Source organism: Camellia sinensis, chromosome 13 (assembly GCF_055761805.1).
Source record: "Camellia sinensis isolate YWXY chromosome 13, ASM5576180v1, whole genome shotgun sequence".
In the NCBI taxonomy this organism is placed as follows: Eukaryota; Viridiplantae; Streptophyta; class Magnoliopsida; order Ericales; family Theaceae; genus Camellia; species Camellia sinensis.
In genome coordinates this window covers 71506076-71573266 of record NC_138973.1, presented here as the reverse complement: position 1 = coordinate 71573266, position 67191 = coordinate 71506076, and the positions used below count along the sequence as shown (strand labels likewise).

General features: G+C 38.8%; 3 protein-coding genes across 4 annotated transcripts; 2 read left to right on the top strand and 1 right to left on the bottom strand.

Moving 5' to 3' along the window:
• The first annotated feature begins 7352 nt into the window (after positions 1–7352).
• Positions 7353–26945, top strand: LOC114315860 (Nucleic acid-binding, OB-fold-like protein). 2 transcript variants are annotated; one of them, XM_082902497.1, is made up of 15 exons: positions 7364–7821; positions 8210–9017; positions 9093–9228; positions 9316–9436; positions 9522–9620; positions 9749–10045; positions 10121–10228; positions 14039–14110; positions 14394–14480; positions 16253–16324; positions 16426–16515; positions 24456–24563; positions 25424–25492; positions 26384–26463; positions 26582–26945. In XM_082902497.1, the coding sequence occupies exons 1-14, from the start codon at positions 7570–7572 to the stop codon at positions 26420–26422; spliced, it is 2358 nt and encodes a 785-aa protein (XP_082758623.1). In that variant the 5' UTR covers positions 7364–7569; the 3' UTR covers positions 26423–26463; positions 26582–26945. The 2 variants fall into 2 exon arrangements, with proteins under 2 accessions (XP_028118279.2, XP_082758623.1); XM_028262478.2 differs by lacking the exon at positions 26384–26463 and having other exon boundaries at positions 7353–7821.
• A 3859-nt stretch (positions 26946–30804) lies between these two features.
• LOC114315889 (tetraspanin-10) lies at positions 30805–34917 on the top strand. The gene is made up of 6 exons (XM_028262542.2): positions 30805–31016; positions 31213–31268; positions 33845–33912; positions 34053–34178; positions 34273–34348; positions 34595–34917. The coding sequence occupies exons 1-6, from the start codon at positions 30995–30997 to the stop codon at positions 34658–34660; spliced, it is 414 nt and encodes a 137-aa protein (XP_028118343.2). The 5' UTR covers positions 30805–30994; the 3' UTR covers positions 34661–34917.
• Positions 34918–34922: 5 nt separating this feature from the next.
• Positions 34923–37526, bottom strand: LOC114315885 ((+)-neomenthol dehydrogenase). Its single transcript, XM_028262511.2, has 5 exons — positions 36447–37526; positions 36056–36299; positions 35881–35955; positions 35606–35788; positions 34923–35524 (listed from the first exon to the last, which is right to left on the bottom strand). Exons 1-5 carry the CDS (start codon positions 36479–36481, stop codon positions 35150–35152), a joined length of 912 nt encoding a protein of 303 aa, XP_028118312.2. The 5' UTR covers positions 36482–37526; the 3' UTR covers positions 34923–35149.
• Between the last annotated feature and the right edge of the window lie 29665 nt (positions 37527–67191).

The window sequence follows — 67191 nt, the reverse complement described above, 5'->3', positions numbered from 1 at the left end:
CACCACGGCTCAACATACAGGAGATCTACATGGTCGGCCATACAAGTCCTCAAATGGTGCGATACCGATACTCGACTGGAATCTATTGTTATAAGCAAACTCCACTAAGGGCAAGTGCTTCTCCCACGAACCCTTGAAGTCAAGGACACAACCCCGAAGCATATCCTCAAGGATCTGAATGGTACACTCAGACTGTCCATCAGTCTGAGGATGATACGCGGTGCTAAAAGTCAATTTAGTACCCAAGGCACTCTGTAGGCTCTGCCACAACTGAGCCATAAAACACAGATCTCTATCTGATACAATCGTCACTGGGACCCCATGCAAACTCACTATGTCCCTAATGTATAGGTCGGCAAGAAAATCTACGGAGTTACTTACACGCATAGGTATAAAGTGCGCCAACTAAGTTAACAGGTCAATTACCACCCAAATGGCATCATTACTCCATTGAGTCCGCGGAAGGCCCATAACAAAATTCATTGTGATATGCTCCCACTTCCACTCAGCCAAGGCTTGCAACAAACCCGCTGGTCTGTGATGCTCGGCCTTCACTTGTTGATAAATGAGGCATTTCGACACAAACACGGCTATATCCTTCTTCATACCTCTCCACCAAAATTGGCGACTAAGATTGTGATACATCTTTGTGCCTCCCGAATGCACCGCCAGGCGTGAGTGGTGAAACTCTCGGAGTACTTCCTCTTGACAAGACTATGGTATGAACAAACGGTCACAATATTTCACACTCAGGTCAGGATACACATTCAAGTCTCTTTCTACTTTTCCACTGGAGATCTTCTCCCAAAGGGATTCTGTCTCAAGGTCACCTTTCTGTGCTTCTAACACTTGATTTACAAGTGTAGGTTATGCAACTACCGAAAACAAAGCAGCAGACTCAATAGACTTGCCAAGATGAGAGTCAAACTCCCCAATAGCACCCAATATCTCCCATTCTCGAATGGCAATACAAGCTACACTACTAATAGATTTTCTACTCAAGGCATCGGCCACAACATTTGTCTTTCTCGGATGATAATGTAATTCAAAGTCATAATCTTCTATGAACTCTATCTACCTCATCTGCCTCAAATTCAAGTCTTTCTGTGTAAATAGATGCTTCAGACTCTTATGATTAGAAAATACTTCAAACTTCTCACCATACAGGTAATGCCGCCAAATCTTTAAGGCAAAGATCATCGCCGCTTACTCTAGGTCATGATTAGGGTAGTTTCTCTCATGTGTTTTCAACTGATGCGAGCCATAGGCTACTACCTTCCCCTCTTGTATCAAAACATAACCCAAACCTTCCCGTGAGGCATCACAGTATACTGAATAGCTCAAATCCCTCTCCGGAATAATCAATACTAAAGCAGTGGTAAGTTTAACCTTAAGCTCCTGGAAAAACTTCTCACAAGTCTCATTCCATACAAACCTAACTCCCTTCCTCGTCAGTCTAGTTAACGGTGAGGCTAATATGGAGAAATCCTACACAAACCGACAGTAATACCCCGCTAACCCCAAGAAACTACGGATCTCAAAAGCATTCTTAAGTTATTCCCAATCTTGCACTGCATCTATCTTAGATGAATCTATAGTCACCCCTTCCCTGGATACCACATGCCCTAAGAACTTAACTTCTCTCAGCCAGAATTCACACTTCCCAAACTTGGCATATAGTTTGTAGGCTCTAAGTATCTCAAGTACTATCCGCAAGTGTTCCTCGTGCTCCTCTTTAGAGGGTGAGTAAATCAGAATGTCGTCCACAAAAACGACCACAAAACGATCTAAGAACTCCTTGAAGATCCGGTTCATCAAGTCCATAAATACAGCTGGTGCATTGGTTAGCCCAAAGGGCATCACTAGAAACTCATCATGGCCATACCGCGTACGAAATGACGTCTTCAGGATGTCCTCCTCCCTTACTCTCAACTAGTGATAACCAGACCTCATGTCTATCTTAGAAAAGCAACAAGACCCCTTTAATTGATCAAGAAAATTATTTATACGAGACATTGGGTACTTGTTCTTAATAGTTACCCGGTTCAACTTTTGGTAATTTATATAAAATCGCAACGCACCATCTTTCTTTTTAACAAAAAGAGTCGGTGCTTCCCAAGGTGAAGTACTAGGGCGAATAAAATCCTTATTTAACAATTCCTGGAGTTAAATCTTTAACTCACTCAACTCGACAGGTACAAATCTATATGGTGCCATAGAAATCAGTGTCGTGCCAAGCATTAAATAAATAGAGAATTCGATCTCACGGTGAGGTGGTAAACTAGTAAGATCCTCCATAAAAACGTCCGGGTATTCACAAACTACCCTTGGCAACACAACTCGGGCTTCATCACACTCAGTACTCAAGAAGTTAGCAAGAAGGCAACTAAGTTCACTCCACCCACACGGATCATACACCGGTGATAAGACACCTGGTCCCCCAAGAAATAAAAGTAATCACCGCTCAAGGTACATACAGTAACCCTCTGACAGCAGCAGTCTATAACAACCCGATAAGACGACAATCATTCCATACCCAATATAACGTCAAAGCTAGACATATCAATTAACACAAATGCAAAAGAAAGTTGCCGACCAACAACCTCTATGTCACAACCCTGACACCCTTACTTCAAAACAACTTTACCACCAATAGGTTACTCTTCACAGATAGAAGATGCTAACTGAGCCAACTCTAAACCCAGAACCGATGCAAATGCAGACGAAATAAATGAATGGATTGCACTTGTATCAATCAACACATTAGCAACTGAATTGTAAAACAAGAAAGCACCTCTCACTACTGAAGGTGCTGGTACTAGATCTGGCACGGTAACAGCATACACATGCTCTGTTGGCCTTTGATCTACCTACTCTCCTTTCGGAGCATAGGCCTAATGCACTGATTGGGCCGAAGAGGCTCCCTAATTAGCCCTCGAGGCCTGCACTGACTGTGGTGGCTGGTGACTTTCTGACTGGTGACTTTGTGTCTGTCTCGAACTAGAAGCACCAGGTGTGCCATCCAAGTGAGGGCAAAATCTATTCGTATGCTCGACCTGTCCACATTGATAACAAGTGAGCGTCTGCCTTCTCCCCTAACCCTGGCTCTGAGAACGAGCCAAAGACGATGCAAACTGTTGCCCTCCTCCTTTTTGCGGGAAAGCTGAGGACTTGTGGCCCAACTGGCCACACTTGTAACAAGTGAAATCTCCTAGACCACCTCTCTCAGAACCCGAACTCGGTACTGAAAAAATGGACCTCGATTGAGCTCCTTGGAACGGCTGTGGGTTAGAACCCCTCTGCCTCTTACTGTCCCCCTACATATCCTGACTCCTCCTAGAGACCCTCATCATCTCCTCTTTCATCTACATCACGGTCTCAAGATGAGCTGCTGTCTCCACAAGGCGTCCATAATGTCTAATCATCAACCTAGCCACCTTGAACATTAGCCCGATCATCAATCTCTTTTCAAACTTTAAACAACGACGCTCCTCAGTTGCCATGAGTTCGGGTGCAAACCTCGATAAGCTCGTAAATATGGCCTCAAACTCCACCACCGGAGTGTTCAACTGTACCAGCTTGGAAAACTGGTCTCTCAACTTCTTCTTAACCGTGGGAGGTAGAAACTTGTCCTGGACGGCACGGACAAAAGCCTCCTAAGTCACCCCAATACGCCCACACGTATACTTCCACCATTGACCTATATCTCCCTTTAGTTGGAAGGATGCCAAGGTCACTCGCAACTGGTCATCCTTGATACCAAGCATCTCGAACGTTTTCACTATCTATTCTAGCCATTCATCTGCTTTCAGTGGCTCCATGGGATTACCCACAAACTCATCCGGATTCGATCGAAAAAACTCCGTTTCAAGAAAGACGACCCTATCTTAGCTACTTGGCCTGGACTTGATTCTCGGCTCTGAGAATGTCCATAGACTCTCGCAATGCTCTAGTCATTTTGTAGGCCAATGAGCTCATGGCCTGCTGACCAACCGATTCGGCCACATTGGCCTGACCAACCCCCTCTTCTACGACGGAATTTCATCCGGTAAAGGCACCTCATGCCTCCTAGGCCTACCATGCCTACCACCACCATGTCCATGTCTGACATCCTAATAAAGGTAACAAAAAGATTAGCACATTTACAAATGTGCCAAAGCTAACTCACTTGCGTCCTAATGCGGTGAACAATAGTAATTCACTCCATATAAGAACATAGTCACGTAGACACATACGAATTTCATCTCTAGATAATGACCATCCTGCGGCGTTGCCAGAGTTCCGATTAGAAGCAGCAGTGATCAAGTGTTGTTCTAATAAGACTTCTAGAAACCCGTAAACTCAATCAACATCCTAGAAATTTAATCCCATATCTATACAATCATATAAACATGTTAGCACATAGCATTGCAAGCACATAAACATCTTTGTCAAACGAGATAAACCCATTGTGTTATTAACCACTTCTTACGTACCCAAAGTATTCAAACCCAATACGCTCTTATACCAAGTAGAACTCCACAGTTAAGTGTGCTTAGGCTGGAGTAGTTCTGGGATGTGTGACCCACTGGGAAGAACAAATCCATGCGGGCGTGGCCCAAAGCGGACAATATCGATGACGTGTGAAGGGTTAGGGCATTACATTTAAACTGTTTTTTGTTTTTGTTGCAATATTTGTTTGTCGTATTTCATTACACCATGTTAACCCATTAAAGGTATCCTAATTATTTAATAGGGTAATTGGCTTCCATTGGGAATGAAATTGTTCAAACTTTTTTTTTTTAGTTCATAATTTTTTTTTAAAGATTTAATATTGTCATTTCTAAGTTATTGAAAATGATATGATGAAAACAAATCCATTTATTTTCTGTTGCATAACATTTGTTTAGGATGCACTGCAATATGTCATATGATTGCTTGGTCTATTTATTACTTCCATTTTTGAATTATTATTATTATTATTAATTTTTTTTTTTAAAGTTTAACATGGGAGCTCTATTTTTGATTAGTTCACTTTTTTGTTTTGTTTTTTTTTTTGGTGGGGGGAGGGGCGGGGGAGACAAATTTGTTTGGGTTTACTCACAATGTTTATAAAAGAGATCATGCTTTAATTATACCTGAAAGTCATGTGTTCAACCTTTTACTTGATTGGTACATTCAGTTACAACTCTATCTTTTGACATGTGTCTTGGATATTGTTGACTTGGTCAAATGGATTTGATATAACATGATGACTTGGTTAAATGGATTCATATAAATGGATTAAATGGAATGATTATTTTATTAGGATGTCTTTCTTTTATTTTGTCAAGAAAAAGAAAATACAACATAATCATAGTATATCGCCTTTGTTGTTTTATTGTTCTTTTTACTTGGGAGTTAATTATTTTAAAATTATGGTTCAGCTAGCAAGGGAAAACATGTGTGCTCATTTTTTGTCAAGTGCTTCGAAGAAGGTAGTAAAACTAGAGGAGAAAAATATGTTAAGATCAAAGGAGCTGGACTATGTTAAGATTAGATAAGGAAAACATGTTAAGATTGGGGGAGCTGGACTATGTTAAAACTAGAAGAAGAAAACATGTTAAGATCATTTTTATTTCAGGTATTGATACTAGCAACAGTTGATGGCTATTGGAGGACTTTAAAATCTTTTTAATTTGGCTATTTTTAAAGCAACAATTTCTATTCTAAAGTTGTCTATAGTTGATGTAATTGATGATTTTTATATTAATTTGACAAACTAGATGAGTTGCAATAATTGTTTTTTGGGCAAATTACAATAACAGTTCCTATAGTTAGAAACTAATTTAACAAAAATAAAAACAACCATTCGTTACATGATCATCAACCAACACATAATAAAAATTAATTTGATAAAAAAAATGTCTAAAAAATTTATCAATTTTACATAATTTTATCTTTAGTGGGTAGAAATAATTTTTAAAAATTCAAAATATTTTTTTGACATTTATTTTTTTCAAATTAATTTATATTTTATCAAATTGACGACTTTGTTCTTGATTTGAATAATAGTATCTTTAATTGTCTTTATTTGAAACAAGATTCAAAATTTATGGTCAAATGTGTCACAATTGAAAAATCAAGGACCGAAGTGACACAATGGCCAAATTATAAGGACCGCTAGTGTAATTCATCCTTATTTTTTTTAGAAAATTAAATTTCATCGTTTAAACAGTTTTTCATAAGCGGTTTTATGAAAAATGTATTACTACATTGTTGGGATACTATGGTACAGAGTTGATTTCTTCTTGTTGATATGATGCATTTAGTTTTTCAATTTACAGTTGACTGCAAAATTCATTATTTTAGAATGACGATTCGTGTGCTTTATTATATAGATTGTCTATTTTTTGTTATAGAAAATTCAATATTGGGGCTCCCTCTGCGATGTACAGAGGTGTCAATGCTTTCTTCAGATTGATTGAAAAATTATTCTTCGAGATTTGATTTTTGTATCTTAGGCCTCGTTTGGGAAGCGACCCGTTTAGCCAAAAAGTCAAAAAGTCACTAAAAAAATAAAAAAGCCAACAATCCATACCAAAAAGTCAAAGATTCTCTTTTCTCTCTACTTTTTGTACATCTTTTTGTAAAAAGTCAAAAAGTCATACCAAACATAATTTTTTTTAGCTCACATTTTAGTCAAATAGCCAAATAGCCAAAAAGTTACTAAATTAGTTTGTTCCCAAACGATGCCTTAATATGTAAACTATTTTTAAAGACTACTATTTATTAGATTATACTTTGCATATGGCTGGCCTAATCCATGTTGTATGTATTATGTTATTTCAATAAGATATTTGTGGTTCGGGGTACTATGACACTCACCAATGTATCAGATGTTAGCCACAAACTAATAGTAAAAGTGTTGACTTAATCTTTTATTAAGTATTAGCAAAATTGTTGAAAGTTCTTTAAAAAGAATCAAAAAATGTTACAGACTTTACAAATTTTAACATGATACGTATAAATTATAATTACATTTTGATTCTAATATTATTTACACCATGTCTTTAGGTATGAGCATACACTAGTTTTTAATATTTGATGAATTTTTTCATAAGTTTTTTAATATTTGATGAATTTTTTCATAAATTTTAAACTTTTGTAAGTGTATTTAAATTAAGTGAATTTAAAAAGTAAAAGAAAATTTTAAAAATTCATTAAAAAATATGAATTAAAAATTTTTAAATTGTTTTTTTAAAAAAACTCAAAATCACACAATTTTATCTAACCCAAACCCAATTGGGTTGGGTGGGGAACCCGACCCGCGAAAGCTCCTAGCACTCGCGGGGCTAACGCAAAATCCAGAAATGCCACGTTGCGGTCTCCAAGGATAAAATCCACCACCACACTGCTCTGCTCAAAGAGCTGAGCCATTCATGACCTTTTCTTTAGCACACGAAACACACAGTGACATACTATACTATACTATACTATAACATACATACACCAGTCTAACAACAGAGACAATATCAAACCCCAATTTGTTCCCAATGTTCTTTATTGTCTTCTTCATCTGATGAGTTGTTTAACACTGATATCTCATAAATGGACTGTCTCGCTCTTGCCACTGCTACCACCACCACCATCAACACCACAAACCCATTCCACATTCCGTTCTATACACCTTCTTATTCACCCATATCAATAACAACTCCAAATGTATCTTTTCGTAGAAAGCCTCGTAAAAAATTCCTAGTTTTTGCATCTAAAGACGACCCTAAACTTGATCCCTCGGACCAGATGGAACTCAAGTTCGGCCGGTTAATTGGCGAAGACCCCAAACTCACTCTTGCCAAGGTTCCTCTCTCTCTCTCTCTCTCTCTCTCTCTCTCTCTCTCTCTATATATATATATATATATATATATGTATGTATGTGTGTGTGTTTTTCATTTTTTTACCAAAAAAAAAACCCACTTTTGATTTACTTACTGTTTGAGAAGAGGAGGGGGGGGGGGGGGGGATGTAATTCAACTATGTCGTTGAGTAAAGCTTACAGTTTTTTGAATTGTCAAATTTTCAGCAAAATAGAAACCCGTAACTATTGTAATCTGAAAGAAAAGACAAAAAAAAAAAAAAGGAGATGATTTGCAAAATTTGAGGTTGTCTTAAGTAATCAGAAGATGGGTTTTTGGTTTAGTGCTTTTTGGTTTTATATAATATAATTGCCATTCTTTGTTTGGTTTAGATAATGAGTAGAAAATCAAACCCTGATGTGTCTTATCTGGAAGTTGAGAAATCATTTTACAAGAAGAAGGGTAAATCAGTAACTGATGAGATAGTAGAGGTTCCATTTGATGGGTCTGAGAAAGGGCAATTGTCAGATTCATTGAATGGATTGAATTTGGTTCGCCCGGTGCCCAAGAAAGGAGTCAAGTTTGAAGTTGACAATAAGCCAATTGAATCAGAGGTAAAGAAACCAAGCCAACCTGTAAGGAAGCCAGTAGATATTAATAGAGGTAGCCTTCCAAATGTTATTTTGCGGAAGCCAACGACATTCAATGAGGATGATATTGGACCTCAGAAACCGTCAAAGTTGAGAATTAAACCAAATTTGTCATTGAAAATGGGGAAAGAACAGACAAAGGAGACATTTAGTGATATTACATTGTTAAAGAAGCCTGAACCAGTGAGTAGGGACTTGAATCTTGACAAAAAACAAGAACCCTCTGGTGATGGCAATGCCATAGTCACTGATGGTATTGAAGATAATATCCTGAGAACAGCATCCGTATTCACTGAAGCAAGTAATGACCTCACACTCTTAAACCCGCCTAAACAAATGGATTTTGGTTCGAATATCAATGAGAAACAAAAATCATCTGAAGATTATGAAGGGTCAAGCTCTGGCGATGATCTCAGAATAAATAGTTTGGAAAGTGTGAACTTATCTCCTGAAAAGGTTAATTCGGCAGAAAGCAAGTATGCTGAATTTATGGATACTGTAAACGCTTCACTCTCAACAGAATCTGGGCTCCAGGATTACTCTGCTACAGGTAATACACTAAATTTCAGGTAGATTTTCTTTGGTTGGAACTTTCGAATTTCATGTTGTGCTTGTTTTCTTCAAGAATTACAGCCACTTGAGCAAAGCAATATATGTTCTGCCGAGAATAGAAGTGCCACTGAAGCTCCTTCAGAGAAAAAATTGGTGGATTCTAATATCAAGTTCTCTATGGAAGCTGCTCTGCAAGGAAAACCAAGAAGGTTCGGGAACTAACAATCACTGTATTTTGTACATATTGTGATCTTCTGCTGCTAGTTTTAGTTGTTTAATAAATTGCTATGTTATAGATTAGACCAATCTGTAAAAGGAACAACAAATTTTAGTAGAGAGGAGATGGTTTTCGTGAACCCTGAAAGTTATGGCGATGCTGTTGAGCTTGAGAATTTTCTTGCAACATCACCTATAAAGGTCTAATTGTAATACAGTTCATTCCCATATTTGTTTTAGTTGAGTAATATCATATGATGGATCCTGAGTTCCGTATTAAATGTAGCAACATGAAGATAATGACTGGAAAAGGGTTGAAGATCTGGTTAAGACAGGAGGAAGAGAAGAAGTGGAACTGATAAGTTCTAGCACCAGAGGCTTCGTTGTGAGTGCACTCAATGCTACAGTCCTCAAAATTTTGATATGTATCTGTTTTTTTTTTTGTCCTTATTGTTTGTTGCATTTTTAAGTGTAATAATTTTCTTTTCTGAATTTCATTCAATCATTTTACAGGTATCTTTTGGCTCTTTGATAGGAATTTTACCATACCGTAATCTTACTGCCAGGTGGAAGTTCTTAGCTTTTGAGTCATGGCTGAGGAGGAATGGCTTAGATCCATCTCAGTACAAGCACAATTTGGGCATTGTAGGAAACTATGGGATTGCAAACAATACTTCTCTTGATTCAAGCCTAGACGCCGAAGTTGATCAAAAAGTTGATGTTGAGATTTCATCTGATATGCAACTGGAAGATCTTCTTAGAATTTATGACCAAGAGAAACTCAAATTCTTATCATCCTTTGTGGGCCAGGTTTGGATAACTTCATTTTATGTCAGAATCTTTCTTCTTTTATTTAATATTTATTGATACCACTTGTGTGTGCAGAAAATCAAAGTGAATGTGGTATTGACTGACAGAAAATCTAGAAAGTTAATATTTTCCGTGAAACCAAAAGAGAAGGAAGAAATGGTTGAGAGAAAGAGAAGCCTAATGGTAAGGAACTGTGCATGGTTTAAAACTTTTCTCTAGATGCTTTTTGGTTGTCCTTGTTTTGCTTTTAATACTGTCATGGCAAGCTTTCTGCTTTATCAGAACTTCCTGTTCTTTTTTTTCTTTTTTTGGGATAAGTAGCAGCCGCTCCCAGTTTTAGGACTTAAATTAAAGGCATTGTCACGTGGAGAAGTAATGTTTGTATATGAACGACAGAGGAAACTAGGAAGCACGGACACTTCTATGGAAGAAGCGTGTCATGTTGGGACACCCTCATCGGACATGACACTCTGCGGATACTTCTAAAAGCGAGTCCGACACTTTTTCAACATGTCTTAATTAAAATTTGAAATTCATAACATCACACTTCGATGACACTTCTTGAACCCTCCAAACGTGACCTATGTGATGAATCTCTTCAAAGTAACAATGTTTTAAATTCCTCGAAATGCAACTTGTGTACTCTAAATATGTTTTGAAGCATTTATAAGATGAATACAACATGTGTTTTTCAATGTTCTACAAGCATTCTTTAGAATGCAATCTTTACGTGAATGATCTACAATGTTCTGCAATTATTCTCCTCTCAGGTAGCATATTTCTTTTCCCCTTTTTGCTAATATGTTGTGTTAAAATTCACCTACTGCACACCTACCACTACCACCTACTACACACTCACCTACTTCACCTACTCTCTACCTACTACACTCACCTACTCCATACCTACTACACACTCACCTATTCTCTTCCCACATCCTCTCTTCTATATATAGGAATCATTGTAATATATCAATACATCAATCAATAATACATCAATTTTAACATGGTATCAGAGCAGGTTTAGAACCTAGTATTTTCGCTTCCCCAGCGGGCGGCAACCTCACCTTAGCCGCCCGCCGGACCTCAACCTAATCCGCTAGAATTTTCTACACATACCTTGAAATTTCTTCGAGTTCACCACCTTCACGCCCAACTCCTTCGAGTCGCTATCCTTGACTCACCCGTCAACCCATCACCACCATTTTCCTACCAGCAAACTTGCAGAAGAGAAAGCAAAGGAACTGGTGTGTTCATCCCACAGTCGTCGCATCCGAGAAGAAAGAACAGGCAAGGGCAAAACAGCTCATCCCACAACACGAAGTTCCAAAGGCACTCTGATAACTCCAGCGGTTCTCTCCGCCGGTTTACCCGTCCACCCCGGCTTGTCCGACGCCGAGTTTGCCCGAGCCGAAGCTGAGTTTGGCTTCGCATTCCCTCCTGACCTCAAAGCCGTACTCTCCGCAGGAGTTGAGTTTCCAGGGGATAAACCTGGCCATATTGATGAGCTAGGTATGCAACCTGGTGAAATAAAGAGGGAACAAAATCAGCCACCTAGGCCTACAATGGGAGAGAACCAGCAACATCACAGGGTGTCTTCTGTTCCAGTGCCAGACACGAATATTGATGACAGTGGCATGATGGACAATAAAATAATTGATCTTAATGCCAAGCCCCAGCGTATACACGGGCAGGCTTCAAACAACTAGGAACAAGGAATGGATGTTCTAAGTGGGGCTAATCATGAATCTGCTGGTACAGCTTCAAGAGCCTTGCACATGCATTGTCTCTCTCTCTCTTCCTTTTAATTAAGTGTTTTATATTCCACCGCCTGCACATCCTCTCCCCAAAAAAAAAAATATTCTCTGTTTTCTTTCTGTATTTTATTTTATTCTTATTATTATTTTTTAACAAAAAAAAAAAAAAAAAAACTCCAACCTATACTTTTCTTTTTTTATTCTTTCCCCACAATCTTTTTTTTAATCAACCCACTATCTCTCTCTCTGGTCCCGTTGTCCACTTTAATCAACCCCACTATCTTTTATTATTATAATATATTTCCCACACTATTATCCTTCACTCACCCTATATCCACTGATTCATCAATATATATATATACTGATTTTTCACAAAACTTTATTTTAGTTTCTTTTTATTTTTTCTATCTTTCTTTTTCATCAATACTTCAATATTCTACAACACAGTTGGTGAGTATCATCCTTTTTCCATTCTCTTATTATTTTATTTTATTTTTATTCCAATACCAAAAAAAAAAAAAAAAATCCATTCACCACCAACTCGTTTTCATTTCACAAACTTGTTATTTCTTCATGTCGGGGCTCACCCCGATCACCATTTTACATTCCAAAAAAAAAAAAAAAAAAAAAAAACACAAACAAACCAAAACAACAAAACCACATCCACAGACGGGATTTTTCTTCTCTACTCTGCCGCCGGTCTTTTCTTCTTGCCTCCGTCCTGGGCGGCCTTTGCCGGTGTTGTCTCTGTGTTTTCCACGCCACCGAGCACGTTTACTCCCCCATACTCCTCCACTGCAGCATATGGCGGACCTCCAAATCGAAACATAACGGTGGCCTTCCGCTTCAGCTCCTTATTTTCCGCCTTTAGCACACTTATCTCTGCTCGCGCATCCTTATACATGCGCTGGAGCAGAGCCAGCTGGGCGTTTAACTGCTGCACCTCATTTGTCCTACTCTGCAGCCGGTGCGACAAGTTTGTGACTGCCGTCATCGTCTCCACACAGGACTTCAAAGTATACTGATTGGCTTCAATGTCAGTTTGCACTGCCATTTTTTGCTCCACAGACCGCATAGGAAAGTTCAACGGAGCAAATCCTGGGGCGCTTGGTTGAGGTTCACTGGCCCCCGCACCAGTTATCTCTCTTGTTGACTCGTTAAGGTCGGGAAAGAGAGTGAGCAGACCACGGGAAGACGAAGCCATTTTCTGGGCAACAGAGTGTTACAGAGTATTACCGAGTTTCTCTCTCAGCAACCGCGGAGTTTTTCAGAGTTTTTTTAGCAAGTTTTGTCTCTGCCTTAGCCTCAGCATCAACCTTGGTTAAATAGCCAAGGCAGCCACGCGCATCATGCGCCGCTCGGCGCTCGACGCCAACCTGGGCACACCTTTTGATGGCACGCTTTTTGATGGCACGCCTTTTGATGGCACGCCTTTTGAAAGATTGGGCACACCTTTTGAGGGTGCGACTTTTCCAACGGTCTGACATGACCCCATAAACTGTCCCGACATTTGATTCCGGTTAGCTTTTACAACGGTCTGACACCCCCATACAGTGTCTTCTACAACGTTATGACACCACCATCCAGTGTCTTCACCAATGGTCTGACACGACCATACAGTGTCTCCTATCCTCTTTTATTTTTATGTATTTTCTTGTTTTGTTACTCTCTCCAAACTCAAGTTGGTTAGTTCCTATCCCCCTTGAGTTTGCGGGGGGCTGTTAAAATTCACCTACTACACACCTACCACTACCACCTACTACACACTCACCTACTTCACCTACTCTCTACCTACTACACTCACCTACTCCATACCTACTACACACTCACCTATTCTCTTCCCACATCCTCTCTTCTATATATAGGAATCATTGTAATATATCAATACATCAATCAATAATACATCAATTTTAACATGTTGTTTGGGTCTCTTTAGATCATCCATCTAGTCCCAGGTTACATATGGCTCCCCTGTACCACATGCATCTGGTAGTTACCAAGATAAATCATGAGAATGAACCTAGGGACAACTAGACAAACACTTTGTGCCCTTAACGTTAGTTGTGTATTATCATTTAATAGATTGATAATATGGAAAAAATCTTGCTCTTAAACAAAGCGGAGCCTTTTCTAGCATCAAGCGTGGTCTCTTGTATTTCTATTTTCTTTATTTATAATCTATGGGGAAGCTAGATGTCCATTTGAAATAAGTAATTTATAGGCTTGTATTTCATTGCAGGCTAAACTTAGCACTGGAGATGTAGTGAAATGTTGCATCAAAAAGATTACTTACTTTGGTATTTTCGTTGAGGTAAAGAGTTTACTACTCATGTCACTTCAATAACAGGCTTTTCAATGAAGTCCTGTGATCACATGGTCCCAGCTTCATGAAAATGAGCTGTGAACCCCATATATATTTTGAATTTGATTGGTTCTTGGATTGGTGTAGGGAACATTTGATTTTGAACATTTTCTGTTGTCTTTCTCGCTAAGGATTAGTAGCTCGTTGCCATGGGGTCAAGACCATGAGATTATCTCTGTCAAAACAATAATATTATTGCTTATCATTATTTGACCTAAATGTTGAAATGCAGGTGGAAGGAGTACCTGCACTAATTCACCAGTCGGAAGTGTCATGGGATGCCACTTTGGACCCTGCATCATATTTCAAAGTTGGTCAGGTATTTGAATTTACTCCCCAACTAAGAAGCATATACACGTGACACGACACTGACACACAAATTTTAAAAAAATGTAGGACTCGACACATGAGGGACACATGCAAAATATTTACATTTATATATGTATTATGTCATATATAAACATAAATAATTATTATATGTCATATGTATGAAATATTTAAATCAAAGATAATAATTTTTAAAGTCTGAAAGAGAAGAATAGGTATAAATTATATTGTTTTTTTGTTTCATCATTTAATTTTAAGTTATTTTATTCAAATTTGTAATGTGTTTCTCGTGTGTCTAAGTGTTAGGAAGTATTCGATAAATGTCATGTCGTGTCATGGTAGTGCCGGTGCCGGACACAGTGTCAGACACGACACGTTACCTTTTTAGAAGTGTCTGTGCTTCTTAACTCTCCTATTACAAATTTACAACATACCAAGTCAGCAATTATGTGCTCTATCCAACAACACTCAGTTGTTATATGCACTATCCCACGACACTGACATTGTTCAGTAAGATGGCCAATTAATTTGATGAAGTTTCCCAGGTAAAATTTTTAGGCTGTACTATGCGCCTAATAGCCAGCTAACATAGTAATTTGTTGGAAAATTGTGTATGAAACTCCAGTATGGATACTGATGCTGGTACCGTTATGCTAGGGTTACACCAATATTGAAAGCTTAAAATAAATAAATGGATATTGGTATGACCAAGATACATCCATAAGAAAAAATATTTTTGTAATTTGTAGTAGTGTGCAGGATATATGACAATTAAGAAATCAAATGAAAAATGTAGATAAAGCAAGGTACAAACTAGAGTTAATGCCAAAATTAGTTGAGGATATAATATACAAGTCACAGTTCAATGCCAAGCCAAAAGGCATTGGTGTCTTATTTACTACTGCAATGCAACGACCTCTCATAGAATTTTTTGGTTCCCTCACCTATTTTGTCACAGTCACTAAAGTAACAAATAAACATCACAAACAAAAGTAAAGGGAAACAACTAAAAGGCAGTACCAGCCCAATCTACAAACCATGAGAATTGCCAGCACGAATTTCACAGCAGGAGGCTGTGGGAGGAGAAGAGGCCAGGGGAGAGGAAACTTACTGAAAAAAAACGTGAGCAGTTGTTGCAGAGAAGAGAGAATCCTAATTGGTCGATCGTCGGCTATCATCACAGAGAGAATCAGAACCTTAAGCGGTGATTGTTGAACGTCCGCAATCTTTGTGTACATACATAGAGAGAGTGAGAGATAGAAGCCTAACTTTGATTGTCACATACATAGAGAGAGTGAGAGACAGATGCCCTACGAGAAAGACAGAAATGTTCTATAATTGCAAAAAGAGAACCCCGAAGTGTTTCTCAAAGTTGTAATAATTGCAAATATACCCTTTATTCTAAACTATTTAAAATAGACAATATATTTATTCCAATACCCCTATATTTTTAGAAGTTACATTTATGCCTTAATGCACCCACAAAAGTATCTGATATGTACCTAAGCCATACCCAACATTCAAAAATTAAGAAAAAGTACCGGATATGTCTTTCACTTACCCTTGAAGCCGTACCAGTATGCATACCCGAACCAAATACCGGCTTGGTACTCATACAACAATATTTTTGGAGTGCCAATGCTTCATAGAAGATTTTTATTGTTGTCGAGATCCTAAAGCACTTTGCCTCTAATTCATGGTTGACATGTAATTACCTTCTGTAGATTTTTGTCCAAGTTATTGAGATGCTCCTTTTGTTTGCAGGTTGTGGAGGCAAAAGTTCACCAGTTGGATTTTTCACTTGAACGCATTTTTCTATCGTTAAAGGAAATAACGGTAATCAGTGTTAAGTTTTATTTGTATTTAAATAGCTATTGTATATTAAGGAAGCCTTTGACTGAGCTTTTAAATGCTTTCATTTTCCATCCCTATTGCAGTCAGATCCATTAATTGGGGCCTTGGAGGCTGTCATTGGTGATAACAATTCCTTAGATGGGAGATTAGAAGCAGCCCAAGCAGATACCGAGGTCTTTACTTCTCACCATTTTCCTATCCTCTTGAGGATGTTTGAAATAGTTATTATTTAATAGTGTCAATAGTACCTCCATGTGGTTTGATCCAAGGCAACACCCCCATGACCTTTGGGTCACTTCTCCAAATAAAAGACAGGTTGTAGTCCTCTTAGTATGATCTTTTTAATAATTTCAATAACATTGGTTCAGTGTAGTTTAAACCAAGTAGAGACTACCTTTTAAGGAACTCAATTGGATTGCAAACATCTAAGCTAATTGTTAAAATTTACCATCACCTACCACCCATTTACCATCACCTACCACCACCTACTCCTCACCTACTACACTCACCCTCTCCTATATAATGAGCCACTCACCATTTGTAATAAATAAAAAAATAAACATATCAATCAATAATACATATATTTTTACATGGTATCAGAGCAGGGTTAAAGAACCTGATTATTCTGCTTCACCGGCGGGCGGCAGCCTCGCCTTGGCCGCCCGCCGGACCTCTACACATACCTTCACTCCTCTGCCAGAAAGTCATAGCTGAACTCTTCTCTGACCTCCTCACCACCACATCTGTCGCTGCCTCATCTGCATCTCTCAGATCTACCATCTCCTTCATCTCCGGAACCAAAACCACTAATCCGCTGCTGTCTTCTCCTCCTCTCTCCTGTTTGTTGAGTTTGGTTTTGATTTTTTGGTACTTCTGTGCAGATTCTTAGATCTGTTCACTGTGTCAATATGAGAATGAAAATAAAAATTTATTGTTTTGGTTTAAAATCGGCCTCGGTTTGGGTTTCACACCACCGGCCAAGGCAACTTTCATCACCACCACCGTCTCTCTTCCTTTACCCTCAGTCCGCCGCCCTCGCAGCTTCGTCGCCACTTAACAGTGGCAATGGATGTTGCTGCTTGAGGGAATCATCAACATGGTGGTCAAGGTTTTGATGGATTTGTTGAATACTACGTTCGTTGTAGAGAATTGAACAGACTATAAAGACGAAGAAGATCAGTGCTGCTAAGAGAGGGAAATGGGTTCTCTTCTTGTGCCATCTCTGCATCATTCTACAGAGACACAGGGGGATTGAGGAGAGTTGTGACTTTTTCTTTTTTCGGCAAATGGGTTTTTGACAACACTTCACACCCACTCTCTCTCCTCACTTTGCATCCACCGCCCAAAATTGTTTTTTTATTATAAAGCTTCTTGGTGCACTCATTGTTCCCACTTTTGTTATTTTATATATATATATATATATATCTTTTTATTATCTTATATTAAAAAAAAAAAAACATCATCTCTCCTCCGAATGCTTTCAAACTCCATTATTTTTATTTATTTTCTCCAAACCACTATCCTTATTTTCCCCATCTTTCATTTTTTGATTTCAATTATATTTTTATTATTTCTTTCTTTCTTTTTCTTTCACATTATTTTTCATCTTTTTCCAATTCCATTCATACCATATAGCTTTGCACACCAAACCATATTTTATTCATCTCAGGGATCAACCCCGATCATAATTTTACACAAAAAAAAAAAAAAAAAAACACACAACAACGGCTTTGTTTTCTTTTCTGCAGACGGCCACATCCCGCCATCTCTTCTCTACTCTGCAGCCGGTCTCTTCTTTTTGCCTCCGTCTTGGACGGCCCTTGCCGGTGTTGCCTCCGTGTTTCCTTGTCCACCGAGCACGTTCACTCCCCCATACTCCTCCACTGCCGCATATGGCGGACCTCCGAATCGGAACATCACGGTGGCCTTCCGCTTCAGCTCCTTGTTTTCTGTCTTTAGCACACTTATCTCTGCTCGCGCATCCTTATACATGCGTTGGAGCAGAGCCAGCTGGGAGTTTAACTGTTGCACCTCATTTGTCCTGCTCTGCAGCCGGTGTGACAGGTTTGTGACCGCAGTCATGGTTTCCACACATGACTTCAGAGTATACTGATTGGCCTCAATATCAGTTTGCACCGCCATTTTTTGCTCCACCGACCGCATCGGAAAGTTCAACGGAGCAAAACCAGAGGTGTTTGGTTGAGGTTCACTGGCCACCGCACCAGTTATTTCTCTTGTGGACTCGTTCAATTCTGGAAAGAGCGTGAGCAGACCACGGGAAGAGGAGGCCATGTTCTGGGTCGCTGGACGGGAAGAAGAGGCCATGTTGCTGAGTGTTTCAGAGACGGGTTGGTTACAGAGTATTACAGAGTTTCTCTCTCAGCAAAGGAAGAGTTTTTTCAGAGGATTTTCAGAAGTTTTTTGTCTGCCTCAGCCTCAGCATCAACCTTGGTTAAATAGCCGAGGCAGCCACGCGTCTCGCGCGCCACTTGACGCCAGACGACAAACGGGCGCGCCAGCCAAGGCACTCACGTGCCTCGCCATCATGTCTGGCACACCTTTTTATGACTTGGGCTCGCCTTTTGATGGCACGCCTTTTTTGACAGATTGGGCACACCTTTTGAGGGTGCGACTTTTTAGGGGTCCGACAAGACTCTGTAAACTGTCCCGACATTGATTCCGGTTAGTTTCTACAAGGGTCCGACAAGACTCTGTAAACTGTCTCGACATTGATTCCGGTTAGTTTTGTAAGAAATAGATGTATTATTAATTGATTGATTTTGTATATTACAAGCTATTATATAGGAGAGGTGTGAGGTAGGTGAGTGGTGGTAGTGGATGGTAGTGGAGGTGGTGGGTGGTAGTGGAGATGGTAAGTGTGTTAGGTTTAGTGGAGTGGATGTAGTGGGTTAGGTTAGTGGGTTAGGTTTAGTGTACATTAACAGCCCCCCTCAAACTCAAGGAGGTTAGACACAAACCAACTTGAGTTTGGAGAGAGTTACAAAACAGAAAAATAAACTGATAAATAAAATAAAACAGGATAGGAGACACGGTATGGTCGTGTCAGACCGTTGTAGCAGACAGTTTACGGGGTCATGTCGGACCGTTGAAGCAGACACTGTGTGGTCGTGTCAGATGTAGAAGACAGTTTACGGGGTCATGTCGGACCGTTGTAACAGGACAGTTTACGGGGTCATGTTGGACCGTTGTAGAAGACAGTTTACGGGGTCATGTCGGACCGATGTAGCAGGACAGTTTACGGGGTCATGTCGGACCGTTGTAGCAGACAGTTTACAGGGTCATGTCGGACCGTTGTAGCAGACACTGTGTGGTCGTGTCAGACCGTTGTAGAAGACAGTTTATGGGGTCATGTCGGACCGACTTTTTAGGGGTCCGACAAGACTCTGTAAACTGTCCCGACATTGATTCCGGTTAGTTTCTACAAGGGTCCGACAAGACTCTGTAAACTGTCTCGACATTGATTCCGGTTAGTTTTGTAAGAAATAGATGTATTATTAATTGATTGATTTTGTATATTACAAGCTATTATATAGGAGAGGTGTGAGGTAGGTGAGTGGTGGTAGTGGATGGTAGTGGAGGTGGTGGGTGGTAGTGGAGATGGTAAGTGTGTTAGGTTTAGTGGAGTGGATGTAGTGGGTTAGGTTAGTGGGTTAGGTTTAGTGTACATTAACAGCCCCCCTCAAACTCAAGGAGGTTAGACACAAACCAACTTGAGTTTGGAGAGAGTTACAAAACAGAAAAATAAACTGATAAATAAAATAAAACAGGATAGGAGACACGGTATGGTCGTGTCAGACCGTTGTAGCAGACAGTTTACGGGGTCATGTCGGACCGTTGAAGCAGACACTGTGTGGTCGTGTCAGATGTAGAAGACAGTTTACGGGGTCATGTCGGACCGTTGTAACAGGACAGTTTACGGGGTCATGTTGGACCGTTGTAGAAGACAGTTTACGGGGTCATGTCGGACCGATGTAGCAGGACAGTTTACGGGGTCATGTCGGACCGTTGTAGCAGACAGTTTACAGGGTCATGTCGGACCGTTGTAGCAGACACTGTGTGGTCGTGTCAGACCGTTGTAGAAGACAGTTTATGGGGTCATGTCGGACCGATGTAGCAGGACAGTTTACGGGGTCATGTCGGACCGTTGTAGCAGGGCACTGTGTGGTCGTGTCAGACTGATGTAGAAGACAGTTTATGGGGTCGTGTCGGACCGTTGTAGAAGACAGTTTATGGGGTCATGTTGGACCATTGTAGAAGCTGACCGGAATCAATGTCGGGACAGTTTATGGGGTCATGTCGGACCGATGTAGAATGTTGTGGTGGTGTACCAAGGGGGCGACTTAGGGAGTGCGCCATGAGTGACTTATACATGATACTGTGTATAACCCCCCCTCAAACTCAAATAGGTGTGAAGATAGAAACCTATTTGAGGTTGAAACAAAAGGATTGATAAAGCTGGCTGGTGTAGAAGACACTGTATGAGTGTGTATATAGGCTGCCCAAAAGATATACATGGATGTAGATATCGAGCCCTCAAAAGTCGTGCCCTCAAAAGGTGTGTCATCAAAAGGCGTGTCATCAAAAGACGTGCCCGAGTCATGAAAAGGCGTGCCAGGTTGTCGGTGTCAAAAGGCGCGCGATGCGCGTGGCTGTCTCTGTGTCATGGTCGTTATAAACCGAAGCGGAGGAGGCAGAAACTGAGACAGAAAAACTGAGAGAAACCTCTGAAAAATTCTTCATTTTGCTGAGAAAGAGAGGTCGTTTTGCTGAGAGAGATAGTCTGTAACACTCTGTTGCTGTTGCCCAGAAAATGGCTTCGTCGTCCCGCGGGCTGCTCACCCTCTTTCCCGACCTCAACGAGTCCACAGGAGAGAGAACTGGTGCGGTGGCCAGTGAACCTCAACCAAACACCGCTGGGTTTGCTCCGCTGAACTTTCCGATGCAGTCGGTGGAGCAAAAAATGGCAGTGCAAACGGATGTGGAGGCGAATCAGTATACTTTGAAGGCATGTGTGGAGTCCATGACGGCGGTCACAAACTTGTCGCACCGGCTGCAGAGTAGGACAAATGAGGTGCAGCAATTAAACTCCCAGTTGGCTCTGCTCCAACGCATGTATAAGGATGCGCGAGCAGAGATAAGCGTGCTAAGGGCAGAAAACAAGGAGCTGAAGCGGAAGGCCACCGTGATGTTCCGATTTGGAGGGCCGCCATATGCTGCAGTGGAGGAGCAGGGAGTAGTGATCGTGCCCAGTGGAGTGGGAAACACGGAGGCAACACCGGCAAGGGCCGCCCAGGATGGAGGCAAGAAGAAGCGACCCGCAGCAGAGTAGAGAAGAAAAATTCCACTGTGGGTGGTTTTGTTTTTGTTTTTGTTTTTTTTTTTTTTTTGTTTTTGTTTTTTTTTTTTTTGTTTTTTTTGTTTTTGTTTTTTTTTTTTTTTTTTTTGTAAAATGTGGATCGGGGTGAACCCCCACGTGAATAAAAGAGTGTAGTGGGTATGAATGCAGTTCATCTTCTGCCTGTTTTCTTGTTTTTTTTTTTTTTTTTTTTTTTTTTTGTGGTGGTGTAAAATGATGTGTGAAAAGTAATCTTCCTCGACATGAATAAAATAAGATGGTGTGCAGTTCGTCTTCTTCCTCGCTGTTTTTGTTTGTTTGTTTGTTTGTTTTTTTTTTTTTTTTTTTTGTTCGTGCAAAGAAATAATAATGAAAAAAAAAGATGAAAAATAAAATGAAAGAGAAATAAAAAAGAAAGAAAGAGAAAGAAAGATGTGTGAAAAGTAATCAGAATATATATATATATATATATATGAGTATTTTTTTTTGTTTTGTTTTGGTTTTTTTTTTTCTTTTTTTTTTTTGGGTGTTTTTAAAGAAAATAAATAAAAAAAAATAAAATAAAATAAAGAAAGTTGAGTGGAATTGGAGGTGGTGGGAGAGTGGAGTGTGTGCCCATGTGCAGGTCTGCCGAGTGGGAGAGATAAAGAGCCCCTTTTTTGTTGTTTGTTTGTTTTAAAATAAAAGAAATAAAGGTGAAGTGGGGTGCTTAATAATGAGGCCGGGATGTGGTGTGGATAGATGGCCTCTTTTTTTTTTTTTTTTTTTTTTTTTTTTTTTTTAAATAGGTGTGTGTATGAATCACATATAGGGCTCTGTGGGAGTGCGGTGGAAGCCGAGGATTGTGAAGCGAAGGGTGTGGCCTCCTCTGCAAATCTCGGCGAAGGTGGGTGAAGTCTGGGAGTGAAGGAGCTGGAAGAGGAGGCAACGGCGTCCGACGCAGAGTTGGAGAGGGGCTGCGGGACTGGTTCGGTAGCCTGGGAGCCAGTGAACGCCGAGGCCAACGACGAGATGGTGGAGGATGCGGCGGCGATGGCAGAGAGTGGTTAGGAGCCATTTGCGGACGACGGGGGGAGTGGAGGTGACGGTGGGGGCGGCGAAGATGCCGGCGGCGGAGAAGTCGGAGTCCCCAAAGGCGTGCTCGAGCGGGAACGGGACTTTGGCGTCCGGAGCCGATGATTTGGTTCGGGCTAGTTGGCTGTGAAAGAGTAACAGTAGCAGGTGGTGTGTTGAAGATCATTCTTTGTCCTCATCATCATGAACTACGATAAGATTGCAAGCTTTGAAGCTAGACCTGAGTGAACTGGTTTTGGAGACATGGATTTGGTTTTAGAGCCATTAATCTGGATCAACAAGGCTGCCAATGTAGCCCTACAAATCTGCCACTTTCCACAGACGCAATCTGCCACTTCTCACTCCGGACAATCAAGGAAATCTGGTTTTGGAGGAGAGCCGTGGGCGCGGAAGCAGCAGGAGAGGCATAGGGTGTGCCTGAGCTTTTTTTTTTTTTTTTTTTTTTTTTTTTTTCAAGGAAGGAGAGGTAATCTGTTCGTCCTCCATGTGATAGAAAGAGAGAGAGAGAAGGGATGAGAGGTCCGGCGGGCGGCCAAGGTGAGGCTGCCGCCCGCCGGTGAAGCGAAAATACCAGATTCTCAACCTTGCTCTGATACCATGTAAGAAATAGATGTATTATTAATTGATTGATTTTGTATATTACAAGATTGTTGTATATAGATTTTGTATATTACAAGCTATTATATAGGAGAGGTGTGAGGTAGGTTAGTGGTGGTAGTGGATGGTAGTGGAGGTGGTGGGTGGTAGTGGAGATGGTAAGTGTGTTAGGTTTAGTGGAGTGGATGTAGTGGGTTAGGTTAGTGGGTTAGGTTTAGTGTACATTAACAAGTTTCTACAAGGGTCCGACAAGACTCTGTAAACTGTCCCGACATTGATTCCGGTTAGTTTCTACACGGGTCCGACAAGACTCTATAAACTGTCCCGACATTGATTCCGGTTAGCTCCTTTATGGGTCCGACAAGACTCTGTAAACTGTCCCGACATTGATTCCGGTTAGTTTCTACAAGGGTCCAGCAAGACTCCGTAAACTGTCACAACAACTGTCACACAGTGTCTGCTACAACGGTCCGACATGACCCCATAAACTGTCTTCTACATCGGTCTGACACCGCCATCCAGTGTCCTCTACACCGTTATGACACCACCATACAGTGTCCTCTACAACGTTATGACACCATCATCCAGTGTCTTCACCAATGGTCTGACACGACCATACAGTGTCTCCTATCCTCTTTTATTTTTATGTATTTTCTTGTCTTGTTCCTCTCTCCAAACTCAAGTTGGTTAGTTTCTATCCTCCTTGAGTTTGCGGGGGGCTGTTAAAATTTACCATCACCTACCACCCATTTACCATCACCTACCACCACCTACTCCTCACCTACTACACTCACCCTCTCCTATATAATAAGCCACTCACCATTTGTAATAAAAAAAAAAATAAACATATCAATCAATAATACATATATTTTTACACTAATAGATTTGGATAAGTCAGTTAATTTTCGTCATGGATTTCTGTTTAATATGCCAAGATTTGTAATAATTAATCAAACCATTATTCAGTTTATCTGATGCATATGTATATTTTGTTTCCATGCAATGCTTTTTGTTTATATGTTTGCTTATCAGAAAATAAAAATAAAAATAAGAGTCCCCTCACATTCTGATTATAAAATTGGACAGTGGGCTGATGTGGAATCACTTATCAACGAATTACAGCAGTTTGAAGGGATTGAATCTGTATCAAAAGGTCGTTTTTTCCTTAGCCCTGGGCTGGCTCCTACCTTTCAGGTACTCTGATCCCTAGATTCAACTGAAGTGGAGGCCAGATGTAATGTTAATTAAATGATTTGCATGCATTTTTAGATATATATTCCTTGTTTTCCAAGCATTTTTTTCTAATGTATCATTTTCTCTTGGAGTTTGTACAAGGGGCAGAATAGGATAGGTGTACAATTTTAATAGACTAGAAGCATATTACAAATATAAATGTTATACAGGGAGTTGTTTTGCAATTTGATAGGTTGCATGCAGTCAATAATTCATTGATTATATTAACCATCTATTTTCTATTATTAGCTTTTATGATTTGTGCCATGAGGGGTTTGTGTTTGATTCTTTGGATCAATCCTTGATGGTTTATCTTTGGATCTAATTAAAATGTCTTCTTCTCATACCTAGCCTTTAGGATAGAAATTTGAGTGAGTGCCAGTGTTGGACATAAAAGCTCTTGCATTAGTGTCTTGTCAATCGGTTGAGAACATGTCTGTTGGAGAGCTTGATATGCATTGCTGGGCCCTTTCCTAATGGCTTAAGGTTTTGGTACTAGTGTTGATCTAACATAATATCAAAGCTTACGTTAGGAGAGGCCTTGGGTTCAAGTCTCTCTGTTTGCATTTTGTTTCTTTATATGCTTGGATATTTGCATCTCAACATGCAAAACCGGGTTGCATGCGAGGGAGTGTTGGAGAAATTGAGGCATTGTTGTGCTCTTTTCCTAATGGCTTAAACTTTACTAGTGGTAATCTAACATGTCGAGAGAGCAGAGGACCATTGAACTAGTCTGTGTTTTTAGCTTATGCTTAAGTTACATTCTTAGTGTTTCTTGTCAGACTCTAGTATAAGTGCGCTCCTAATCACTCTTTTGGCAGGTTTATATGGCATCCATGTTTGAGAATGAGTACAAGCTACTTGCCCGATCAGAAAACAAGGTGCAAGAGGTAAATTTTGTGATCCTACCAATCTTGGCTCAACTTCCCAGCATTAGTAGATAGAATAAACTTCAGTGTCTTTATTCTTGATCAAGATATACATTTTGTTCATATTACTCATCATTTAAATAGTTTAAACGTGTTCTAGCACCCCATCGTTTTCTTCATATACTCATCATTTTATTGTCTTTATGGTTCTTCTGTATGCTTTACTCTGTAGCTTGCTATGGCCTTTACAATTGGCCTTCAACTTTTACTTATTTGGAAATAGCATATTTGGATTAGTCGTGGTCTCATACAACACCATCTAGAAGCTATATTTCTGCCTACATGGAATGCTTGCTGTTTCTGTTTACAGTCAGGCTTACCATTTAGGAGAAAACTTTATTGTTTTGCCCTCAATTCTTCAAAGGGTTGCTGCATCAATCATTTTGGGATGGCATGAGCTTGGGCATGCAGGAGCCCATCCACCAGGCTAGCTCATCAGCTCTTTTCTTATCCATGTATGTGCTAGAGCTAGGTACCAGTGCATAGAGAGCTAGAGTGACCAAGTCCTAAAGATCATAATCCAGAGTGTCTGTCTATGTATATATATATAATCGACAGTGGTGGTTATGATGGTTATAAATATTCATTGTACTCCAAATAAATTTTGTTATGGCCAAAAATCAACCAAATGTAATCTGGCATGTTGGTTTCCAAGCTCCCATGCATGGGGTCATGTTGCCTCATGACAAAGATTGGAAGATGTTGATTTTTCCAGGATAGGTCTTTGTAGAGATATTATAGACTGCTGCCTTAGAAAGTCCCATATTATGAAAATTGTTGCTGTTAACGTCAAAGCTGTGAGAAGAAAGGTAAATCCATGAGTTGATTTGATCAAACTCATGAATTATGCAGATTCGTGAAGAACTACCAGAGGGATTGGATAGAGCCTAGTTCTATATTTATATCTTTAAATTTTATTTTTGCTCTTGCTGGTACGGTGGTATCATTATTTTCTTAGTTTTATTTTCATCTTCCTTTTTTAAAAATTTATTTATTTTAAGTTATGGAAAAGAATGTAGTGCTCACTGGCATATGCGTGATTTTGGGCAGGTGATAGTTGAAACATCCTTGGGTAAAGAGGAAATGAAATCTGCAATTCTGACTTGCACCAGCCGAGTTGAATGACTCACTGTCTACTGCTTTTTGGCTTTTGTACCTCTTCGTTGCCCTCCCAATTGGCTGAGTTTGACGGTGATCCATGATGCGTTCTTCAGACACAGACTCTTGATCCTTACTGATATATCTCATCAAACGAAAAGTAGTTCTTTGTAGAAATTCTTTTAATTTTTTTGCACCCAGAAACTTATACAACTTTGTTCATATTGTGAAGGAAGCATCTAAAAGGTCTAATTGTAATTTTTAAAATTAAGTTAAATTTCCATGGCATTGATATAATTGTATTAATGTCAATAAATGTCTTATCTTCTCCTCCATTTAAAACTAAAAAAAAAATAAAATAAATCTCGAGCTTCTTGAATAACTTGATGGCTCGATTGATCGATAGGTTTAATTAGTTAGTTTGGTTTCAATTTGATCTCAGTTTTATTCCTACTTGGTACATCAAATTGTGAATTTATTGTGACTGGATGATTTAATTGGCATTACCTTTCATTGTGAGATGAGAATGATTTCTATGTCCTGATTTTTATTTTATTTTTTTTGGTCCAATTGACAATTGATAGTGCTTCATACCGTGGAGTTTCCATCAAGACTCCCGACAGATCTTGTGAGGAAGCTAAGCTTTAAAATGTGGAAACTGTTTTTACAAAATAAAAATGATTGACGTTTTCGAATTTATCATTATTTATGTTTTAAAACATAAAGAACAATATATATACACATATATATGTTGAATTGATGGTTTTATAAATTATAATTTGTTACTCTAAAATTTGAAATTTTTACAAAATATTTTAAAATCCATCATTATAGTTAGTTTGTAGGGTAAAATTTTACTCTATATATGTTAGAATTTTTGGGTAAATTACAAACACACTCTCTGAGATTTACTTAAATTACAAAGTACCTCTTGTAGATCTAGAAATTACATTATACCCCCTAAGGTTTCTAGTTTCATAACAAATAGGTCTTTTTATTAATACATCATCAAGTTAATTAACAGTTTTTAATAATGTAAAATTTTATTTCAATTAATAATTCAAATAATTTTATTAATATATAAGTGAACAATTAGAAATTTCACTTTTTTGAGTAATTTTGTTAAATAAAAAATTTTGATAGGTAGGTATTTATAATTTTTCAAATCACAAGGGGCAATTTGTATTTTAGGCAAACTTCAAGGGATGTATTTATAATTTAACCTAGAATTTTATAATTAGCATGGACTTTGATAGATTTCAACGAGATTTTACATTTAAAAAAAAAAGAAAATTATAAATTTAACCAATAAGCATAATACGTGTTACTCAATATTCATATCTTAGCTTTCGTTTGGCAATGGATTTTTGGAAAGTGTTTGGGTATGTAAGCCGTATATCATATGCACTTGTGTAAGTTTTCACAAATATATAAGTTGCCTCACAAAATCACATAAGTTCTCACAAATATACGTAAGTTATAATTTCTTAAATTTTATGAGTTAATTTATGTATGTTTGTGAAAACTTACGCATTTTTGTGAGATAATTTATGTATATTTGTCAGAACTTACACAAATACATATGGTATGCACTTGCATACTCAATCGGAGCTAAAATAGCTAAAAAAATAAAAAGCTAACTAAAAAAATCAATGCCAAACCACAACATTGTACGAACTTAGGAATGTAAAAATGGCCCGCGGCCCGGGGTGAGCTCGACCCAGTTAGGCCCAAGCTCTAGCCCAGTCCGAGACCCCAGGCCTGGGTCATCATTTTGAAGCCCGACCCATTGGTCGGCTCAAAGACCGGCCCGAGGCCCAGTGTCATTTTTAGTGGAAAATAATAAAATTTTAGTGGAAAAAATAAAAATTTGGTGAAAAAAATAAATAAAATAAATAAAAAAATGTTCAAGCCCTTCCAAGCTTGCCCTAAGCTTGAGTCTAAGCCCATCGGCCTGGTTTGCCCAAGGCCCGAATACCCCTTGGGCTTGGGCCTAATTTTTTGGCCCGTGACCTAGCCCTTCTTGAATTTTGGCAGGAGGTTTTATTAATATATAAATATTGTATTTCTTCATCATCTTCACCATTAACATACATTCATGATATCATTCATTATCAATTAGCTCACTTCATTCTCTTCTCCATTAAACTTATTTTTCAAACTCAAAACATTATTGCATTTGAAGATTTGCACACCATAGATGACACTGAGATGGTTGGTTCCGATACAAACATTGAAAACGTTGATTTGAACATTGAAAAAGTTAGTTTATGACTTGATTTTTTGATTTTTTTATTTATCCCGTTCATATGTTGGGAAGATGAGTTTGTTCGTCGTGTTCGGATAACCAGAGTTGAACTTTTACATAATGTTCAATTATTTATTTTTGAACAAAATAATTTTGTTCAAATTATTAGGATTGACTACATATTAAATGTTCATACATAAAAACTGAACATTTTAAGTTAGTTCGGTTAAAATAAATTAAACTTTTATTGGTTGTTTAGATATAAATTTTTAAATACATTAAGTTTATTCAATTTTGTATTCTTGAACATGACTAATTTGATAAATTTATTAAATGTTTTACAGAATTCTATACCTACCCAATGTAGCAATGTTAAAACTGATTGTATTATAGACTACAAAAGTGAATTTGTTACAAAAAGAGGTATGCTCATGTTTCATCATCTTTACCATCAACATACACTCATGAGTCAAGAGCGAGAATGGCAATTTGAAATGATGATTAGATAGTTCAATACCGACAATGAAGATCAACATCGGTAAAAGTGAAGGCCGAATGAAACTCTTTGCCAGCAATTTGATGAGACAATGAGATGAGACACAATGATAGTTCAACAACAACAATAGAGATCAACACTGGTGAAAATAGAAGCCGAATGAAACCTCTGCCGACGATGGAGATTAAGACCGACGAAGATGGTCTCTATTTTAAGGATTGTGAGGGAGGGACGGAGGTTTGTTGTGTGTAGTGGTGAAGATGAGAGTTTTTGGTGTATGTAATGGTGTGTATTCAAATAGTTAGATGTGTTTTAATATAGGGTTAGTAATGGAAAGTTAAGGTGTGAAATAACATATTTTTAAGAATATTGCTATTAGCACCCCATCAATTATTTTGAACCCCTCTATTTCTTTGGACCTCCACTTATAAATTTTAGAACTCTTAAAATTTCTTTTTTTTTCCCAAATAATACCAAAATTATCTTTGTGAAAATATTTCATAATTCAATTGAATGCACATTTCCACACCCCAAAAAGCATCTCTCCCAAAAACCTTAACAAAACTCATGAAGGTGATTAATACTTCATCATCACATACTTGTTCATGACTTAAGAAAATAAATGTTCGATTACCTGTTCCTGAACAAATAAATAATGTTCAGGCCTATATTCCCGAATTTCGGTCATATGTTCCCGAATTTCGGTCATATGTTTTATAGTTTAGTCTAAAAAAAATGACAAATAATTTTTTGTTAATATTATTTTTTGAAGAAACTTACACATATGAGGCCAATTTCCTTTGAGTTAAAAACACCATCAAAGCCATGAAACTCCGCTGAACTTTTATCATTGTACTCCTCTTGTCTCATGCAGTTCTGGTTGTCAAAAAAACTTTCACTCATTGTCATTACTAAAGAAGTGTAGGTAATCAAATGGTTGTCACTATTATTGCCGAAATATTGCTGTCAAAGGGTTTTTAAGGTTTCGATAGTGTGTAAGTTTTGAAGGTGAGATTTGGGGAAGATGGATGGATGATGACGGAGATAGGTGCTCTCATAAACCCTAAGTCATGATATAGTGAATGTGTGAGTTTAATTGTGAGATGGAGTATTCCAAAATTATTGATATCTTTTTTATTAATTAGCTTCATTTGAGGTTATTATTGTAATAAAAAAAATTAAAAAATAGGGATTCAAAATAATTGATAGGGTACTAATAGTAACCCTTTATTTTTAAACGCTAAAAATTATTTTGTGTGGATACTAAATAATAGTGTATACTAAAAATATTAGTAGTGCATAAGTAGAATCACCAAAAAAAAAATAAATAAATAAAATAAAATAAAAAATTGTGTCTTTTTATGTTGACGAAATTGCCCTTCATTCTGAATCGTTATCCCAAACGGTCCACTTCCTTTCTGCCTTTCTCGGTTCCCTTTTTGCTTCACTGTGCAAGTGCCACTTCATAGCTTCATCTCCCCACTTCCATGCTTTCCTACACCACCCACAGCTCTCTCTCTCTCTCTCTGGGTTTGTTTGTGTACAAGTCTTTGAGAGAGAAGGGGGAATAAAGGAAGTGGAAAGCAATAATGAGTACAGGAACAAGTACCTTGGTAATCAGATGGATCAACTTTCTGACAATGGTATATCTCCCATTTCAGTTTCTCTTCCTTAATTTCCATTTGATTCTCTACTATGTTGTTTAATGACCCTGATTTTTATTTTTCCTTATATGCGGACGCCTTTTTTCTTCAATCTCATCTTCCTTTTTCCCTATTCCACCCCTCCTCAGCACCCCCCCCCCCCCCCCCCCTGTTGCACATTCCTTCTGGCTTGCAGTATTTGATCCTATTGTGCTTCATTTTGGTTGCAGTCTTGGTCTTCACAGTTTTGGCGTAAGTATTTCTGGTTCAAAAGCTGGATTGATCTTCGCAATGCCATTATATCCCAGAGAAATGAGCTTCCTATAATGATTTTTGTTTTTCCTAAACTGTTGTACCATTTCTTCATTAAAACTTCTTTGTCAATTTCACATACAATTTAAAGTAAACTTTTTTTTGTTGTTATTTTCACAATACAACTGGCGTGCAAGTACGATTTTTCACATAAGTACCATTTCTTTTACTCCTTATAGCCAATCTCATTCTTACTTTCTGTTCACATTGTAATTTTGATTTGCTCTTGCTGTACTTGACTGTCAATTTATTAAGTAGGTTATTATAATTATACCATATTGCACTTTATTTCAGTTATCACTCTTGATATTGTAGTATACCACTTAATGCAATTACCTTGTTTGTAGAGAATGTTCTACCATTTTCTTCTTTCTTTCCTTTCTTTGTTGGCAATTTCATATCTTCTGTTCCCTTGATAAGGGGCCTCTATTATGCCTGTGGAGAACAGTGGTCCTTTTAGCAAATAGTGCAGTAGATTTGTCCAAAGACATAATCTTTAACTCCTCTACCTTGATTCAATTTTCAAATGTATCTAAAATTTGGTAGCATCACGTAATTGCAGATTACAAATTACCATAGCAATTGTAATGATCAACTTTGTGGAACTCCCTCACTTGGTTAGATAAAGATAATTCCACCCTAGAACTAAGACAACTATATAAGGCTATGGAAGCATACCCTTCTTCTCAAAGCAAGCTTTTCAGGTCCTGGCTTGCTGGTCCAGTTCTCCAGTCAAATTATTAATGATGTTACCAATCAGTGAACTGCTAATTGGTGAGGGAGGTCGATTACTTTTGGTGTGAAATTTTAAGTGATCTATAGATATGATTTGTTATTTAAAGAGACAATGCTCTTGATCTTGAACAAGGGTGAAACTACAGGTCTGCTTGCTTTTCAAATATTGAATGCTATTAGAATTAGGAGGCTTTCAATCATCCTGAAATGGAAATGGACATAGGGATTAAAGGATGTGGTATCAGTTTTGTGGCAAACTGTGGTTTCATTGAAAACTGACACTGCAGATGTTGTCCATGTATAAAGTTATCTTGCCCATCTACCTTTCTATTAGTTAGTGTTGTCAACAACTTTTCCTGTTTCTGTTTATTATTCTAATTAAACAGCATCCTAAAATCTCATTCTGTGATTTTAAATGGCTTCAGATCGAACTGCTACATTCAACTGGTTTTATTGACTCCTTTGATATTTGCTCTAAGTTCTTCTTGGCCAATTTGTATTGCCTCCTCACTGTTGGATTAAGCCAGAGAATTTTGTGAAGGGTTTACTCAATGAATAATGAATAGCAAAACATAAACAAAAGTAAAAAGAGGGGAAAAACAAGAAGGAAAAAAAAAAAAAATCAAAGATAATCAATGGGCTATCTTTTGACATTATTTATGGATTAGAGTGACATCCTTTTCTTTTTTGCTTTTTATTTTTTCTCGTTTCATTCTTTATTTCCCGATAAATTAAGGAATATGCCTCTATTATCAACTGAAATCTTAAAGAGTAAGTGTTGGTGGTCCACTTCTCTACAAATGCTCATTGTCCATACCATTTACATCATGGGATTATATGCTATGATCAATTGGGATCACCCGGTTGCATTACAGTTTCCTGTGCTGTTGATTAGTCTTTTCTTCCTCATTGTCAACTTGTCTCTGTTATTCAACTCTCTTTGCTCCTATTGGAGATGAACGGAAGCAAGTTCTCTGCAGCATTCATTACACCTGTCGACATATCCAATTTGTGTTTTTGTTTGAATTGTACGCTAGTTATAATTTTCTGACATGATTCTTTTTTTGGCGCCTTGCTTTTATAGTTTTATCATAACTAATAATGGATCTGGTCACAGTGTAGCTGGTTTGAGGTAAAATCCCCCATGATTTTTATGATAGAATCTCTGTTGATGTCTCTCATTTTCTTAGGTGTGAAAGCACTCATCATGTTGTGCATAACTCCTTACAAACACGCTTCAGCCCTACAACAAAAGAAATATAAAAAGAAAGTGAAGAAGTAAACACTAAATCGTCAAACTTAAAAAATGTTTAATCAAACAAACAAAAAAATAAAACTAAATAAAATAAAATAAGGAGGATGCGTTCTGCACTCTTTATGATTTTTTTTTTTTGAAAAAAATTCCTTTCTTTAGAATATTTTCTTCTTTTGTGGGTGAACAACAGTGGCCATTAATATCTTTCTGCTTAGGTAAATGGAGTATCATCTTCAAGGTTACAGCTCATGTTTTCTAAAACAGGAACACTTTGATCATTATACATGTTTAGCAGTTTAGAGTATCAACATGAGAATACTTTTTTTTTTGTTCTTTTTTTCTTTTTTTAAATCTGGCTTTTTCTTCCAGCTAAACAACACCCATTAGCATTTAAGGAGTTGTCTTGTGAAATCTGATGACTGTAATAACCTGTCCAAAAAATATAAGGTCCACTTTGCTACTTTAAATTCTCATTTCTCGTCTGTTCCTAATGAATTAATGGTGAAGTTTTTACCTCTCATTGCAGACTCTTAAACAATACAAACTGGCAAAACTAACCCCCATTGAGGCTGGTTGTTGTCGACGGCCATCTGAGTACGTCCCTTATTCTTTCTCTTCTAAATAATTACATTTTGGTCTCTCTCTCTCTCTCTCTCTCTCTCTCACACACACACACACACACACGCACGCACATTATTTTCTTTTCCTTTTCTTCTGGGGTTTCAATTGCTTAGGTGTGGTTATCCTGCTGTTAATGCTTCATACTACGACTTGAGCTTTCACCCAATCAGTTCCGACAAGGATTGCAAAATTTACAAAAATTCCAAGGAAATCAAGTGCTACAATTGTGATTCCTGCAAGTAAACATTACTACATTCCCATCTTCTCCCTCTATTACCTCTGTCATACAAAATTCTCTTTGCCCTTTGCTTTTCCTGTATATCATGCTTCCAGGGCAGGAGTTGCACAATACATGAAGACTGAATGGAGGGTGGTTGCAATCTTTAATGTGGTTCTGTTTGTTGTTTTGGTAAGAAACTCCTCTCCATCCAGTTTGGAACAAATCAAATTATCTTTTTCTCATTAGCGAATGAGGAACAACAGATAATATCGAATATGAATTGCATTTTATATCTTCTACTGTTGAAATTGACAAAGTGTAATATGAAATTAGCATAATATTTGTAGATAATCATTTAATTGATAGTGTTTATATGATCAGGACCTTCTAATCGAGTTCATTTATTTTTCTTATAATTATCTGTTGTGAAATCAGTCAATAATCTACTTTGTGGGATGCTGTGTGAAACAAAATGCTGCAAGGAGCCACTCTAAAGTTTGAAACGGACTTATGTATCTCAAGAAATCTTCACTTGGTGGTAAATTTGTTCACATTCCTTAAAAATCACACTTTCTATTTGTAAGTTGTTTATTGTTGAAAATTTTAGACAAATAGATACACATACACCATTGTTTCTCAAGCACTGACTGGGAAAATTTTAGCTGGAGCATCTCTTTTCTGAAGTATTACAATTCTGTAAAGGTTTTATCATTCATGTGATTATGTGTTAGAGAATGCAAGAAAGAATGTTATATCCATCACATGCTTCAAAGGGAGTTAATATTATTTCAGTACCTCAAAATGGTGCTCTTTTTTTTTTTCTTCTCTCTCTCTCTCTTCAAAATACAACACATGCTTGTAATTCGAGTTCGTTACAAAAATCAGAAATTTGGGAACTGTTTATTCTTGGAAGGTTGATGGTACATGCATCTCATCAAAGTAGAGCTAATCCCAGTTGGGTTCCTAGGAAATTTCAACACTTAGTGGATACTAGAAGGTTGTTTCTTCCGTCTGAAAGAAGAACAGGCCAGAAGGCCCATCACCAACTGTCAAAGCCAGCTTTACAGGACCTTTTGCACCTTCTTCAGCCGTGTATTGTCCATTATTAAAGCTCAAATCTGTTTTACAAAAGCCAGGAGTAACTGAATTTATGCCAAAATTCGGGAATTTTTTAGCCAAAACCCTCGTGTAGGCATTAAGAGCTGCTTTGGAGATGACATAAGCAGAGAGAGCAGACCAGCCTTTGGACTCCAACAAATCCTCTTTAGCATCCTGTAAATACTGACTCACTACCTCATCTACTTTCTCCTCTGTGAGTCCGTCAACATCACTTAGTACCTCTCTTGCCCATTCATTTGTAACATTCTGCATAAAAACATTTAGTTATATGTCACGGGTTAAATTTATAGCACAGTTTAACCAGCCTTTGAGGGAAAGTTTTTTTACCTTTAGCTGCCCCAAACCGGATGAGACATTAACAATTCTTGCAGAACCAGAGAGCTGAAGAAGCGGAATGAGAGCTTGAGATAGCTGTTTAGGTCCGTAGTAATTTGTTCGTAGACACCCTTCTGCTGTTTCATAGGTTTGTTTTATAACCTTTTTCGCCATTTCAGCCTTCTCACCTACAATCTATATCATTTTTAGAAGATTAAAATCCTTGATGTATACAATAAGGAAGCATATATTTTTTGTTGAAACCCAGAATCTGGTAAAAGACTTACCTGTCCAGACTTCAGCTTTAAACTAGTAAAAGACTCCGCATCCATTATGACTCCGCTGACCCCTGCATTGTTCACCTGCCAAGAATTTATGTACATACATATTAGTGAACAATTACCCACTAGATAGCTATAGATAAAATTAGTTTCAATCAATTTAGTTTGCTTCCAATCTCACCATTATGTCGAGCTTTCCGAATTTATTTTTGATGTAATCTGCTAAAGAAGCAATACTAGCAGAGTCTGTAACATCAAGTTGATGAAAAAAAATATCCGATAGCCCACAAGCTTTGAGATTTTCAACAGCTTCAGTACCCCTCTTCTCATCTCTAGCTGTTAAGATCACCATGACTTCATTGGAAGCTAACTGTCTGCATATCTCTAATCCAATTCCTTTGTTGCCCCCTGTTACTACTGCAATCCTGAAAATCAATTAACAAACACACAACAAAACTAAGGTGTTAGAGCTTAGGGTTGGTTCATTGCAAACTTCAAAATTTTCAACATATACAATAAAATGGAGAGAGAGAGAGAGAGAGAGAGAGAGAGAGAGAGAGAGAGAGATGTGCCTTTTTGGTGATGCAGTGGTGACTGTTCCCTCCATTTCTGAATGTAGGAGATGGTAGTGGTAATGAGGATGAGGTGTGTGTATAATTTTGAAGTTGGAGATATCTATTTATATAAACAAAATCCTCTTTTTGTACGTAATCTGTGACGCCATTGACATATGCACTTTCAACTGGCTGCTCGTAAATTATAGAAATAGGATTCTGAGTTCAGTTGAGCAGTGGATTGATTCAATTTAATTTAAAATTTTAGTGAGTTCAAAATGTGTTTAAATTTGATTTGCTTATTTTTTGAGGCGATTTCGAACAAGTTTTAATTAAGTTTACATAGTTTTGTAGTGTGTACGAGTTTTTTGAACCAATATTAAAAAATCAATAATGAGTTCAAAATTTGTTTGTATTTTATTTATTTATATAAAACTTTTAATGGGCCATGTAAGTTTAAGTAAATTGGTTCATTTTACTATGGTATATGGACGATTCACATACTAACAATGGAATTGATTGATAGAATTTCATAGAAAAGAGGTAAAAAATTGCATTGACTTGCCAAAAAATGTGATAAGATTATAATAATTTTGATTTTAAAATTCACAAAACTAATCTTTTTGTTGCATTATAATTTTTTCAAATAAAAAATCAATCACAGAAATCTACAATGGCTATTACACAATAGAAATAATAAATAGTTCAAATTTAACAATTTTTATACTACAAATCTCTTTTAAGCACCACTTCCTTATTTTTGTTCTATACCTTGGCGTTCTTTTCTTACATAAATTGATCTTGCACCATGAAAGGAGGAATGGCTGTTCCACAGCCGCTGCTCCTCTACAACTACTTTTCGCCCAACATGATCATGAACAAAGACAGAGAATTGCGTAGATAGAAGGAAATAAACCAACCCATTTCTCCTGATCGGAACGATTGAAGAAAAAATGAGATTGGTGACCCCTTTTGCCCAGGTGACATCGTTGGAGAACATTGTCGTGAGGGAAGTTCACTGTGGTTCATTCCAAATAAGCAGTTTTGGGTGAAGTTATTCTTCGGAGAGAAAGTTTGTATTGTTCACATGTGTGTAAACAAACCCTTGCTTGCTTGAGAGAATGGGACTGTTTAGTATAACTTATCTAAATTGTTTATAATTTTTTTTGGGAGTCTGTATCATACTATTTGATGCAGTTTTAACTTACAATTTATTAGACAAAAATAATTTAAATGTGTTGAAAAAAACTCATTGTCTAAAAGCTAAGGGAAAAATATTTTTGACTTTACTTTTTAATAATTAACTTTTAACTTTAATAAATTGTACCAAATAGGTCCAATAATTTGATAACTTCTCAATACCCCACTTTTGAACCTTGACATGTCTACGAGGGAGGTTGTTAGACCTATTTCATTATAGGAAAATGATTTATTTCCAGAAAAATCTCTTACAAAAGTAATTATTTCATAGATTCTGACTAGTAAGAGTTTAGCGTTACAGAGTAAGTGAATACTCTTACGGTCAAAGTTTATGAAATGGTGCTTTCGTACGAAATTTTTGTGGGAATGTATTATATTTAATTTCTAATTACACCACACAAAAATTAAAAAATTTAATTTGTCTCTCACACCTACTATAATACCAAACATCTCGTCACATTTACACCTTTTACCTCTGAAATTAGAACTCTACACTAGGGGTGTAAATTGGGCAAGGACCATGTCGGCCTGCTCGGGCTCTCACCAAAATTTGGGCTAGGTTGGCACACAAGCCAGAAAATTAGGCCCAAGCCCAAGCCTAGGCCTAAGCCCAGGCCTAGGCCTAGGGGGTATTCGGGCCTTGGGCTAGATCGACGGGCTTGAACATTTAAATTTTTTTTTTTTTTCAATTTTTCTACTAAAAATGACATTGGGCCTTGGACAGGCTGGGCGGGCCGGGCTTTGAGTGGGCCTTGAGCAGGATGATGGGCCGAGCTAGGTGGGTCGGGCTTCAAAATGACTACCTAAGCCCAAACCTAGGGTCTCAGGCTAGGCTCGGGCCCGGGCTTGGGCCTAACCGGGAGGCGGGTTTCGGGTTGCCCATGAGCTACGGGCCATTTTTACACTCCTACTGTACACCATTTCCAACTACCACCTCCGCCCACTATAGTTGGCATCTCTTCCACTCCAACCATTAATCCCAACCCTCTTCCGACCCAACCCCTTTCCTAACTCCCTTACTACCTTACCCAACTTCCTTGCCTACCGTGACCGTTATCTCCACTGCAATCTAATCCCCTCACCATGACTTCCTACCTAGCCCCTTTCACCCATTGTGTCCCCTTTTCAAATCTAGGGTTTATGGAAAAAGAAGAAGAACGGATTGAAGTAGAAGGGAGAGGTTAGGGGTGTCGACGACTGTCACGGGGTGGAAAGGGACAACTGTGAGTGGCGATAGTGGTGGTAGACTAGTAGAGATAAAGTGGTGAGTGGAATGAGAAATTAGGATTTAAAATTTTCTAGTTCGAGTACTTTTTGGTAATTTTATTAAAAAAAATTGGGATGTAAGGAGATTTTGTGGTGTAAATAGAATCACCAAAATTGACTTTAAAAGTGAGTTTTATACCCCTAAAAAGGTTCAATTCTTCATGTAATAATTTAAGCAAAAAAGTCATTGGTTTTTAAGATTAGACAAGAACAATCATTTGTATTTTGAAAATGCTTTCCAATTTCGTTAAGTTTCATTAAAATCCTATTGAAAATGAAGAACTAGTAAGCATTTTGTGATTTTAGAGAAAATTTCAAAACATAAGAAAAACAAAATGATCTTCCTGGGCAAAGATAGGTCCATAACAAGCAAGATTGTAAGGTTGTAGAGAAGTAACTATTGTTAGTTCTATCGATCTGAAAGTGCAAAAACAAAGCTCTACTGCTAAAACTCAACAAATCTTTACTGTAAATTAAAAATGGTTGATGGAGATTTTTAAAATTCACAATATAGAGCTCTCTGTCTCTCCATAAGAAAACAAGTACACTCTTGGATGTTTTCTGCGGTCTATGTATGGGCTCAAGCTTGCCATTGGTATGAGACGTGACAGGAAGTCACTGAGATAGCGAATTCTATCTCTCTCCCATGGTTGTTATTCAATATACAAAGCAGATATCAAAAGCTTGATATTTCCATCCGATCAAAGAACAATCTAGAAGGGCCACCGGCAGGTGTCAAAGCTAGGGCTACAAGGCCTTTCGCGCCTTCTTCAACATCAAACTCTCCATTATTACAGTTCATGTCGGTTTTAACAAAACCAAGACTAACACAATTTACTTGGAAATTGGGGAATTTTGTTGCCAAATCCTTGAGTAGTCGAGGTAGAGGGAGATTGGGTGGATGAGCCGTTGTTCTGGTTCCTGTTATCAGAGGAGAGAAGAATTCTTCGTCAGTATATAAATTGTTGATATTATTTTTGTGTATTTCTAATCTAATCCAGTCGTCTTCCCTCCAAACGGAGAGACAACAATATCGACATAACTCATATTGTACAAAATTTCGACTTAAAAACAAAATATTATTTTCAGCCCATTTTTTTACTTCTTCATTTAAGAAAGGAAATGAATTATAGGGGCTAGTATATGGGGGCCTCTCTTTTTTGTAATGATCCCTTGAAAATATTTTTAATTGGGGGTATTTTGTGACATAATCGGTGGGACATCTTTCTTTGCAGAGTGCAAAGAATTGTTCCTTCGTTTCTGCTTCTGCAAGTATTCCCCTCCAGAGTTCGTCTCTGTTCTTCTAAGGAATTTTCCCTTTAGATGAAAATTCTCTCCATTCGACGTACTCGCCCCCTTTCTGTATATACTGTTGACTTGCTATTGGTGAGTGGAGTTTTTCTATATTGAGATGGTAGATTCTGCCGTTGGTTCCTGTGATATTGAAAAATCTCAGGTTGGAGGTTTGGATTTTCTTTGTGCATTGAACCATGGCAGGAAGGCGAGGGTTTCCATCTTCGTGGAGCTCCCTTGCGACAAGTATGTAGTATGGCTGATAGGCTAGTTGGAGAAGGGATTGGAGGAGTTCTAAGAGTTGTTCTTTTGGGCATGTGCATTGTGGGTAGGTGAGGAAAACATTCTTAGCATAGAAATGGAAAGAGGCTTGGCGAGGCATTTTGTAATGGAGAATAGTGAACTCACACCGACCGTACACTCACACCGGCCGTACAAGGCCTCTCTATTAGTTAATAAAACCCGGTGTGAATGGTGTGAGTGGTGTGACTTGAGGGGGCACTGTATTAATATTACCAGCGCCTCCCCTTGTGCTAATCTGGGCTGTCCATTGATGTACTTTGGGATACGTGTATGGATAAGGTAAAAAGGAAGTCACACTCGGGCCCAGGTGTGAGTAGAGTGAGTACTTTTGATTCCTTTACTAGATAGTGCTATACACGTGTCACGTTTCTAGTGGTTTGCGTAGTTGTAAAGATAAGATGCTGTCAAAACGAGTGACATAAAGCAAAGGTGGGAAAATAAATGTGTTTAAATTATTTTCAATAGGGTATCTTCGTACTTACATGCGGGCCAATTTTGCTATATATTTGGTACCAGAAAACATTTTATGGCAGAGAGGAATATGCTTTTGCAGTGGGATAGCTATTGTGGTGACGTTGTTTTCTGGTACCTTATTTCATCCCTCATTTTCTTTTTGCCTTTTTTGTTGATTTATTTGGTATACAATGTTGTACTCGTTAGAAGAGTATCCCGGGAATTATGGGCAGTTCATTCAAATGTGTGTAGATCACTTTTTGACGTGGCAAATAGGATTGTAAGAAAAGAGCCGACGGTTAGCTTCGGCGAAGTTTGTTCCAGTGCACGAGGAGCAGAGGGAAAAAATATCAAAGCTAAGGTGTCTGAACAGAAAGGTTATAAGAGGTAAGAGAATTTGTAGAATTTGTAGGATAAAGGATGTGGAGTGTTTTATAAAAAATGGAAGGAATAGGAAACAGCCAGTATCGGACCCCCCCTTGCGTATTGGATGTCAAGGACACCGGCGACCAGTGGATATAAGCGGAGATACAGAGGTTGTGCACCTTTTAAGGCGGCGTATGTTCGCCGACGGTACGTTCAAAATATTCCCCAATATATTAAGAAGACTAAGAGGGGAGTAAGGAAGTTACAGCTGTACGATGAACAATTAAGGGACGTTAAATTTGATAATAAAGGTGTGGCGAGATTTCTTAATGGTATTGAGTTGGGTAATAAAAGATGTGACCGCCAATCAGACAATATCGTGGTTAAGGGTATAAAATTAATTGGGAACATTTAATTGGGACAAGACGCTAAAGACGAAGCTGTGGTCCACCATGTTTTTTTTTTCTGTCATAAGTGATAATAGTCCGTCAGATTCCATCCCACATGTGAAAAGATATTTATTGGAGTTGGCGAGGGTAATCCTGGGACCTGGATTTTGATCCTGACCAGTCTGACCGGTTTCAGATTCTAAAGAAAATGAGATTCAAGCTCGTTGGGGGTAAGGACAAAGAGTACGTTCGTCACAGAATAGAAGTTGTGGACCCGTTCTTCCCAGTTCATGTTTGGACGGACTACAAAGATACGTTGTTGGGAAATGTTGGAAGTATTCAGAAGGGTGCCATATATTTAGTGGCTGCTATTGTTAGTGGAAAAGAATGCAAAATTACTTTAAGGAGTCAAATGTACTTTAAGACTGTTTAGAATTATAATTTTATGTATTTCTATTTGTAATGTTCAGGTTAATGGAGGTGGACGATATAAACACTAGTGTTGTTGAAAGTGTTTCAGCAAGTGATTTTAGTTGTATTGAACTTGCTGTGCATTAAACCATGGCATGAAAGTGAGGGTTTCCATCTTCGTGGAGCTCCCTTGCGACAAGTATGTAGTATGGCTGACAGGCTAGTTGGAGAATGGATTGGAGGAGTTCTAAGAGTTGTTCTTTTGGGCATGGGCATTGTGGGTAGGTGAGGAAAACATTCTTGGCATAGAAACGGAAAGAGGCTTGGCGAGGCATTTTGTAATGGAGAATAGTGAACTCACACCGGCCGTACACTCACACCAGCCGTACAAGGCCTCTCTATTAGTTAAAAAAAACCCGGTGTGAATGGTGTGAGTGGTGTGACTTGGGGGGGCACTGTATTAATGTTACCAGTGCCCCTCCTCGCGCTGATCTGGGTCGTCCATTGATGTACTTTAGGACACGTGTATGGATGAGGTAAAAAGGAAGTCACACCCGGGCCCCGGTGTGAGTGGTGTGAGTACTTTTGATTCCCTTGCCAAATAGTGCTATACACGTGTCACGTTTCTGGTGGTTTGCGTGGTTGTAAAGATAAGATACTGTCAGAATGAGTGACATAAAGCAAAGGCGGGAAAATAAATGTGTTTGAATTATTTTGAATGGGGCATCTTCGTACTTACACGCAGGCCAATTTTGCTATATATTTGGTACCAGAAAACATTTTATGGCAGAGAGGAATATGCTTTTGCAGTGGGATTGATAGGCCATCCTTTGGTCTCCAAAATGTTCTCTTTAACATCCTTTAAAAACTGATTTACTACCTCATCTACTTTCTCTTCTGCAAGTTCATCGCCTTCGCTCAGTACCCTTTTCGCCCTTTCATTTGCAATATTCTGCATCGAAACATTTCAAATTTAGCATGAATAATGAATAAAAGAACCTTGTTATTTTTATTTTTTTATTTTTTATATTTGACATGATCATGATGAGTTTGATTTCTACAACCAAAGTAATGGTCAAAACCCTTAATTGGGTTAATTACACTTTAAAGTGTTGTATTTTTTTTTAGGAAATTTCACTTTAATTCATTCGTTTTCAATCGTGATTTTCAATTTTTTATTCTTTAAGTCAAGTTGTAATGTCACTCTTTCGTTCATTTACCATTAATGAGCCTAGCATTGTTTTGAGGGGATAATTAAAAGTGAAGAAACAAAAGTGAAATTTTAATAAAAATTAAGGAGCTAAAATAAGATTTTGGTGCAGAGAGTGTTACAATTGAAAATGAAGTTTGATTTAAAAGGTAAGAAATTACTTGTTACAATTAAAAATGAATTAATCAAAACAAAATTTTAATGATAATGTGTACAAGTGATAAATGTAAATTTGTTTTTAATGGGAGTGGTAAATGTAATTAATCCTCTATATTTGTAGCATATACTTTGTAGGAGAGGAACAATAGTTAACCAGCCCTTAAGGCTGCATTTGGATGATAGATTTTGGTAGGAATTTGAAAAGAAAAACGGAAAAGGTGAGTAAAATATAGTTAGTTCTATTTCATTCACATTTCACACAAATTTTCTCATTTTCTTTTAAAATCTCTACTCAAATCTATAATTTAAACACATCATATAAAGGAGTTGAAGTTCAAAATTGTACCTTTAGCTGCCCCAAAGTAGAGGAGACATTAACTATTCTTGCTGAATAGGATAGCTAAAGAAGGGGCAGAAGAGCTTGAGTCAGCTGTTTAGGTCCATAGTAATTTGTTCGTAGACATCCTTCTGCTGTTTCATAGCTTTCTTAGCCAAATGGGCCTTTGCACCCATAACTTGTATATATATCAATTCCAGCATATTTAAATCATTGAGATGATAATGAGTATATAATATATATATCTACATGTATGTAAGCATGTATGTCGAGAGTTTCCATTTACATAACATTTTTATCTCGTTAGACCTAATTAATATTTTTTGAAATTTGTCAATATCTCAAATCTATTTGTATCCATGAAGGGTGACAAGGGTTGTCAGATACGGAGAAGCAGGCCGGCCTTGACTTTTTGAGGGGTCCAAGACGAACACAGAAACTGAGGGTCTGGATCTTATATATATTTTAAAATATATATTGGTAAAATTATAACAATCTTCAATTTATTATTATTTTTTACTTGTATCAACACAAAATTTATTGTATATATAAACACCATACTATTTTTTTCTCTATGGAAATCAATTAAAATTTTAAGTGAGAAATCCAATTTTAAATTATTGTATTAGTAAGTCAATCATAATTGATTTTTCTTAATAATTATAATTGAAAAATCTAGAAATCCCCTAGATATTGATTTGTGATTATGTATCAATATTAAGCAGTAAATAACAATCCCAATCAAACAATCAAGACAAATCAACACAACGATTTTAAGTGGAAAAATCACAATTGGAGCGCCTCCAGTTGTGATAAAAAATCACGGGCAAAAGCCATAAAACAATCCACTAAGAAGACATAAAGGAATTACATAAGTGTACTCCCAATTACCTAGCGAATCCATGCCCTAATCGAACTGACCCCTATGTGCCTCTTCTAGCCCTGTCTTCACCTTGGAATTGATCCATAACGCTGATGTCAAATCCACGACGATGAACCACTCCGGAATCCACCAAAGCTTCAGGCTCAAGTTTTACGGAATCCACCGAAGAACAACTCTCTCTTTTGTGAATAAATCAAACTAAACAAACCCTTTGATATAATCCACTCAATTCATGATTAAACTCTTACAAATATCAAAGGAAACAAGTAAAGAAGCTCCAGATGAAAACCTTAATACCCAATAAGAAGATCTGAAAGCCGTATCCTAAAATCGGACTAAAACACATATTTATAGAAAACATATCCGCAATTTTCGCTCGAGTACAAGAATGACCGCTCGAGCAGATCTACACTCGAGCGCAAGAATGGCCGCTCGAGCGGAAAAACAACTTCGACTGCAATTTTTCTTTTTGCTTTGGGGGCACTACCCCTCGTTCCCGCCTGGGCGCTGCCTTGGACCCGCCAAGGGGCGTTGCCCCCTGGACCCCCACTAGCTAACCAGGTAGCTCGATCCCCGACATAGTTAGCGAAGTGGCAAACATGAAAGAATTAACTTCACAAACTTCTCTGCAAGGTACAATTTGGGTTGGATTGACATCTAAAACTCATAGCCTCACTGAAATAAAAGAACGAATAAAATTATAACTGAAAAGAGTTTTGTCAAACGAGATTGCCAATAATAAAAACCTAACAATAATACTATATTTCTTGAGTAATTTCATAACGGGCCGTGTTAAAACTTCTTATCCCAAGGCCAACGGATATATTTGGGTACAAAATCTCAGCCCAATCTAATCCTATAAACTAAATAGTGTTGGGAGGACTTACATGTAGGTCCAAATAAGTGGACTTATTGTCTAATAGGTCTTATGATAATTAATGGATTTTTTTAGCAAACACTATTAAAAATGTCAATAATTGTTAATTTTCAGCGATAGTTTGAAAGTTTTATCGCAAAAAATATCACTAATTATAATTTTTAATGACAGTTTAAGAAAATCGTCATAAAAAAAGATCACTACTTTTCAACTTTCAGCGATTGTTTGGAAAATTCGTCACAAAAAAAGTTACTAATTATAAGTTTTAGTGACAATTTATAAAAATCGTAACCAAAAAAAAAAAAGTCATTAATTGTCAATTTTTAATGACATGCAAAAAAGGATCACAAAAAGTTATTTTTAGCGATGATTTTGTTAAGACTAATTTTCAATAAGACTTAATGGAAATTAAGTCCAACTATTAGGACCTATTGGTAATTTACCTTATTTTGAAATCTTAAAAATATCAAGTTGAGCGGCCCATGAGACTATGGAAATTCTATTTCTACACACTTAATTGTCTCAATCCACATCATTTCTTAGTACACACACTTTATAATTTAATTATTAATTAATTTTCTCAAACACACACTAAATGTATCAATTATACCTTTCACTCATACCATTGTACACACACTCCTTCAACCATCCTTCCACACACTTGTCCCTCATTCTACACACACAGCTACAGTTTGGAAATTTGTAGACTCATAGTGCTACAATAGTGTGAAGACCCACAGTGAAAACTTTGCTTTATTGAAGACCTCCATTCTATTAAAAACTCCATTGAATACCTCCATTGACAACACCATTAAAGAGACTCCATTGAATGATCATTACTATTAACTGTGGTCTTTAGATAAACCGTTGAATGATCATTGGGGAAAAAAATGTTGGAAAGGAAGACACAATTAATGTGACATTCCCAAAAGATATGAAAATTTGCTAAAAATGGTTTTATGGTTTGCAAGAAAAAGGGATTTTAAACCACCCACTTGCCCTCTTTCTTTGCATGATAAAAAGAGAAAAGAGGCATTCATTGTGGGCATTCCAGGAAAAAAAGAAAAAGAAAAAAAAGAGGTCACTCAAGGTAAATAAAAAAGGGAACCAAAAAAAAAAAAAAAAGTAAGAGAAGAATACATGAAAAAAAGAAAAGAAAAGGAAAAAGAAATAGAGGGGTGAAGAAAAAATAAAGAACAGTAAGTAAAAGAAAGAAATAATTGAAGAATGTAGATTGAGGAAGGAATTCTGTTAAAAAAGATAGAAAAAAAATAAAAATAAAAATACAGAGTAGTTTCAGGTATTATTTCTGTAATTTTTTGTTTTGTTTTGTTTTTGTTTTTTTTTTTTTTGTCTTTGAGAATTTCTATACTATTTTGTGAAATCTATCTCGAGTGTTTATTTTACATGGATAAATCCGAATGGGTGCATTCATAATTTTTCTGAATCCAAATGTTGAGTTGTTTATTTCTTGCTTGAGTTTGAACTTCCATTGGTTTGCAACTCTTCCATATCAAAATCAAGTTAAAATTGTGGATATAAATAATAGAGTATAAACCTAGATATTAAAGCAATATGATAGATGTTTTGAGAATTTTGTTTTGCAAGTAATAGAGGAGTATAGAGTGTGTAACAAGTATGTGACAACAATGGAAAAACTAGGATTTGCTTTTTTTAAACTCAAAAAGTATACATTGAGATTTTTTTTGTTCTTAAAAGATGTATACAGAGAATTTTTTCAGATACTATTATAGATGTTGCTGGGATATCTATTATGGTCATTTTTTATTTAGAATATAATTGTTATTAAATTAATATTTCATTAAGTGTATGCCCTAAGCTAACTAAATGTGTGGAAATAGAATTTTCCATCAGACCATGGCAACTCCTACGACATCATCATCTGTTAAAAGACTTACCTCGCCATCCTTCAAGTTTAGACTAGCAAAAGCCTCAGCATCAACTATGACGCCATTGATCCCTGTATTTTTCACCTGCCAACAATATTCAACCATCTTAGTTCATTTTCTTTATTTTGTAGTATTTACCCATTTCATCATAAGAGCAAATTTAGATAATTTTCATTACATTATTGGAATGAAGATCTCCATTCCAATATCTAAGGTTGCAACTCAATTTGAATTTAAAATAAATTTTTAACTGTTTTTGACTGTGAAAGAAATATATGTTGGTATGACTCTTTCACAACCACTATCAATTAGAAACTTCCAATAATCTTACCAATATGTCGAGCTTTCTGAATTTATTTTTGATGTAATATGCCAAAGAAGCAATACTAGCAGAGTCTGAAACGTCAAGTTGATGAAAGACAATATCATATAGCCCACAAATTTTGAGATTTTCAACAGCTTCAGTGCCCCTCTTCTTATCTCTAGCGGTTCAAACCACCAAAGCTAACTGTCTACATATCTCTAATCCAATTCCTTTACTGCCCCCTGTTACTACTGCAATCCTGGAAACCAATTAACCAACTGTAACGCCCCAATTTTCATACCCAAATGATAATATAATAATCATGGTTCTTTAAAGTAAAACCGAAAGTAAATCTTCACACTTGCAATACATGATACATATAGTCCTCATGCGATAATACATTCACTTCAAATCAAGATAACATAAACAAATAAATACCCTCATGGGTTTACAAGTTTCCAAGGCTTAGGCCTGGTTACACAAATCGGTTATTCAAACCCACACAAATATAACCCTTGGCTTACAAAACAGAGTCATGCAAAATGAGAGCATTGTGCTCCCTTCACATACACTTCCACGCCCTTGGTTAGGCGGAATCACCACATCCTTTCCTGTACAAAAATCTCGTAGGGTGAGCATAAAACCCAGTAGGAAATCCTTAACAAAGTATATACATTTTATACAAGTCTCAAGTGATGAAGTGCATATGCCATGCTATGCCCATTTTGAAAGAAAAACACATCTTCAAATTTTGTAAACCATCATGCTCAATGATGTCGTGCAATTTCCATTGTTCAAAACTTAATAATTTAATTCAAGGGGCGGTAAATACAACTCTAGTAATCCCTAGGTCGGTGTCTGCAAGTAGACTATACAAGTACTACCGATTTGTCATTTTTACCGGTATTAACCGGAAGGCTCGACACCTATCCTCGTAGGTTTTTTGGTCTTTCACCTCGGACACTTAGGCCAACTTATCAATTTCATCTACACCACCTTTCAAGACTTACCACCGTATTTACCCCCAAACCATTTCATGAAAACTCGTTTTCCCAACATTCTTTTCTCAATGCAAGGTTTTCAAATCAACGTTCAAAGCTCAACATAATCAAATGAATTGATATGCCCATGTAATGATTAAATGCAATACAACATTTCTTCCATTTTTAATACTTCCACACAATAATTCCATTGTGAACAAACCTCCCATTTCTCTTTTCAAAACAATAATATCACAAGATAAATATATAAACTTTGATTTCCAATTCATCCAAGAAACAACATAATTTCTACATTTAGAGCATTCTCAATAATTTAGTCATTTCAAGACTACAACAACATTTTGAACAACAACTTCCAAAATCAAATTCTTCACATTTCATGAAACCCATCGTTTGTATAAATATAAATCAAGCTTTTCCAAAACATTTCTTCATTTTGACATCCAACGAAAAATATGGCTATTTTATCTTATGAAATCTCAACATCTTTTTAAAACTCGACTTCAAGGTTTTCTCACCAAAACCAACCATCTCCAAGATATTTGAAGAAATCTCCCCAAAAACAACTTTTATCAACCATTATAGTTCAAAACCCTCAATCTCTATTTTTTGAAGGAAAAAGAAAGTAAACCCACTTTTAACATCACTCATTTTCTTGAATCAACAATCAATTTTCAAAACTAATCAAATGATGATTTCGAAAATCAACTAGATCTTGCAAAAATATATATATAACTCAAAGAAAATCCCTACCTTAAGCTTAGAAGAGAAGACGAGCAAAACAAGGTTGAAACTTCAAAGATGTTGAAATCAACTTCTACTTGGATCAAAACGAAGCTCTTGACAAGATTTACACTTAATCACAAAGGAGCAAGGCAAGGAGATGCTTCCAAGAGAGTAGATCTAAAGATCTTTGAGCAAAAAGTGATTTTGGAGAGGATGGAAGAGTCTCACGGCTTGGAGAAGGAAAAAGAGAAGAAAAAGTAAAGAAAAGGTTAAGTGAGGGACTTATTTATAGTACTGGGTCACACTGAAATAAAGTTCCAAAGTCAACCCAAAAGATCAAGTCAAAATCCTCAAAAGTTGGGCCCAAAACCAGATTGAAATATGGAAAAAAGGTCCGCAGGGGTCGACCCTGGCAACACAGGTGTCGACCCTTATGAAGAAAAGCTGGAACACTTATGTTTGACAGCATGCAAAGGGGGTCGACTCCCCTCCTCGGATTGGGGTCGACACCAAATTCCAGCAAGTAATTTTAGAAAACAAAGGGTCAACCCTTCCCAGACTGGTGTCGACCCCAGAATATGATTTTTAAGTTTCCAAACAACTTTTCAACGTAAAGCGTGAACAAGCAATCCCAACAAGTTTAAATCAATTTGTATTCCTCCAAAACTAAGATACAACAACACTAAAGATTTCTAAAATAAAATAAAGAATTCAAATACACTTCCCAAAAGCTTTGAAGGACACAAGTGCTACAACCTCCCCACCTTGGGAAATTTCGTCCCCAAAATTACAAATCAAGTTCTAAAACATAATTGAACTATTCACAACCATGTTGTTCTTACAAGTTCATCCCAAAACATTTATAATGTTTAAATCAAGTCCGAGTTTTTGAAACCGTACAGCATATACAATACTTCCAAATATTCATAAACATGAAGTTTCCCAAAAAGTAATGACAACTCTTACAACCTCATGCTTAAAACAACAACGCACATAACAACACGTGGTCAACAATTTTAATACATTTCCCTCAAACACTAGGGAATATTACAAGGAAAAGAAACCTAAGCATCTTCAAACAAATCTGGATACCTGGAGCGAACTTTCGCCTTTCATTCCCACGTTGCCTCATCAACACCATGGTGTCTCCACAACACCTTTACCAACGGTATAGTTTTTCCCCGTAGCACTTTCTCCAGGGTATCTAATATTTGAATCGATCGCTCTTCATAAGAGGCATCCTCATCTACCTCCAAATCAACCCAATCAAGCACATGTGAAGGTGCTGGTTCATACTTCCTAAGCATTGATACATGAAATACATTGTGAACCACAGAAAACTGTGGCGGTAAAGCTAATCGGTATGCCATTTCCCCAATTTGTTCTAAGATCTCAAAAGGTCCAATGAACCTTGGAGATAATTTACCATTCTTACCAAATCTCATCAAACCCCGCCTTGGTGAGATTTTTAGAAACACATGATCACTAACTTCAAAAGATAAAGGTCGTCTCCTCTTATCGACATAACTCTTTTGTCGGCTTTGGGCCATAGCTAACCTCTTCTGAATGAGAATAACTTTCTCAGTTATCTCTCTAAAAATTTCTAGACCCAACAACGGTGCATCACCCACCTCGGCCCAACAAACGGTGATCTACAAGGTCGGCCATACAAGGCCTCAAATGGTGTCATCCCTGCTAGCTTGATAACTATTGTTATAGGCGAACTCAACCAATGGTAAGTGCCTCTCCCACGACCCCTTGAAATCAAGGATACAAGCTCTAAGCATGTCCTCCAAAATCTGAATGGTACGCTCCGATTGTCCATCGGTTTGAGGATGGTAAGCAGTGCTAAAGTCAACTTTGTTCCTAACGCCTCTTGAAGGCTTTGCCACAACCAGGCAGTAAAACGAGGATCCCTATCCGACACAATAGTCACAAGGACTCCATAAAGTCGGACTATCTCTGTAATATACAACTCTGCCAAATGTTCATCTGAGTCACCGGTACACATCGAAATAAAGTGGGTAGACTTAGTCAACCTATCAACAATCACCCAAATGACGTCATTGCCTCACTGTGTTCTAGGAAACCCAACTACAAAATTCATGGTAACACGCTCTCATTTCCACTCAACTATCGGTAAGGGTTGTAACAAACCCACTGGCCTTTGATGTTTGGCCTTCACTTGTTGACAAGTAAGGCACTTTGATACAAATAAAGTGACATCCCACTTCATACCTCTCCACCAAAACTGACGACTGAGATCATGATACATTTTAGTACCTCTCGGATGTACCACAAGGCATGAGTGATGGAACTCCCAGAGTACTTCCTCTCTATAAGGTTCTGGGTCAAACAAACTGTCTAGGTAACGTACACTTAGATCCGAGTGGACGTTCAAACCTTTCTCCTTCTTCTCATTGGAAATTTTAACACGGATTGATTCCACATCACGGTCTCCTTGTTGTGCCTCTACGACCTTACTAATCAAGATAGGTTGAGCACTCATTGTGAACAAGGTAGCACTCTCATTGGACTCACCCAAGAGCAAATCAAACTTGCGAATAACACCTAGCATATCCCATTCCCGAATGGCCACATTTGCCAAACTACTCACAGATTTCCGACTCAAAGCATCAACCACTATATTGGCTTTCCCTGGATGATAGTGTAATTCAAAGTCATAATCCTCCATAAATTCCATCCATCTCTGTTGACCTAGATTCAAGTCATTTTGAGAAAACAAATACTTTAGACTCTTATGATCAGAGAAAACCTCAAACTTCTTACCATACAAGTAATGCCTCTAAATTTTCAAGGCAAAATTACCGCTGCTAGTTCTAAATCATGGGTGGAGTAGTTTTTCTCATGAGTTTTCAATTGTCGTGAACCATAGGCCATAACTTTTTCCTCTTGCATCAAGACATAACCAAGTCCATCCCCAGATGCATCACAATAGACAGTGTAATTTGAACCCCTTTTCGGAATTATCAAAATCGGTACGATAGTTAACCTAGTCTTAAGCTCCTAGAAAGACTTTTCACAAGTCTCATTCCACACAAACTTGACACCTTTCCTGACCAACCTAGTCAAAGGTGCAGCTAGTTTAAAGAAATCTCTTACGAAACGTCGATAATACCCTGCTAACCGCAAGAAACTCTGGATCTCAAAAACATTATTGGGTTGTTCCCAATCCTATACGGCGTCTATCTTTGAAGAGTCTACAGTTACTCTGTCACTAGACACTAAATGCCCCAAAAACTTCACCTCGGTGAGCCAAAACTCGCACTTATCAAATTTGGTATACAAACGGTGCTCCTTAAGCAATTCAAGCACTACTCGCAAGTGAGCCTCATGTTCCTCCTTGGAGGCTGAATAAATTAAGATGTCGTCCACAAAGACGACCACAAAAAGGTCCAAGTATTCTCGAAAAATTTGGTTCATCAAATCATAAAGGAAGGCGGTGCATTAGTTAACCCAAAAGGCATTACAAGGAACTCATAGTGGCCATAACGAGTACGAAAGGCCGTTTTCTGGATATCCTCCTCCCGGACTCTCAAGTGATGATACCCCGACCTCAAATCTATCTTTGAGAAGCAACGAGACCCTCTAAGTTGGTCAAATAAATCATCTATTCTGGATAGAGGGTACTTGTTCTTATTAGTAACTCGATTCAACTTGTGGTAATCAATACACAACCACAATGACCCATCATTCTTCTTTGCAAACAGAGCCGGCACTCTCCAAGGCGATGTACTAGGGTGAATGAAGCCCTTGTCTAAAAGCTCTTGGAGTTGAATCTTCAACTCGTGCAATTCAGCTAGTGCAAATCTATATGGTGCCATGGAAATTGATGCCGTGCCAGACACTAAGTCAATGGAAAACTCTATCTCCCGATAGGGTGGTAAACTGGTAAGATCCTCAAAAAAAACATCCGAGTATTCACAAACTACCCTTGGCAATTCAACATGAGCCCTATTACTCTCACTATTCAAGAGAGTTGCAAGAAGGCCACTAAGCTTGCTCCTACTACGAGGGTCAAAGACTGGTGACAAGACTCTATCAACTCGATTTCCCAGAAAGTAAAAATAATCACCACTCGAGGTGCAAACTGTAACTCTCTGATGATAACAATCAATCATATCTCGGTAAGAACATAACTAGTCCATGCCTAAAATGACATCAAAACTTGACATGTCCAGCAACACAAAAACAAATGGAAGTCGATGCCCGGCGACTTCTATCTCACAATCATGACACCCCTGGTCTAAATCAATTATACCCCCAACAGGTGACTCTATTTTGAGCGGAGTCGCTAATTGTGCCATTTCTAACCCTAATGCAGAAACAAATGCAGTAGATATAAATGAATGAGACGCACCCGTGTCTATCAACACACTAGCCAAAGTATTGCACACAACAAAAATACCTCTCACAACTGAGGTTCTCGGTAACTGCTCTAGCGCGGTAACTGCACACATGCCCTTATGGCCCCTGATTAACTTGTTCCTCCCTTGGAGCATAGGCTTGGTGCACTGACTGAGCCAAAGTGGCTCCCTGGTTAACTCATGAAGTCTGAACAGAATGAGCCTGCTGGTGGCTCTAAGTCTACCTCGACCCTGATGTGCCAGATGCGCCTCCTAACTCTGGACAAGTCCTCTTCATGTGTCCCGACCGGCCACATTGAAAACAATTAAACCCTTGTCCCCTATTCTGGGACTGACTCTGGGATCAGTTAGGTGGTGGTACTGGTGGTAACATCAATTGCCCTCCTCCCTTCTGTGGGCATGCAAAGGATTTGTGACCTGGTTGACCACACTTGAAACAAGAAAAACCACTCTGTGTACTCTTTCCCAGGCCCAAACTAGGCAAAAGAAAGGTAGATCTAGACTGTTGTGGTTGGGACTGGGATGAAAAATTGCCTTTGCTCCTCTTATTTTGCCTATAGTCTTCATGTGGTTCTTAGCCCCTAGATCTTGAACCCTAGTGTCTTTCCTCCTTAACTTGCACTGTAGTCTCTATATGTGCCGCCGCCTCCACAAGGTGGGCATAATTCCGAATCATGTTTCCGACAACTTTGAACAAGATCTTGTTTCTCAACTTCTTCTCAAACTCGATACAACGACGCTTTTCCATTGCCACCAACTCCGGTGCAAACCGGGATAGACTAGAAAAGGCCGCCTCAAACTCGGCCATGGACATGTTATGTTGCTTAAGGTCCAAAAACTCTTGTCTCAATCTCTCCCTAGCCGTGGGAGGTAAGTACTTATCTTGGAAAGCAATCACAAATGCTTCTCATGTCAGCTCTACGCTACCTTTGGCGTACTTCCACCATGGCCCCGCATCCCTTTTTAGGTAGTAACTAGCTAGGGTCACCCTTAGTTCACTATCCTCAATGTGAAGCATCTCGAATGTCTTCACTGTTTGTTCGAGCCACTGATCTGCTTTCTTGGGCTCGGGACCACCATGGAACTCATCCGGCGTGGCTCGCAAAAATTCTCAAGTAAGGAAACTAGACCTTGCCTCAATGGTGTTCTCTCTGGCTTGGTTTTCTCCCCTCAACAAATTCATAGCCCTTGCTATTTCTCGGGCTAGGGTCCTCACTGTAGTTTGAACCGCTTGTTCTACTTGTTCGGCCACATTAGCTTGGCCTGACTCTTCTTCTTGCACCGAAACCTCTTGGGCTAGTACCTCATGCACACCCCAACGAGGCCTACCACGTCTCCCGCCTCTACCACCACGGGTTTGGCCTCTTCCTGACATCCTATAAAGGACAATAGAAATAATTTAGCACGCTAACCCATATGTGCCCGCAATTTGCCTCACACGTTTTAATCACAACAATTGTATATATTTCTCACTATATAGACATTTCAATTTCACTCCACATAAGCACTTAGTCATGTAAACACATATAGATTACCCTTTTATGATGGAATTCGTCCCACGAAAAATCAAGAATTCTTAGTAGAACGAGTATTGATTAACTACCCTTCTAAGAAGACCTCAAGGAATTTAACAGGCGCAAACAACATCTCAAAAGTTCAATCTCATACCCATATAGTCACATAAGCATGTTACCACATCGTCACAAAATGCATAACACATTCCTATCATGCAACATTACCCATTGTGGTAAAACAACCACTTTCCACGAGCTCCAAGTTTTCAAACCCAGTAAGTCTGATACCAAGTTATAACGTCCCAATTTTCATACCCAAATGATAATACAATAATCATGGTTCTTGTACGGGGGCGAAATATCCTCTGCTTTCCGTACTCCTTGGAGTTCAAGCTTCACGTAACGGCGTCTAACCTGATAACACATAAAACGGTGAGCTGCCCGGCGGTGGTGTGCCGGATAGACCCTCCGACGATCAAGTCAGATCACTTGAGGAAGAAGGAGGCTCTTTGAGAGAGAGAGAGAGAGAGAGAGAGAGAGAGTGTGTGTGTGTTTCAGATAGCGCAAGTTGCTTACCTCTAACATTCATCCTCCCTTCCTTTTTCTAGGCTAGCCATGCAGCCTCAGGATTGTGCGCGTACTACCTCTGCTGTCCTTCCCTGGACAATTGGTTGTGCTCGCCTCCCACCACCTTACACGTGTAAAGGCCAAATCCTCCATCCAATATATGCAAAACTGCCAAATGGTACTGACGCGTGCCTAGAGCAGATATCCTTTCCCTCACGCCATTGGCTCAAGTGACACGCCCGACCGGCATACCAAGACTGGCCTATTCCTTGGGAGAAAATCACAACCACAAAGAACACGACCGAGCTTCCGAGTTATTCGGTCGGGCGCACGCCGACCTCTTCCCGGCCTAGATTCTTTCCGGACTGTCATCTGCTCGGTCGCGCTGTGCTAACGCGCGCCTAACGCCGAACGCCTAACAGCCACAGCTCGGCCTTGCCTTAGAGCATGCCTGGTCGGCAAACCTAGCTCGACCGTGTAAAACAGGCCGGAGGGCCGTGCCGATTGAGGAGATAGCTCGGCACCGAGAGGCTTGCCACCACTGCGTTACCGTAGCTCGACCGTACTGTCCGGTGCAAATCTCCCCTCTCAATTGCCCCTTAATCCCATCCGAGCTAATCGTGATTGGGGTTACCACCATGACCGAGCTAACGGTCCTTGAGCTGCGCCAGTACCAAGCCGAGCGTGATTGGTTTCGAAGCCGTTACCGAGCTATCCCATTTGGTCGGTCACTGCTTCAGCAGTCTTGTCGAGGGCCGTACAACCGTACTGACAGCCATCCTTTCGATGCCACATGGCTTTATCCCACTGGCCCCGTGCGGCCCCAAAGCAGTCTTTTCATGCGCGAAATTCAAATGGCAGAGCCGTTTGGTTTTTCCCCCCTCTTTTATGCACAAACAGAGGGTCACTTCAGCCCTTACTGCTCATCTCTTCTCTCAAGCCCCAAAACCCTTGCTCTCAAAACCCTCGAACCTCTACTATTACTGCCATTGCTGCCTTTCCGATTCCTCTACACCCATTTTCGTTCCTTCTGAGGCTATAATCAAGCTCTTGGTTGATTGATCTCTTTGGCGTCCGTCGCTGGTAAGTCTCTTCACCAATCCACCCTATTTTCTATCCATGTTCTTCATGTTTTCCATCTCGTATTCTTCGTGTTCTTGCTTGGAAATGCTAGGCACCTACCAATACCTCCTCCATGGGGTAGTATTGGCATACCTTAGGGCAATAATTGCATACCCTATGAAGAACTGGAACTGGAATCAAAAAAGCAGATGGGGCTCCCATGCCCCTTGTTTCTTCGAGTAAAACGCACCAACTTTGAATCTAGGATGAACAACTTGAATCTGGGTAGGACTGAGCTAAATAGGTAACTTGGATCCATAAACAAAACTTCAGCCGAGCAAAGATCAGTTTGCGGCTTCTCGTTGAGGCCGCGGCCGTGCTGGATATAGGGAGTCAGAATCGAACTAGGAAGGCCATATCGGCCGGATAGACGAGCCGAGATAGGGGGTAGACCGGCCACATATAACAGGGGATTTTGACCGAGCTAGGAGAACTAATAGGAGCCGTGCAATTTATGTCGCGCTAACCCTTGGGCTTATTTTTTAACAATGCAGAACTAGGACCGACCAGGCCCCTACAGCATTGCCACTGGTGGAGCTCAAAGTCCGAGCAAATACACCAGAATTTTCTTCCGAGATACAAATTAAACCACTAAATAAGTAAAACCGAGGTAGGTGGGGAAGTACCAGTTCATGGTGAGCTTGCCCGGTGCACTAGCTGAGTTTTGTAGGGAGTGCAACATTCCAGACGATGTCTATTTAGAGCTGGCTAAGAAGGGAGATACCCCATGGGGTGACCTAGATCGGTGCCCCTTCACGGTCGTATCCATCGTGGAAGGAGGGCTTCGTTTCCCGGTCCAACCCTTGATCTGCGATTTTTTGAGGCAGACAAGGCTTTGTCCGACCCAAGTCTCGAACAACACGTACAAGATAATAAACGGTGTGGCCGAGCTGAATAGGAGGCTCGGTCTCAATCTCGGTCTCGCTGAGATATTACATCAATACAGCCTTAGCAAAAATAAGGGTGGGTTTTGCTGGTACCTGAAGGTCAAGAAGGGCCAAGCAAAATTCATAGAGGGCAACCCAGATAAGGAGACAAATGATGATGACTTCTTGTGGGTGTCCAGTCGTTATGAGGACACCGAGGCGCCCATACCGGGCTGGTATATTAGGAAAGATTTTGGCAGTGCTGGTGAGTAGCTTGGCAAACTGCACTACTTTCTTTTTGCACTGATTTCCTTCTTGCTGATCTAACACTTGTCCTCCTTTTTGCAGATTACAAGCTCTTGGCCGACGACTACTCCCGAGCTAATCAAGAGGCCATCAGAGTTCTGCTTCGTCATCCGGCCGAGGAAAGGGAGTCTCCAAAACTCCTCGGCTTCGAACCGACCTACCACTACACAGCACCGCGCAAGAGTAGGGTGACTGACTTTCTTTGTGCGCCCTCTCCAGAACCAGATCCAAATCTCCCAGCGATCAAACTTGTTCCCCTCACCGCCGAACAAGAAATGGCAAAAATCCGGGCAATCAAATCAATGATCACCAGAGAACCGAGCGACTCCCTGCCACCAGAGGTACCTGGGGGGACTTCCTCCACCCCAGCCGAGCAAAGGGAGGGGGCTGTGCTGGCTCTTGCAAGCGAACATCCAACAGGCCGGTCGAAGAAGCGACCGAGAAAAGACCAAACCGGGCAACAACTGGTCGACGAAGATTCAACCGAGCATGCATCCACTGAGTTGGGAGACCAGACCGAACAACTAAGCGGGCCATCCAAACCCCCAACGACCCCCTCGGTTTGGGCGCCCGAGATTAAGTACAAAGGCCGGGCAGTCTCTGAGGCTGATTCAGTGTACGCGGACAAGGATTACTCCCTCGGTTTCAACATGACCAAGGGGCTGATCCTTCCCGCCGACATGAAGAAGCACGACGAGCTGTCCGACCTGAAGGTGCTTCGCTCGGCAACAAAATCGATCGTTTTGGTAAGTTCCACTCTTTTTTCTGCAAGTTGTTGACCGATTTTTGCTCGGTTTTCTGAGTGTTTACAATCTTTCATTTGTTTCCAGGCCGCGCAAAAGAACTATTTAGCGCATGACCGAATGATCACAGTGCGGCAGAGCCTGCGGGATGCCATAGCTGAGAACAAGGCCCAAAAGGCCGAGATAGCGAAGCTGAAGGCAGCACAGGAAGCAGTTGTGGCCGAGCGAGATAATATCTTCTGCTTTCCGTACTCCTTGGAGTTCAAGCTTCACGTGACGGCGTCTAACCTGACAACACAGAAAACGGTGAGCTACCCGGCGGTGGTGTGCCGGATAGACCCTCCGACAATCAAGTCAGATCACTTGAGGAAGAAGAAGGCTCTTCGAGAGAGAGAGAGAGAGAGAGAGAGAGAGAGAGTGTGTGTTTCAGATAGCGCAAGTTGCTTACCTCTAACGTTCATCCTCCCTTCCTTTTTCTAGGCTGGCCATGCAGCCTCAGGATTGTGCGCGCATTACCTCTGCTGTCCTTCCCTGGACAGTTGGCTGTGCTCGCCTCCCACCACCTTACACGTGTAAAAGCCAAATCCTCTATCCAGTATATGCAAAACTGCCAAACGGTACTGACGTGTGCCTGGAGCAGATATCCTCTCCCTCATGCCATTGGCTCAAGTGCCACGCCCGACCGGCATACCAAGACCGGCCTATTCCTTGGGAGAAAATCACAACCACAAAGAACACGACCGAGCTTCCGAGCTATCCGGTCGGGTGCACGCCGACCTCTTCCCGGCCTAGATTCCTTCCGGACTGTCATCTGCTCGGTCGCGCCGTGCTAACGCGCGCCTAATGCCGAACACCTAACAGCCACAGCTCGGCCTTGCCTTAGAGCATGCCTGGTCGGCAAACCTTGCTCGACCGTATAAAACAGGCCGGAGGGCCGTGCCGATTGAGGAGATAGATCGGCACCGAGAGGCTTGCCACCACTGCGTTACCGTAGCTCGGCCGTACTGTTCGGTGCAAATCTCCCCTCTCAGTTCTTTAAAGTAAAACTGAAAGTAAATCTTCACACTTGCAATACATGATACAAGTGGTCCTCATGCGATAATACATTCACTTCAAATCAAGATAACATAAACAAATAAATACCCTCATGGGTTTACAAGTTTCCAAGGCTTAGGCCCGGTTACACAAATCGGTTATTCGAACCCACACAAATATAGCCCTTGGCTTACAAAACAAAGTCACGCAAAATGAGAGCATTGTGCTCCCTTCACATACACTTCCACGCCCTTAGTTAGGCGAAATTACCACATTATTTCCTGCACAAAAATCCCATAGGGTGAGCGTAAAACCTAGTAGGAAATCCTTAACAAAGTATATACATTTTACATAAATCTCAAGTGATGAAGTGCATATGCCATGCTATGCCCTTTTTGAAAGAAAAACACATCTTCATCTTTTGTAAACCATCATGCTCAATGATGTCATGCAATTTCCATTATTCAAAACTTAACAATTTAATTCAAGGGGCGGTAAATACGACTCTGGTAATCCCTAGGTCGGTGTTTGCAAGTAGACTATACAAGTACTACCAATTTGTCATTTTTTACCGGTGTTAACCGGAAGGCTCAACACCTATCCGCGTGGATTTTTCGGTCTTTCACCTCGGACACTCAGGCCAACTTATCAATTTCATCTACACCACCTTTCAAGACTTACCACCGTATTTATCCCCAAACCATTTCATGAAAACTCGTTTTCCCAACATTCTTTTCTCAATGCAAGGTTTTCAAATCAACGTTCAAAGCTCAACATAATCAAATGAATTGATATGCCCATGTAATGATTAAATGCAATACAACATTTCTTCCATTTTCAATACTTCCACACAATAATTCCATTGTGAACAAATCTCCCATTTCTCTTTTCAAAACAATAATATCATAAGATAAATATATAAACTTTGATTTCCAATTCATCCAAGAAATAACATAATTTCCACATTTAGAGCATTCTCAATAATTTAGTCATTTCAAGACTACAACAATATTTTGAACAACAACTTCCAAAATCAAATTCTTCACATTTCATGAAACCCATCGTTTGTATAAATATAAATCAAGCTTTTCCAAAACATTTCTTCATTTTGACATCCAACGAAAAATATGGCTATTTTATCTTATGAAATCTCAACATCTTTTTAAAATTCGACTTCAAGGTTTTCTTACTAAAACCAACCATCTCTAAGATATTTGAAGAAATCTCCCCAAAACAACTTTTATCAATCATTATAGTTCAAAACCTTCAATTTTTATTTTTTGAAGGAAAAAGAAAGTAAACCACTTTCAACATCATTCATCTTCTTGAATCAACAATCAATTTTCAAAACTAATCAAAGGATAATTTCGAAAATCAAATAGATTTTGCAAAAATATATATATAACTCAAAGAAAATCCCTACCTCAAGCTTAGAAGAGAAGGCGGGCAAAATAAGGTTGAAACTCCAAAGATGTCGAAACCAACTTCTACTTAGATCAAAACGAAGCTCTTCACAAGATTTACACTTAATCTCAAAGGAGCAAGGCAAGGAGATGCTTCCAAGAGAGTGGATCTAAAGATCTTTGAGCAAAAAGTGAATTTGGGGAGGATGGAAGAGTCTCACAGCTTAGAGACGGAAAAAGAGAAGAAAAAGTAAAGAAAATGTTAAGTGTGGGACTTATTTATAGTACTAGGTCACAATGAAATAAAATCCCAAAGTCAACCCAAAAGATCAAGTCGAAATTCCCAAAAGTTGAGCCCAAAACCGGACTAAAATTTGGAAAAAAGGTCCACAGGGGTCAACCCTTGCAACACAGGGGTCAACCCTTATGAAGAAAAGCTGGAACACTTATGTTTGACAACATGCAAAGGGGGTCTACACCAAATTTTAGCAAGCAATTTCAGAAAATAAAGGGTCGACCCTTCCCAGACTGGTGTCGATCCCAGAACAAGATTTTTAAGTTCTTAAACAACTTTTCAACGTAAAGCGTGAACGAGCAATCCTAACAAGTTTAAATCAATTTGTACTCCTCTAAAACTAAGATACAACAACGTTAAAGATTCTCAAAATAAAATAAAAGATTCAAATACACTTCCCAAAAGCTTTGAAAGACACAAGTAGTACACCAACACACAACAAAACTAAGGTGTTAGTTAGAGATTAGGATAAATTACATTTGTAGTTTTTAAAATATGCATTTTGTCACTTTGACCCGTCAATTTTGTTTTTACAGTTTCCTATTTAATTTGGTATAATTTCAAATGGACCATCTAAATAGTTGACGGAATGATAGTAAAATGCATATATAGTCCCTAAAGTATGTGTTCCATATTACTTTGGTTCTTAAATTTTTTTTTTAGGCCTCGTTTGGCAAGTGACTTTTTTAGTAAAAAAGTCACTAAAAAAACCAAAAAGCCAACAATCCATACCAAAAAATTAAAGATTCTTTTTTCTCTGTACATTTTGCACATCTTTTCGTGAAAAGCCAAAAAGTCATCTCAAACATGCTAGTTTTTTTAATTCATATTTTAACCAAATAGCAAAAAAGTTACTAAATTTGCCTGTTTCCAAACGAGGCCTTATTTTGTTAGTTTGGTTCCGAAACATTGATAAATAATATCAACCGTATAAACTTATAATATTGAGGGGTGAGATAGACAAAATTAAAACTTTAGGAGCTAAAAGAACACAATATATGCCTTTACGGATCATAGTTGAAATTTGTAATCATTCAGTTAATGATTTAAACGATAGTTTGAAATTAGACTAATTTGACTCCAATTGAAAATTTTGAAGGGCGAAATTGACAAAAATTGAATGGCCAAAATAACATAGAATACATACTTTTTAGAATCATAAATGTATTTTATCCGATATATAAAATGAAATCAAGAAGAGAGAGAGAGAGAGAGAGGATGTGCCCTTTTGGTGCTGCTGTGGTGACCGTTCCCCCCATTTCTGAATGTAGGGGATGTTATTGATGAGGATGATCTGTGTGCAGATTTATAGATTTCTTTCAGTGTTATGGAATGTGATTATTTTCCATGGTGAACATGCTATTTATTTGGAAAAATTATAATTTAGTAATTTCTCCTCAAAATAATTATAAAATTATGAAAAAGGTGAAAATTTAAATTTTTAAAATTTTATTAGGAATCTGAATTTTTTTTTAAGAACTTAAAGTGAATTGTTATTTTTTCTATTTATTTTGTGTCAGCCTAATATTTAGGAGTACTTACGTATAGGTCTTAATAAGTGGGCTTATTGTCTAATAAGTCTTATGGAAAAAATTTGTCATAAAAAAGTCACTAATTGTAAGTTTTAGTGACAATTTATAAAAATCATGACAAAAAAGTCACTAATTGTCAATTTTTAGCGACAATTTTACCAAGACTTATTTTCAGTAAGACTTTATAGGAATTAAGTCCAACTATTAGGAATTATTGATAATTTACCCTAATATTTATGTGTGATACGTAAGCCGTGACAACATGGTCCTCCTGCGTAAGCCGTGACATCATTCTCATTTGAAATTTCCGTAGGCAGCTCCAACAATTGTTTTTTATTGTTGAAATAGTATACAAAATAATCGGATTATCAGAGTACTGTCAAGCAACACAAATATATTATGTGCTTCGTTTTGGAGGTGAATTTAGCAGTAACCTAGAACATACCAAATTAACAAATCTAGTGAGAAAAATATTATCTTATGAATCGCAAATTCACAACTTCAAGTATTCCATCATCTTTATTTAGTCAAAAAATATTTTCTATTTTTAAAAGGTAAAATTTTTTTTACGGACTAAAGTCTTATCAATGTCATTACACTACCACTACCACTATCACCTCCACTACCATACACCATCACCATGGCCATCACCACCCATCATCATCACCATCACCATCACCATCACCATCACCACCGCCACCACCAGTGGCGGAGGTAGGAAATTAAGTTAGAGGGGCATTATTAATTATAATTTTTTATTTAAAATAAAAATCATGATCAACATTAAGATAATAATAATTTTATGAGCTAAATTTAAGCATAAAAAATTACATATTCATTATTAATAGCAACAAATTAAAATTATATAATAGTGTAAAATAGCTCGGTGCGGGATGGTGATGAAAGTTTGCAATTTTAGCACAAAAAATTATGGATCAAAATTCCTAATTTTAGAAAATAAAAGCACTTCCTTTATAGCACAAATTATTATAAAATCTATATATTTTTTATTTAACAGAAAAATATTAAAGAGATGAGATTGCTTATAAATGATGTGTTTTGAATGAAAATTATTAAATAGTCTTAGAATATCACATAGCATTGCCTACGTGATGCTAAAAGGATGAGAAATCACAAATCAAACTAAGTAGTCTGTCTGAAAATAATGAGTTCATTATATCTAATCTATAAGATTTTTTGCTATATTATTTGTTTAAACTACTACATAAATAATACCACATAGTGCTCTCAAAGTATCAAATAACTACTTATTGTGAATAATACAATAAACTCTTAGCCAAAAAATATGTTAAGAAAAAAAAAATACATTTTGTATATGACAACACACCCAAAAAAAAAAGAAAAAAAATCAAAACTGAGGGGGTGGCCACCACCCCCCTAGGCCTTCTTTCCCTCCGCCACTGGCCACCACCACACCACCATCTCCACTAGGAGTGCAACTTTGGTGGGCTTAACCCAAGCAACTTGAGTCCAACCCAACTTTTTTTAAGGCTTAAGAAAAATATTTTTGAATGCAGTGCGGGTTTGGATACAAAATCAGAAGCCTGAATTAAATTTGGACGAATTTGGGTAAAGGTATCGAACAACCTGAGTAATCTGAAATCCGAATTATATATATAAATACATATAAAAAACATTAAATATACATATAAATGATTAGCTATTGGATAATGGTAAAGTAATTTAGATTGTTAGATTATATTGAATATATATTATATACACAAGAAACACAATACAAAACTTTACATTTTTCGTTTTTGACTCCGAAATTGTAAACATCACTATAGCTGCACATAGATTTTTCAATTCTTGCCTCTCTTACATTATATGAGAGGGTAATTTTTGGGAAAAATTGGGCCGAGCTGAGAGTTGGGCTTTGAGGCCCAAAACGCGAAGGACTAAGTAAGAAGGCCGTAAAGGATACTCCGGCCCAGAGAGCAATGTTACTCCGGCTGGGAGAAGTAAATGTTACTTCGGCTCATGGATGTAAAGCTACTCCGGCCTTGGGAAGACAAAGTTACTTCGGCCCAAGAAAGAGTAAAACTACTCCGGTCTGGAGGCAACTCACAGTTAGGCCGATCTCAGAGTTAGTCCGGTCGCGACTTACAAATGGTTAGGTCGGTCAGAACTTGTTACTTGGAAGTCTGATCTAAGCGCATCAAGGTTGAACAGGGCAGCCGAAGTAAAGATTTGGAGGAGAGGACCGAGCTAAGGATAGTTCGACCTTCTGTGACTCGATATAGCCAAGTTTACTTCGGTCGAAAGGAAGTTCGGCCGTAAAGAAAACCATCCCACTTGGTTTGAGCAGTGGGGGAGGGTGTAAAAGGATAAGCATTATCCTTAAGAGATTGAATCCTAGGAGGACTCTGTATGGAGAGATACAAGTCCTACTAGGATTATGCCATATGAAACTTATAAAAGCTCACAAGCATCACCTTGGAGGAGGTAATTGAACACAATCTTTTTGAGAACTTAGAGCTTTGTCTATTTGTCAAGTTTTCTGACTTAGGCATCGGAGAGGTTTCCGGCACACACCCGCCGGCTAGCTCACGTTTGTGTTTTCAGGTGACAAAGCGACGTCGTACGGAGGAGCGTGGACTTGGTCAACAGGATTATACGAGGAGAATTATTTCCTCCCCGTACAATTGGCGCCGTCTGTGGGAAGAACAGACAAGAACAAAAACCTCTTGACTAAGCTTCTCCTTTTCTCATTCAATGACACACATTGAAGACTTGCCGCAGTCCGCCGTCGACGGACTGACTCCAGAAGGGGGTGCAAGGCGTGAAGGATTACCTGCCGTCCCTCCCATGGCGGACTTGGAGCCCCAACAACATAATTCCAGGAGGAGCGGCAGGGGAAGGCGGAATGACAGCCCTCGTCACTCTCAAAGTCCCGACAGGCAAAGGAGGAGGATTGATCCTCAAGCCCTGGAAGATCGCGTAAAGGAACAAGATGAACTAATTCGAAGGATGGCGGCGGACATGGAGGCCTTGAAACGCCAGATGAAGACCAAAGATGTGGCGACAGGAGAGGGGCGCAAGCACAAGACGCCCCCTCGCCACTCAGAAAGTCGTAGTAGGAATACTACACCCTCTCAAGGAGAGAGCAGAAGCCTCAGGACAGGCGACACTCACTCCTTATCTTCAAGGACTCGTCACTCCAGGTCTGAGAGGACGAGATCCGAAAGATCATACACTGAAGGAAGCACGTATTGGCCTTCACATTCACACCAAACAAGATCCAGACAAACCGAGCTACCCAGGTCATCCGACTTACGAACCGTGCTAGAAGAAAAAGCACGATGCAAGGAAGATGCCAGGGCAAGGGATCCACACCGAGTTTCGGCCTTACAACGGTTGGCTCCTCGGACGCACGGAAGCGTCGAGGTTGGAATGCCAATACCGCGACCGGCCTACGAACCAACGGACAAGGCATTGGCAAGACTACAGACCTCGCCGTTTGTCCCAGCGATCGAAAACGCACCCTTACCATCAGGCTTCCTTCAGCCGAAGTTCAATACATATGAAGGGAAGACGGACCCGTATTCTCACCTGAGCCACTTTCGCCAAGTCATGGCTGTGTACAGGCGAAACGAGGCCCTAATGTGCATACTCTTCCCATCAAGTCTGGGCGACTTAGGCTTGACTTGGTTCGAAAAACTCCCAGAGGGCAGCATAGCCTCCTGGGCCCAATTGGCAGAAGCGTTCGTAACAAGGTTTCGGACAAATACTAAAACACCGGTGGAGATAGACCAGCTACTCTCCATCGACATGGGTGAGAAAGAAACCCTCAGATCTTACAACAGTCGCTACTGGGAGACATTCAACCAAATTGGAGACTGCCCAACCAATCTAGCCATTGCGCAGTATAAAAGAGGTCTAC

Bases quoted from the DNA above. Each gene is read 5' to 3' on its own strand.
- LOC114315860 (XM_028262478.2), top strand. From the start codon at position 7,570: ATGGACTGTCTCGCTCTTGCCACTGCTACCACCACCACCATCAACACC. The intron at 10,046-10,120 runs GTTTGGATAACT...TTGTGTGTGCAG, and splicing joins TATCATCCTTTGTGGGCCAG to AAAATCAAAGTGAATGTGGT. The intron at 16,516-24,455 runs GTCTTTACTTCT...AAAATTGGACAG, and splicing joins CAGCCCAAGCAGATACCGAG to TGGGCTGATGTGGAATCACT.
- LOC114315889 (XM_028262542.2), top strand. From the start codon at position 30,995: ATGGATCAACTTTCTGACAATG. The intron at 31,017-31,212 runs GTATATCTCCCA...TCTGGCTTGCAG, and splicing joins GGATCAACTTTCTGACAATG to TATTTGATCCTATTGTGCTT. The intron at 31,269-33,844 runs GTAAGTATTTCT...CTCTCATTGCAG, and splicing joins TTGGTCTTCACAGTTTTGGC to ACTCTTAAACAATACAAACT.
- LOC114315885 (XM_028262511.2), bottom strand. From the start codon at position 36,481: ATGGAGGGAACAGTCACCACTGCATCACCAAAAAG. The intron at 35,956-36,055 runs GTGAGATTGGAA...AATTCTTGGCAG, and splicing joins TCGGAAAGCTCGACATAATG to GTGAACAATGCAGGGGTCAG. The intron at 35,789-35,880 runs GTAAGTCTTTTA...AAAATGATATAG, and splicing joins TAAAGCTGAAGTCTGGACAG to ATTGTAGGTGAGAAGGCTGA.